This window comes from Lampetra fluviatilis, chromosome 57, assembly GCF_964198595.1.
Source record: "Lampetra fluviatilis chromosome 57, kcLamFluv1.1, whole genome shotgun sequence".
In the NCBI taxonomy this organism is placed as follows: Eukaryota; Metazoa; Chordata; class Hyperoartia; order Petromyzontiformes; family Petromyzontidae; genus Lampetra; species Lampetra fluviatilis.
In genome coordinates, this window is record NC_136331.1 from 1981467 (window position 1) to 2053555 (window position 72089).

At 53.2% G+C, this 72089-nt stretch overlaps 1 protein-coding gene across 1 annotated transcript; it reads left to right on the forward strand.

Moving 5' to 3' along the window:
- The first annotated feature begins 4196 nt into the window (after positions 1–4196).
- LOC144950357 (uncharacterized) lies at positions 4197–35834 on the forward strand. The gene is made up of 7 exons (XM_078880472.1): positions 4197–4281; positions 10801–10882; positions 12398–12480; positions 30323–30431; positions 32057–32215; positions 33092–34932; positions 35458–35834. The coding sequence occupies exons 1-7, from the start codon at positions 4197–4199 to the stop codon at positions 35832–35834; spliced, it is 2736 nt and encodes a 911-aa protein (XP_078736598.1).
- Positions 35835–72089: the final 36255 nt, after the last annotated feature.

Below are 72089 nucleotides of genomic sequence, written 5' to 3' on the forward strand. Positions count from 1 at the left end.
CTGAGTCGACCTAGGGGAGGCCCTGGACCGGTTCAGATAATCGTCACTGGTGTTGGCCGTGAGCCGTAATCGAACCCGGGTCGCCAGGTTCATAGCACAGCGCGCTAACCGCTACACCATTACAGACACACACCAACACATTCACACACACACACCCAGACACACACAAAAACACATTCACACACTCCCAGACACACACACATTCACACACTCACACACACTCCCAGACACACACACACGTTCATCTCATCATCCCTCCACAAACACACACACATTCACACACTCACACAAACACATACACATCCATCCACTCGCAAAACCCGATCCCCCCTATCGCACCAAGTATACACGCAGACACACATTCAGACACACACACACAGACACACACTCAGACACACAATACAGATAAACAAACACGCAGACACACACACAGACACACACTCAGACACACACACAGACACACACACAGACACAGACACTCAGACACACAATACAGATAAACAAACCCTCAGACCCACACACAGACACACACACACGACACACAATACAGAAAAACAAACACTCAGACACACACACACAGACACACACACTCAGACACACACAGACACACTACAGATAAACAAACACTCAGACACACACACAGACACACACACTCAGACACGGACACTCATGCACACACACAGACTAACACACACAGACTAACACACACCCTAAACCCAATCCTTCACACACCCCCATCCACACGCGCATCAAAACCAGACCCCCCCATACACACACGACAAGTACACACAAAGACAAAGACCTCCCGTGTAGCCTTCACACACTGTTGGGGCAAGTGCTGTTAGCGAGTAGCACCTATGAAGGCCGGCACGGCACACGAGGGGGTGGGTGGTCACCACCACCACGCCCGACCGCCTTTGTCTCCCCAGTGGCGATGTTTTTACACACAGCACCACGTACTCGTTTGAGGCTGAGTCGACCTAGGGGAGGTCCAGGGCCTATTGGCCGTGAGCGGGAATCGAACTCGGGTGGCCGGGTTCGTAGCGCAACGCGCTAACCGCTGCACCACCGCTCCCCAGCTCACCAAGTACACACACACACCATGTACACACCACGTACACACACCATGTACACACACCATGTACACACCAACCACGTACACACACACACCATGTACACACCACGTACACACACCATGTACACACACCATGTACACACCAACCACGTACACACACACACCATGTACACACACACACCATATACACACACCCCACGTACACACACACACCATGTACACACACCATGTACACACACACCACGTACACACACACCATGTACACACACACACCATGTACACACACACACCATATACACACACCCCACGTACACACACACACCATGTACACACACACCACGTACACACACACCATATATACACACCATGTACACACACACCAAGTACACACACCATGTACACACACACACCATGTACACACACACACACACCAAGAACACACACCATGTACACACACAACATGTACACACACACACCAAGTACACACACCATGTACACACACACATCATGCACACACACACTACGTACACACACACCAAGTACACACACCATGTACACACACACACCACGTACACACACACACCATGTACACACACACACACCATGTACACACACACCATATACACACACACCATGTACACACACACACCATGTACAGTACACACACCACGTACACACACCATGTACACACACACCATGTACACGCACACACTATGTACACACACCACGTACACACACACACCATATACACACACACCATATACACACACACCATATACACACACACCACGTACACACACACACCATATACACACACACCACATACACACACACCATGTACACACACCATGTACACACACACCACATACACACACACCATGTACACACACCACGTACACACACACACCACGTACACACACCATGTACACACACACACATCATGCACACACACACCACGTACACACACACCAAGTACACACACCATGCACACACACACCATGTACACACACACACCACGTACACACACACACCAAGTACACACACACACCATGCACACACACACACCATGTACACACACCATATACACACACACCAAGTACACACACAATGCACACACACACCATATACACACACACACCAAGTACACACACCATGTACACACACACACACACCACGTACACACACACACCAAGTACACACACACACCATGCACACACACACACCATGTACACACACCATATACACACACACCATGTACACACACCACGTACACACACCATGTACACACACACACCACGTACACACACCACGTACACACACCACGTACACACACCATGTACACACACACACCACGTACACACACCACGTACACACACCACGTACACACACCACGTACACACACCATGTACACACACACACCACGTACACACACCACGTACACACACCACGTACACACACCACGTACACACACCATGTACACACACACACCACGTACACACACCACGTACACACACCACGTACACACACCACGTACACACACCACGTACACACACCACGTACACACACCATGTACACACACAGACGGAACCCGATCTCTCCCTCCCCCTCCCTCCACCCTCCCCCTCCATCACCCCTCCCCTCCTCCATCACGACTCCTCCTCCTCCACTCTCTCTCCACTCTCCTCCAACCCTCCCCCCTCTCGCCCCTCCCCCCTCCCCCTCTCTCCCCCTCCCCCCCTCTCGCCCCTCCCCCCTCCCCCTCTCTCCCCCCCTCCCCCTCTCGCCCCTCCCCCTCTCCACTCTCACTGAGAGGCGCCGCCTCTCAGCGCCACACCAAGCGGACCTGCAGCCGGGACCAGTCCGAATATCATCGTCATCAGCAGCAGCAGCAACATCATCAGCAGCAGCAACATCAGAAGCAACATCATCAGCAGCAGCAGCAACATCATCAGCAGCATCATCAGCAGCAGCATCATCAGCAGCAACATCAGCAGCAACATCGTCAGCAACATCATCATCAGCAACAACATCATCAGCAGCATCATCAGCAGCAACATCAGCAGCAACATCGTCAGCAACATCATCATCAGCAACAACATCATCAGCAACAACATCATCAGCAGCATCATCAGCAGCAACATCAGCAGCAACATCGTCATCAGCAACATCATCATCAGCAGCAACATCATCATCAGCAGCAGCAACATCATCAGCAACATCGTCATCAACAACATCATCAGCAGCAGCAACATCATCAGCAACATCAGCAGCAACATCGTCATCAGCAACATCATCAGCAGCAACATCGTCATCAGCAGCAGCACCACCAACATCATCATAAGAGAGCAGCATCAACACAATCAACAGCGTCATCAGCACCATCACCACCAGCAGCAACATCATCATCAGCAGGAGCAACATCATAAGAGAGTAGCATCAACACAATAATCAGCAGGAGCAACATCATCAGCACCATCACCACCAGCAGCAGCAACATCATCATCATCAGCAGCAACATCATCATCATCAGCAGTAACAGCAACATCATCATCAGCAGGAGAAGCAACAGACGGGCAAGAGGGGCAGCCGCTGCTTCTGCCCATCGACAGTCGCTATAACAGCTACAGTCTATAGTAGCTGTAGTAGCTACAGTCTATAGCAGCTACAGTCTATACCAGCTACAGTCTATAATAGCTACAGTCTGTAGTAGCTACAGTCTATAACAGCTACAGTCTATACCAGCTACAGTCTGCAGTAGCTACAGTCTGTAGTAGTGACGGCTGTAGTAGCTACAGTCTATAACAGCTACAGTCTATAGTATCTACAGTCTATAGTAGCTACAGTCTATAACAGCTACAGTCTATAGTAGCTACAGTCTATAACAGCTACAGTCTATAGTAGCTACAGTCTGTAGTAGCTACAGTCTATATCAGCTACAGTCTATAGTAGCTACAGTCTATAGTAGTGACGGCTGTAGTAGCTACAGTCTATAGTAGCTACAGTAGCTACATTAACTACAGTCTATAGTAGCTACAGTTTATAGTAGCTGTAGTAGCTGCAGTCTGTAGTAGCTACAGTCTATAGTAGCTACAGTCTATAGTAGCTACAGTCTGTAGTAGCGATGGGAGACGGCGAGAGAGAAAAGCGCAGTCGCAAGCCGGCCAGGCCGCTCAAGAGGAAACTTCCTGCCGAGATGGCGGCCTCTAGTGGCGAGCAGGTGAGTGGGTGGGTGAGTGGGTGGGTGGGTGAGTGACTGAGTGGGTGGGTGGGTGAGTGACTGAGTGGGTGGGTGGGTGAGTGACTGAGTGGGTGGGTGGGTGGGTGAGTGACTGAGTGGGTGGGTGATTGACTGAGTGGGTGGGTGGGTGATTGACTGAATGACTGAGTGAGTGATTGACTGAGTGACTGAGTGAGTGAGTGACTGAGTGACTGAGTGAGTGACTGAGTGGGTGAGTGGGTGACTTAGTGGGTGGGTGACTGAGTGAGTGGGTGGGTGAGTGACTGAGTGGGTGGGTGGGTGAGTGACTGAGTGGGTGGGTGGGTGAGTGACTGAGTGGGTGGGTGGGTGATTGACTGAGTGGGTGGGTGGGTGATTGACTGAATGACTGAGTGAGTGATTGACTGAGTGACTGAGTGAGTGAGTGACTGAGTGACTGAGTGAGTGACTGAGTGGGTGAGTGGGTGACTTAGTGGGTGGGTGACTGAGTGAGTGGGTGGGTGAGTGACTGAGTGAGTGACTGAGTGACTGACTGAGTGGGTGACTGAGTGGGTGACTGAGTGAGTGACTGAGTGACTGACTGAGTGGGTGAGTGAGTGGGTGACTGAGTGACTGACTGAGTGAGTGGGTGAGTGACTGAGTGAGTGAGTGGGTGAGTGACTGAGTGGGTGACTGAGTAACTGACTGAGTGACTGACTGAGTGAGTGACTGAGTGGGTGACTGAGTGAGTGACTGAGTGAGTGACTGAGTGACTGAGTGGGTAACTGACTGAGTGACTGACTGAGTGAGTGAGTGACTGAGTGAGTGAGTGGGTGAGTGACTGACTGAGTGAGTGGGTGACTGAGTGAGTGAGTGACTGAGTGAGTGGGTGAGTGACTGACTGAGTGAGTGGGTGACTGAGTGAGTGGGTGACTGAGTGAGTGACTGAGTGAGTGACTGAGTGACTGACTGAGTGACTGACTGAGTGGTTGACTGAGTGAGTGGGTGACTGACTGAGTGACTGAGTGAGTGGGTGACTGAGTGAGTGGGTGACTGAATGAGTGAGTGGGTGAGTGACTGAGTGAGTGACTGAGTGAGTGGGTGACTGACTGAGTGACTGACTGAGTGACTGAGCGAGGGATGGGAGGATGGCGAGTGTGGTGCTGACAAGGGCGGTGTTTTGGTCGTGGTGATGTTTGAGAGTTGTGTGTGTGTGAATGTTTGTGTGATGGTGATGTTTGTGAGTTGTGGTGTGTGTGTGAATGTTTGTGTGATGGTGATGTGGTGTGTGGTGATGTTGGTGTGGGTTGTGTGATGGTGATGTTTGTGTAATGCGGTGTGTATGTGAATGTTTGTGTGATGGTGATGTGGTGTGTGGTGATGTTTGTGAGTTGTGGTGTGTGTGTGAATGTTTGTGTGATGGTGATGTGGTGTGTGGTGATGTTTGTTTGGGTTGTGTGATGTTGATGTCGTGTGTGGTGATGTTTGTGAGTTGTGGTGTGTGTGTGAATGTTTGTGTGATGTTGATGTAGTTTGTGGTGATGTTTGTGTGGGTTGTGTGATGTTGATGTCGTGTGTGGTGATGTTTGTGTGGGTTGTGTGATGTTGATGTGGTGTGTGGTGATGTTTGTGTGGGTTGTGTGATGTTGATGTGGTGTGTGGTGATGTGGTGTGTGGTGATGTTTGTGTAATGCGGTGTGTGTGTGAATGTTTGTGTGATGGTGATGTGGTGTGTGGTGATGTTTGTGTGGGTTGTGATGGTGATGTAGTTCGTGGTGATGTTTGTGAGTTGTGGTGTGTGTGTGAATGTGTGTGTGATGGTGATGTGGTGTGTGGTGATGTTGGTGTGGGTTGTGTGATGGTGATGTGGTGTGTGGTGATGTGGTGTGTGGTGATGTTTGTGTGGGTTGTGTGATGTTGATGTAGTTTGTGGTGATGTTTGTGTGTGTACTTGGTTTGATTCCCGCTCACGGCCAACACCACCAGCAACAATGATCTGAACCGGTCCTGGGCCTCCCCTAGGTCGACTCAGCCTCAAATGAGTACCTGGTGCGGGTGTAGTAAACATCGCCACCCCCTCGTGTGCCGTGCCGGCCTTCACAGCAGGGCTTGCCCCAACAGTCTGTTAGAGCCTTCACAGGCGAGGGCCTTCCTCTGTTGATGGTTCACGTGGGGGCTTGTGTGTGTGTGTGGTAATGATGATGTTGTGTGTTTCGGTGTGTGATGGTCGTCAACCACCACCCGGTCCATCACCATCGTCACCAACATCACCAGAACCATCGTCACCAGAACCATCGTCACCATCACCATCGTCACCAGAACCATCATCATCGTTAACCACCATCACACGATGGTCCTGGTGATGATGGTGATGGCCCTGGTGATGGTGGTGATGGTCCTGGTGATGGTAGTTGATGATGGTGCTGGTGATGGTGGTTGGTGATGGTGGTTGGTGATGGTGATGGTCCTGGTGATGGTAGTTGACGATGGTGGTTGGTGATGGTGATGGTCCTGGTGATGGTGGCTGATGATGGTGATGGTCCTAGTGATGGTAGTTGACGATGGTGATGGTCCTGGTGATGGTAGTTGATGATGGTGATGGTCCTGGTGATGGTAGTTGGTGATGGTGATGGTCCTGGCGATGGTAGTTGATGATGGTGATGGTAGTTGATGATGGTGATGGTCCTGGTGATGGTGGCTGATGATGGTGATGGTCCTGGTGATGGTGGCTGATGATGGTGATGGTCCTGGTGATGGTAGTTGATGATGGTGATGGTCCTGGTGATGGTAGTTGGTGATGGTGATGGTCCTGGTGATGGTGGTTGGCGATGGTGATGGTCTTGGTGATGGTAGTTGATGATGGTGATGGTCCTGGTGATGGTAGTTGATGATGGTGATGGTCCTGGTGATGGTAGTTGGTGATGGTGATGGTCCTGGTGATGGTAGTTGGTGATGGTCCTGGTGATGGTAGTTGGTGATGGTGATGGTCCTGGTGATGGTAGTTGATGATGGTGATGGTCCTGGTGATGGTAGTTGGTGATGGTCCTGGTGATGGTAGTTGGTGATGGTCCTGGTGATGGTAGTTGGTGATGGTGATGGTCCTGGTGATGGTAGTTGGTGATGGTGATGGTCCTGGTGATGGTCCTGGTGATGGTAGTTGACGATGGTGATGGTCCTGGTGATGGTGGTTGATGATGGTGATGGTCCTGGTGATGGTGGTTGGTGATGGTGATGGTCCTGGTGATGGTAGTTGATGATGGTGATGGTCCTGGTGATGGTGGTTGATGATGGTGATGGTCCTGGTGATGGTAGTTGATGATGGTGATGGTCCTGGTGATTGTGGTTGATGATGGTGATGGTCCTGGTGATGGTAGTTGATGATGGTGATGGTCCTGGTGATGGTGGTTGATGATGGTCCTGGTGATGGTAGTTGATGATGGTGATGGTGCTGGTGATGGTAGTTGATGATGGCGATGGTCCTGGTGATGGTAGTTGACGATGGTGATGGTCCTGGTGATGGTAGTTGACGATGGTGATGGTCCTGGTGATGGTAGTTGATGATGGTGATGGTCCTGGTGATGGTGGTTGGTGATGGTGATGGTCCTGGTGATGGTAGTTGATGATGGTGATGGTGATGGTCCTGGTGATGGTGGTTGATGATGGTGATGGTCCTGGTGATGGTAGTTGGTGATGGTGATGGTCCTGGTGATCGTGGTTGGTGATGGTGATGGTCCTGGTGATGGTGGTTGATGATGGTGATAGTCCTGGTGATGGTAGTTGATTATGGTGATGGTCCTGGTGATGGTAGTTGATGATGGTGATGGTCCTGGTGATGGTGGTTGATGATGGTGATGGTCCTGGTGATGGTAGTTGATGATGGTGATGGTCCTGGTGATGGTAGTTGATGATGGTGATGGTCCTGGTGATGGTGGTATGTGGTGGTGATGGTCTTGGTGATGGTGGTTGATGATGGTGATGGTCCTGGTGATGGTAGTTGATGATGGTGATGGTCCTGGTGATGGTAGTTGATGATGGTGATGGTCCTGGTGATGGTGATGGTAGTTGACGATGGTGATGGTCCTGGTGATGGTAATTGATGATGGTGATGGTGCTGGTGATGGTAGTTGATGATGGTGATGGTCCTGGTGATGGTGGTTGATGATGGTGATGGTCCTGGTGATGGTAATTGATGATGGTGATGGTGCTGGTGATGGTAGTTGATGATGGTGATGGTCCTGGTGATGGTTGTTGATGATGGTGATGGTCCTGGTGATGGTGGTTGATGGTGGTGATGCTCCTGATGATATAAAATATTGGAAGAAGTCACCCCCTGTGAGTGGCTGGCTGAGGCGCCATCTGTTGAGGAAGTACTGAAGGCGATCCAGAGTCTGAGACCAGGAAAGGCACTGGGCAGAGATGATATCCCAAGCGAAATGCTGAGGGAGGGTGGCGTTTGTGTACAGACTGCCCGACATGACATCATAACAACAGTCTGGACCACTGGATGGGCTCCGCAGGATTGGAAGGATCCCCTGGTGGTCCCCCTCTTTAAGAAGGGGGACCGCACAGACTGTAACAACTACAGGGGTATCTCATTCCTCAGTGTGCCAGAAAAGGTCCTGGCAAGGATTATCCAACATCGCCTTGCTAGACACGCTGAGGAGAGGCTTGCAGAGCCCCAATGCGGTTTCAGGAAAGGGCGGTCCTGCACAGATGCCATATTTTCTGTCCGTCTGCTACAGCAGAGGCGTAGGGAATTCCAACAAGACCTACATCTCTGCTTTATTGACCTGGTCAAGGCCTATGATACCATCAGTAGGCCTGGGCTCTGGGTTGTTCTTTGTGCTTTTGGAGTCCCTGACCCTCTGTTCATGATCATTGAGGACCTTCATGATGGTGAGCAGGCCCGGGTAAAACTACGTGGCCGGGAATAGGAGCCATTCCCTGTATACCTTGGGGTGCAACAGGGATGTCCTCTGGCTCCCACATGAATTAACATCTATTTCGACCACGTAGTTCGTGAAGCCTTCGATGGCTGTACCGGAGGAATTTCCATCTGGTACAGATACAATGGGAGGGTGATCGATGCCCGGGTGCGGTCAAGGGTTGGCTCTCTATTGCTCAACCATGTTATGTATGCCGATGATTTGGTAATTGCTGCTCACTCAGAGGAGGAGTTGGATGTGCTGCTGCTGAACCTGGAGCGTGCCACTAAGAGGTGGAGCCTTACCATCAGCCCCACAAAAACTAAGCACATGCCTGGGTTTTTTGTACCATCGGACACTCCACCGCCACAACTCCCAGTTGGTGATGGGGCATTTGTGGAGAGAGTGGAGAGTTTCCCAAACCTGGGCAGTGTGCTCATGACCGGCTCCGGTTTGACAGCAGAGGTCTCACTCTGAATCAGTCGAGCGGCAATATCTTTTCATCGGTTGCGTAACGCTGTGTGAAAGCTACCTGGTCTGTCGCTCCGCACGAAGCTTCAGGTCTTCTCAGCCACGGTCATTCCTTCCCTTCTCTATGCTTGCGAAACGTGGACCCCCCTAATGGAGCATCTTCGCCGGTTGGAAACATTTAGGCTGGCCTGCCTACGATCCATCCTGGGTTTAACCAGGCTGGATTGTGTGAGGAGCTCACAAATCCTTGAAAGATCTGGGCAAAGTCCCATCGGTGAGCTCCTCCGGCAGGCAAGGCTGCGTTGGCTGGGTCATGTAGCCCGCATGCCCAGCCACCGCATGTCTAAACAGCTTTTGTTCGGCCGGATCGAGGGGGCTAAACGGGCGCGGCACGGGCTAGATAAGAGATGGAGTGATGTGGTACAGGAGGACGTGGAGCTGAGTGGACTTGCCGATGACTGGTACCAGCGGTGTCAAGATCGGCCTCAGTGGAGGAGGCTCGTGAAGGACGCTACTGGGCAGTTGGAGGCAGTCGCCCTCCAACAAAAACGGAGGGCGGAGGAGCGACGCTCACAACAATGAGCGGAGCGCCGGGTGGCTAAAGCACAGCAAGTTGGTACAGTAGGGGGCACAGGTGGTGCATCAGCCAGTCATCTCGGTCATCTCGGTCAATCGACCCGTGGCACCTGCTGGGTCTGCCCCGTGACCTCCTGCCAGCGGGCATTCGACACTTCACGTGGCCTTAAGGTGCACTTGGCCTGGCACAAGCGTCGTGGTGACATCACCGCCACTTAGTGGCGAATGGCGGTTGTTGTTGTGTATGTATGTGTGTGTGCGTGTGTGTGCTTGCTGGCCACCCACCCCCTCGTGTTCCGTTCCGGCCTTCATAGGTGCTCGCTAACAGCACTTGCCTCAACAGTCTGTTAAGGCTACATGGGGGATCTTTGTCTTTGTGTGCAGAAACACGTGGGGTGGGAGAGAGAGAGAGAGAGGTGTATGGCTTCAGTCGTAAATACACAACACTGGCTGCTGCTGTGATGATGGTGATATTGGTGGTGATATTGGTGATGATGGTGGTGATGTTGGTGATGATGTTGGTGATGATGTTAGTGATGTTGGTGATGATGTTGCAGGTGTGGGAAGCTGTGTGCAAGACGGAAACCAGCGACTCCGTGCCTCCCAGCTCCCCACTGCACCAGGCTGTCGCTGCCCTCGGTAAGCACAAAGACCAAGATCCCCCGTGGTTGGGTGGGTTACTTACGCCGTGTCTCACCATGTCACATCGTGTCTCACCGTGTCTCACCATGTCACATCGTGTCTCACCGTGTCTCACCATGTCACATCGTGTCTCACCGTGTCTCGCTGGATCTCACCATGTCTCACCGTGTCTCACCGTGTCTCACCGTGTCTCCCCGTGTCTCACCGTGTCTCACTCTCTCCTCGTGTCTCACTGTGTCTCCCCGTGTCTCACTCTCTCCCCGTGTCTCTCCGTGTCTTGCCGTGTCTCCCCCGTGTCTCCCCGTGTCTCCCCGTGTCTCGCCGTGTCTCGCCGTGTCTCGCCGTGTCTCCCCCGTGTCTCCCCGTGTCTCCCCGTGTCTCACCGTGTCTCCCCGTGTCTCACCGTGTTTCACCGTGTCTCCCCGTGTCTCCCCGTGTCTCCCCCGTGTCTCACCGTGTCTCCCCCGTGTCTCACCGTGTCTCCCCGTGTCTCCCTACGTCTCACCGTGTCTCACCATGTCTCCCCGTGTCCCCCCGTGTCTCCCCGTGTCTCCCTACGTCTCACCGTGTCTCACCGTGTCTCATCGTGTCTCACCGTGTCTCCCTACGTCTCACCGTGTCTCACCGTGTCTCCCCGTGTCTCACCGTGTCTCACCGTGGCTCACCCGTGTCTCACCATGTCTCCCCGTGTCTCCCCGCGTCTCACCCTGTCTCACCGCGTCCCCCCGTATCTCCCCGCGTCTCCCCGTGTCTCCCCGTGTCTCACTCTCTCCCCGTGTCTCACTGTGTCTCCCCGTGTCTCACTCTCTCCCCGTGTCTCACCGTGTCTCCCCGTGTCTCGCCGTGTCTCCCCGTGTCTCACGCCGTGTCTCCCCGTGTTTCACCGTGTCTCCCCGTGTCTCGCCGTGTCTCGCCGTGTCTCACCGTGTCTCCCCGTGTCTCACCGTGTCTCACCGTGTCTCATCGTGTCTCCCCGTGTCTCACTGTATCTCCCCGTGTCTCATTTTCTCCACGTGTCTCACCGTGTCTCCCCGTGTCTCACCGTGTCTCCCCGTGTCTCCCCGTGTCTCACCGTGTCTCCCCGTGTCTCCACGTGTCTCACCGTGTCTCCCCGTGTCTCACCGTGTCTCCCCGTGTCTCCCCGTGTCTCCCCGTGTCCCCCCGTGTCTCACCGTGTCTCCCCGTGTCTCACTGTGTCTCACCGTGTCTCCCCGTGTCTCACCGTGTCTCCCCGTGTCTCACCGTCTCTCACCGTGTCTCCCCGTGTCTCGCCGTGTCTCACCGTGTCTCCCCGTGTCTCCCCATGTCTCACCGTGTCTCCCCGTGTCTCGCCGTGTCTCACCGTGTTTCACCGTGTCTCACTGTGTCTCCCCTTGTCTCACCGTGTCTCCCCGTGTCTCACCGTGTCCCCTCGTGTCTCCCCGTGTCTCCCCGTGTCTCACCGTGTCTCCCCGTGTCTCACCGTGTCTCCCCGTGTCTCACCGTGTCTTCCCGTGTCTCACCGTGTCACAGACTCCTCCAAGGAGTCGCCGCCTCCCCCACGCCGGCGCCGCTTCCTCCTCGAGGTGAACGGCGCCGGCAAAGCGGAAACTCAGGTAGCGTCCCTTGCTCACCCACCTGCTCACCCACACACACTCACCCACTCACCCACTCACTCACCCACTCACCCACTCACTCACTCACTCACCCACTCACTCACTCACCCACTCACTCACTCACCCACCCAACCACTCACTCACCCATTCATTCACTCATCCACTCACTCACCCACCCACTCACTCATTCACTCAACCACCCACTCACTCACCCACTCACTCACTCACCCACTCACTCACTCACCCACCCACCCACCCACCCACCCACTCACTCACTCACCCACTCACTCACTCACTCACCCACTCACTCACTCACCCACTCACTCATTTACTCACCCACTCACTCACCCACTCACTCACTCACCCACTCACTCACTCACTCACCCACTCACTCACTCACCCACTCACTCACCCACTCACTCACTCACCCACTCACTCACTCACTCACTCACCCACTCACCCACCCACTCACTCACTCACCCACTCACTCACTCACCCACTCACTCACCCACTCACTCACTCACTCACTCACCCACTCACTCACCCACTCACTCACTCACTCACCCACTCACTCACTCACTCACCCACTCACTCACTCACCCACTCACTCACTCACTCACCCACTCACTCACTCACCCACTCACCCACCCACTCACTCACCCACTCACTCACCCACTCACTCACTCACTCATTTAATAACCCACTCACTCACCCACTCACTCACTCACTCACCCACCCACCCACCCACCCACTCACTCACTCACTCACTCACTCACCCACTCACCCACCCACTCACTCACTCACCCACCTACCCACCCACCCACTCACTCACTCACTCACCCACTCATTCACTCACTCACTCACTCACCCACCCACACACTCACCCACTCACTCACCCACCCACCCACCTACACACTCACCCACTCACTCACTCACCCACTCACACACACACTCACCCACCCAATCACTCACTCACTCACTCACCCACTCACTCACACACTCACACACCCACTCACTCACCCACTCACACACACTCACACACTCACTCACTCACTTACCCACCCACTCACTTACTCACCCACCCACTCAATAACCCACTCACCCACGCGCTCACCCACTCACCCGTTCGCTCACCCACTCACCTATTCGCTCACCCACTGAACCACTCACTCACCCACTAATTCACTCACCCACCCACCAACGCTATCACTCACTAATTCACCCATTCACCCACCCAATCACCCACCCACTCACCCACTCGTTCACTCACCCACTCACTGAGCCACTCACCCACTCACTCACTCAACAACTCACTCACCCACCTACCAATCAACTCACTCACTTACCCACTCACCCACCCACCCACTCACTCACACACCCACCCACTGAATCACCCACTCACCCACACGCTCACCCACTCACTCAATCGCTCACCCATCCAACCACCCACTCACTCACCCATTCATTCACTCACCCACTCACTCACCCACTCACTCATCCACTCATTCACTCAGTCACCCACTCACTCACCCACTCACTCAACAATCACTCATTCACCCACTCACCCACTCATTGGCCAGTGTTGTCAATGGTGAGAGTTGTATATTAGCGAGTCGTAGAGTAGGAATTGTTGTATATTAGCGAGCAGTTTATATTAGCGAGTGTTGTAGATTATCGAAGGTTGCATATTAGCGATCATTGTATATTAGCGAGTGTTGTACATTAGGGAGCATTGTTTATTGACGAGCGTTGTATGATCGGGAGAGTTGTAAATTGGAGAGCTTTGTATATTGGCGAGCGTGAGTCTGCTGACGAGCGAGTGTGGTATATTGGCGAGTGTTGAATTTTTATGGGTCGTATATTAGCGGTAATCGTGCATTAGCGAGTGTTGTTATTAGTGAGCGTTGTACATTGGCGAGCGTTTTACATTGGCGAGCGTTGTACATTAAATTTTGATTTAAACCTTTCGTGACTGCAGGGATTCATATTCTTGGTTCTTTTGGTAGTCACGTAGAAGGGAAATAGTAAAACACAGAGACAATTTCAACCGAGAAGATGGATTCTGGCTCAGCAATCATTGGAAGGACGTGATAAACCATTTCGGGTCTTGATTGATTGTGTTAATTGTGTAATGTGAGGATATATCCGGGTTGCTGATGGATCACACCTCGTCACGACGATTGGCTCTACCGGTCCTGGCCCATAGCCAATGGGGGGAAGTCTAGGGGCGTGGCCCTGACGTAATGGGAAGGTGACATCTGTAAGTAGAGGATTGGATCTGCTGGCTTTAGCCACAGCCAATGGGGGGACGAGTCAGGGGCGCGGTCCTGGGAACGTACGATGGAGTCTAGAAGATTCCATAGAGGTTAACCAGGATTGGTGGAAAGGTACCACATGACCCGGGTATTAAAAGAGGTGGAGACGGACAACACGTGGTCAGATCTGGAACGAACGGAGGGTGAGGCCACGCTGGAGCGGGGTCCAGGCTGCCACGTGGCCGCGCGCGTCTCTCTCTCTCTTCCTCTCACACTGTCTGTCAGCAGCATGAAGGAGTAAGATAGGAGTGTTGTGAACGAAAGACAAATAAAGACCGGATTCCAGAAGTCGCTTCCACGACCTTTATTACAATTGCATCCCCGGCGTTTGGCAGTACTGCTCCTGTTACTTTGTCGTCTCTCATCGGCTTCACTGTAGTGCAGAGGTCGCAAACGGGTTTTGATTCCTTACCCGTACCCGTACCCGGCCACACCAGGGTCGCAAACGGGTACCCGTAACCGGTCGTACCCGTACCCGGTCGTACCCGTATCCTACCCGTACCCGCAAACGGGTACCCGTACCCGGCCGTACCCGTACCCGGTCGTACCCGTATCCTACCCGTACCCGCAAACGGGTACCCGTACCCGGCCGTACGGGTACCTGTTTGCGACCCTGGTGTGGCCAGGTACGGGTAAGGAATCAAAACCCGTTTGCGACCTCTGCACTACAGTGAAGCCAATAAAAGACGACAAAGCAACCGGCCGGGTACGGGTAGGGTACGGGTATCGGGTACCTGATTGCGACCTCTGGGATGAAGCCATGTTGCAGGCGCGGGTGGGTTGATTCTAGGAACTTGAATTGTGAGAAGAGACAAGACGTTGGGAAATGAGTGACATACAGTTACTCACCAGTGACTCACGGCCTACCCGTACCCGGCCGCACCAGGGTCGCAAACGAGTACCCGTACCCGTACCCGGCCGGGTACGGGTAGCCGGGTATCGGGTAGGGTACGGGTATCGGGTACCCGGTTGCGACCTCTGCTGTAGTGGTGTTGGCTTTTTTGCACTTCTCCAACGTCTGCTACTGTTGCTTTGTCGTCTATCACACTGGTCAACAAATAAAAAACATGTTTTTCTGGCCTGGACTTTTGCAGCTGTTTTAGACTAATTGCAGGGTGCTGATTCCAAATCTGATTTGCTCTATCACATCTCATTTTTATGCTATCGGCATACCCCATTTTTATTGATTTTACCCAAAATTAACTCTGTCACTTATGATTGCAAGTTGTTGCGAGTCAGTGACTGCTTTAGTGTTCAAATATGGTGCTGTATTTTTAGGATAGTGTGTTTATAATATCATTTTATGTAGATATCCACATTTATTTAATATTTTTCTTCTGCAGTTTTTATTGAAAATGCAATATTTGATATCTCAAAAACCTGATGTAATAGACAAAAACTGACGCCAGATTTGGAATCAGCACCCCAAAATTACCTTAAAACCGTTGGAATACCTTATGCCAGAAGAAGTGTGTTGACCAATGTTATTGGCTTTTCTGCAGTGGCATTGGTTTCCTGCACCTTTATAGCCCCGCCCACTTCCCCCCCCCCCCCCGTCCAGTAGCATTGCACGCAACGTGACCCCCCCCTCCCTTGCTCCTCCCCCTCCATTGCTCCTCCCCCCTCTCTAACTTATATAACCTCGTACCACAGCATCTCTCACACTTCAGATAACATGTTCTTGGCTGTGGTTTTCACACCTGATGATGATTGCTTGTATTCTTCGTTTTTTTCGGTAAAGTCACGTAAGTAAAACATTTAAATTAATAGAAGTTAAATAAAAATAAAATTAAAATCACGACTTTTCGGAGGCAACACAAGCTTCCGTCTTCAGGTGGGACCGTCACAGCACGATAGCTGTATCAAGTGAGAGAAATTCCAAGAAACAGTATTTGTATATATACTGGTTGAGGGTGGGAGGAGCCAAGGTAGGCCCTGGATATTATTATTGTGAGGTTCGGTGCGGCTGAAGCACGATGTTAGGAATCAGCCTTTGTTGTGTAAACTAGGTGCGGATGATGTAAAGGTGCGTGTGAAAGGGACTGAGCCTTTTTGTTATGTAGAGATGATGCGGCTGAAATCGCTGCCAGGAAATGAGTCTTTGTTGTGTAGAATGGTTGACTGAGCGTATTATTATGTAGAGGTGGTGCGACTGAAATCGCTGCCAGGAATGCTCCAAATATGTTTAGTTAAATCTTTTTTGCATGGTTAATAACATCTTTCTAATGATTACTAAGTTTGTACCCATCATCACGGTTGAAATTATGTCTGTGTTTGTATATTTGGATGGCCTCGTGTACAAACCTTTGATGGTAGCCAGGAGGCTTGCAGAGCACCTTAGTCTCGGAAAAGACAATTTCATGAGAGCCCACAGCATTGTAGCAATAATCGGCAATGGCGGAAGAATCAGTTTTGACGTGCTTCAGATCTGACTTGTGCTCGCGGACAGGATCAGAGATATGACGTTTCGTTTCTCCAATGTAGCAATCACCACAACTGCAACTCAGTTTGTAGACTCCAGGGTATTGTAAGTCAGGAATGACATCTTTCACAGATGGAATTAGATCACGGATTTTATGTACTGTACTGAATCGGACTTGAATCTTATGTTTGTTTAGAATTTTGGAGATCTTTTTGGTCACGCTTGCTATGTATGGTAACGTGATAATTTTGATCGGAGTTTCATGTGGCTGTTTCTGTATGGTGGGAGAAACAGCTTGGCGGATGGTGCGGTCAGAGTATCCGTTCATCCTGAGGGCCCGATGTATATGTCTTAATTCACTGGCCAGGTGGTTGTTGGTCAGAAATGCCATGAGCTCTGTGGTATAGCGTTTTGATGAGAGAATTCTTTTGAGATGGGTGGTGGTGGGAATCGGGTTTCAAGTAGGAATCTGTGTGGGTGGCTTTCCTGTAGACAGAATGTCCCAAGGATCCGTCAGGTTTCCTCTCAAACAGAACATCTAAGAATGGTAGTTTACCATCTTTCTCCACTTCCATGGTGAATCTGATGGATGGGTGTCTGGAATTGATGTGGTCCAAGAAGTGGTTCAATGCTGGGAGGCCATGTGGCCAATGATGAAAATGTCATCTACATACCTCTTCCACAGGGAAGGACGCAGGGTGGATGTCTGGATGGCGTCTGATTCAAACTTTTCCATGAACATGTTGGCTATCACTGGTGACAAGGGGGAGCCCATAGGGGTACCCTCATTCTGTTTGAAGAAGGTGCCATTCCAGGTAAAATAAGTGTTGGTGAGGCAATGCCTAACCAGCGCAGGTACATCCGAATTCAATCCATGTTGGATCAAGTCCTCAATTATTGTTAGGGTGTCAGGTACTGGGACCTTGGTAAACAGAGATACTACATCAAAACTGACGAGGATATCATCAGGAGATAGTACCATGTCCTTGACCATAGACACTAATTGGGTTGAATTGAGTACTGCCGAAGAGGTCTTGCCTGTGAAGGGAAGCAGAGTATCTGATAGAAACCGGGCCAGTTTGTACGTAGGAGAGTTGATCGTCGACACGATGGGTCGTAGCGGGGTACCTTCTTTATGGATCTTGGGAAGACCATAGAGTCTGGGAGGTCTTGCCGCCGATGGTTTTAGAGAGGGACGTTTGGTTGGTTCGATTAGGGAAGTCGAACTCGTGATGATTTTGTTAGTTTTTGTCGTTAGGCTGTTAGTAGGATCGTTTTTAATTTTGGAGTAACTCCCATCATTAAGTAGGTCCAGGATTTTGTTGTTGTATGAATCTTTATCCATGATGACCGTGGCATTGCCCTTGTCTGCCGAGAGGATGACAATATCACCTCTCTTTTTTAGGTCCGTGAGTTCAGAGCATTCGTTTTTGCTAATGTTACTAGTGGGTTTCTTAGCATTCTTAATAATAGTGGCTATTTCAGCTTTTGCTACAGCCGCATGGATGTGTCCTATGCCTCTGAGGGCTACATCAATCTGATAAATCAATCCTCTAAATATATACCAGTAGATGATGTGTAGTGCACATTATCAGAGTTATGTTTTTTGTTTGCATTATGACTGCAGGTATTGTGGTCTATGTAAACATGACTCCTTGTAAAAAAAATGTGTCAGTTTTGTTGCCAGATAGAAGGGTAAAAAACCAATTATCGGATCCTTGGGACATTCTGTCTACAGGAAAGCCACCCACACAGATTCCTACTTGAAACCCGATTCTCACCACCACCCATCTCAAAAGAATTCTCTCATCAAAACGCTATACCACAGAGCTCATGGCATTTCTGACCAACACCACCTGGCCAGTGAATTAAGACATGTACATCGGGCCCTCAGGATGAACGGATACTCTGACCGCACCATCCGCCAAGCTGTTTCTCCCACCATACAGAAACAGCCACATGAAACTCCGATCAAAACTATCACGTTACCATACATAGCAGGCGTGACCAAAAATATCTCCAAAATTCTAAACAAACATAAGATTCAAGTCCGATTCAGTACAGTACATAAAATCCGTGATCTAATTCCATCTGTGAAAGATGTCATTCCTGACTTACAATACCCTGGAGTCTACAAACTGAGTTGCAGTTGTGGTGATTGCTACATTGGAGAAACGAAACGTCATATCTCTGATCCTGTCCGTGAGCACAAGTCAGATCTGAAACACGGCAAAACTGATTCTTCCGCCGTTGCCGATCATTGCTACAACGCTGTGGGTTCTCATGAAATTGTCTTATCTGAGACTAAGGTGCTCTGCAAGCCTCCTGGCCACCATCAAAGGTTGGTACACGAGGCCATCCAAATATACAAACACAGACATAATTTCAACCTTCTTGGTTCTTTCGGTAAAGTCACGTAGAAGGGAAGTAATACAATAATAAAAATAAAACATAATAAAATAATTCTCACGACGTTTCGGCCACAACGCAAGCAGCCGTCCTCAGGTGAAGAACATGTCTGTCGATAAGACAGAGTCTGAATGACAAGTCCTAGGCTTGGAGCGTCTATTTAAGCTGGGAGGGAGGAGGAAGAGCGCCTTGACAACATAATTTGCATATGAATAGGAATTTAGCATATTTATGGGAAATGCAGGAATGCGACTAGTGCTACTTGTGAAATGCGGAGGAGGTGGGCGGGGGGTTTGCAAAGTCATATTATGCCCATGCATTATGCAGGATTAGCAGCATCAAAGGGAGGGGGTAGGGGTAGCATTAATAAAGGGAAGGAATGTTAATAGTATGTAGCTGCAGTAACTAAAGAACCATGTAAAAAGCTAAAGTATAAACTACATAGTATCATCAGTATGCTAAATATACTCTCAATAAGCTGAACTACTAACCGTAAGTAATACATTACAATTCTAGGTCGCAAAAAATATAATATGCTTCCAGCTAAACTTTTTAAAACTTTTTCCTTACATCACACGGGTCTATCCCGTACTATATGCTGCCATAGACAAACCCAACATTAAATTGTATACTGTATTACTATACACTACCCTATGTCTTAGAATAATACATCGTGTAATATTACACTGTATTAGAATATTACACTGTATTATTCTACCCACCCAACTGTATACCACACTGTTGTATATTCACTATACAATTACGATACTATATATTACCCTATACATTGTGTAGTGACATAAGAAGGGAGGGGCTGCTGGGGGCTCTGGGTTCCCAGGCGAGTCCAGACGCTTAAGCCTCTGGGCGCCAGGCGCTGGGTTCCCAGGGGGTCCAGACGCTTAAGCCTCTGGGCGCCAGGCGTTGAGTTCCCAGGCGCTTAATCCCCTGGGCGCCGCCAACGGGGGGGGGGGGGGGGGGGGGGCTGTGTGTGCTCTGTGGTATGTCTGGTGGCGCACACGGCCCCACCCCTCGTTGGACCAGGCATAAAAGGAGAGCTCCCTGGACGATCAGGGCCAGTTGTAACTCAAGACCCAAGACCCATGACCAGCCATCTGAAGACCCTGGGATGTTGTGAGAGCGAGTGGTGGGACTCTGGAACTCCCGACTCTACAAACTTGTGAGGGCAAGTTCCAGAGCGTAGCCAGAGTAGAGTATCTAAGCTGTGTACCTAGGCTGTGTACCTAGGCTGTAACAGAGTATCAGGACTGTTGGAGTGTTGTGTTGTAATAAAGACGTTACCTCTACAAGTGTCTCCGGAACCCGTTACAATTGTATTAAACATTACACTTTAATAATATTTATTATACAATATGCTATACACTATACCATTAACTGTCACGTGAAAGGTACTAAGAGGAAGCAACGAAATATGTCAATGGGAGAGTGGTGGTAAGAAGCTTGCAGCGGAGCAAAGAATCCATTCCCTGCGGAGAATACAAGATATATAGTCAATGTCAGTGAGTGGAACGCGGTCTGAAAGTCACTGTAAACGTGGACACAATCAGTTAAGATCTGAAATGGTTTATTACGTCCTTCCAATGATTGCTAAGCCGGAATCCATCTTCTCGGTTGAAATTGTCTCTGTGTTTGTATATGTGGATCGCCTCATGAACGAATCTCTCATGGTAGCCAGATGGCTTGCAGAGAACCTCTGTCTTGGAGAAGTCAATATCATGTGAACCCACTGAATTGTAACAGTGATCTGCCACGGCTGAGGTGTTTGTTCTACCGTGTTTCAAGTCTGCTTTATGTTCACGGATGCGGTACGAGACATGTCGTTTGGTTTCTCCAATGTAACTGCTACCACAGAGGCAACTTAGTTTGTAGACGCCAGGGTACTGTATGTCTGGAACCACATCTTTTACAGACGGGACCAGATCACGGATTTTATGTACTGTGTTGAATCGGACCTGGATCTTGTGTTTAATCAGGATTTTGGAGATATTTTTGTGACCCCAGCAATGTAGGGTAAGGTGATGGTCTTGAGAGGCTCCTCAACAGGATCCTTCTTGATGGTTGGAGTGATGGCTTTGCGGATTGTGTAGTCGGAGTAACCATTAGCCTTAACTTAAGAGCTTGGCGTACGTGTTTGAGTTCACTGGCAATGTGTTCCTGGTCGGAAATGCATTGGGCTCTATGGTATAGAGTCTTGATGAGGGAATTCTTCTGGGATGGATAGTGGTGGGAATCCGGTTTTAGGTAAGCATCCGTATGGGTGGCTTTCCTGTAGACAGAGTGGCTCATTGAACCATCAGGTCTCCTTTTAATTAGGACATCCAAAAAGGGTAGCTTGCCATCTTTTTCGACTTCCATGGTGAATCTGATGGCTGGGTGTATGGAATTGATGTGGTCGAGAAATTGGTCTAGAGCAGGCCGGCCATGTGGCCAGATGACAAAAGTGTCATCTACGTACCTCTTCCATAAGGTCGGGCGTAGAGTGGCAGTCTGGATGGCGTCAGTCTCAAATTTCTCCATGAAGACGTTGGCTACCACCGGAGATAGAGGGGAGCCCATTGGGGTGCTCTCAGTTTGCTTGTAGAAAGTACAATTCCAGGTGAAGAATGTATTGGTTAAGCAGTGTCTCACCAGGGGGGATACCCCAGCATTCAGTCCTTGATGAACCAAGTCTTCAATGAAACCACATCAAAACTGACAAGCAGGTCGTCTGGGGACAGGGAAATCCCCTTGATTGTAGATACCAGGTAAGTAGAGTTTAGTACCGCAGAGGTGATTTTTCCAGTGAAAGGCAGTAGGATTTCAGACAAAAAACGAGCCAGTTTGTATGTGGGGGAGTTGATCATAGAGACAATGGGACGAAGAGGTGTATCTTCTTTATGTATCTTTGGCAAGCCGTATAATCTTGGTGGCCTGGCTGGAGAAGGTTTCAACGAGAACTGTTTGGTCTGATCAATTAATGCGGTTGAATCATAAATTATTTGGTTGGTTTTAGAGACGAGGCTGTTGGTGGGGTCTCTTTTTATTTTTGTATAGCTGCCATCGTTGAGTAGTTCTTGAATTTTGTTGTTGTATTCAATTTTGTCCATGATGACAGTGGCATTGCCTTTGTCGGCTGAGAGGATGACAATGTCATCCCTCTTTTTTTAATTGAGCTAATTCAAAACGCTCATCTTTGCTGATTTTGCTAGCTGGCATCTTAGCGTTTTTGAGGGTTGTAGAGATTTCAGATCTTGCTACGTCTGCAGAGATGTTACTCAGGCCCTTGAGAGCTACATCTACTCTAGCAATTATATCATTAACTGGTATGTGTCTAGGTGTGACTGCAAAGTTTAGTCCTTTAGCTAAAACGGATTTCAGACCTTCAGAAATAGAACTGTTACTGCGATTAATTACGACTTTGTTAACGTCTAGCTTTTCAATGTGTGGGTCCGGTCTCTTGTTTGAGAGGCGGTTGAATTTGGAAATCAAGTTGTCCTTACATTTGGTCGACATAGCGGCAGCTGAATAGGCAGTCATTTTGTCAACATGTTCCCAATCCGATGTCGACATTGTTGCACTCAAAGATAAGTGTGATTTGTAGTGTCTTGTCTAACTGATCTAGATCGATGTGCGTAAGTCTGATTTTCTCTGAGATAAGAGCTAAGCTAGTTCTAGACAGAATTCGTATAGCATTAGAAGAAGTTACAGCAGCAGATGTTAGTGTAAATGCGTTTCGTATTACCTTAGAGTCGCGGCATCTCTTCAGAAAGGTGAGAGACTCGATTAGCTGAGCCTTCTTATCACGGAGCTTGTTGAAGGATCTCAAAGTTACGTGGAATCCCTCCCCGTAAAGGCGGTTACATTTCGATTTAAAGCTTTCGTGACTGCAGGGATTCATCTTCTTGGTTCTTTCGGTAAAGTCACGTAGAAGAGAAGTAATAAAATAATAAAAATAAAACATAATAAAATCATTCTCACGACGTTTCGGCCACAACGCAAGCAGCCGTCCTCAGGTGAAGAACATGTCTGTCAATAAGACGGAGTCTGAATGACAAGTCCTAGGCTTGGAGCGTCTATTTAAGCTGGGAACGAGGAGGAAGAGCGCCTTGACAAAATAATTTGCATATGAAGAGGAATTTAGCATATTTCTGGGAAATGCAGGAATGCGACTAGTGCTACTTGTGAAATGCGTAGGAGGTGGGCGGGGGGTTTTCAAAGTCATACTCCGACTACACAATCCGCAAAGCCATCACTCCAACCATCAAGAAGGATCCTGTTGAGGAGCCTCTCAAGACCATCACCTTACCCTACATTGCTGGGGTCACAAAAAAGATCTCCAAAATCCTGATTAAACACAAGATCCAGGTCCGATTCAACACAGTACATAAAATCCGTGATCTGGTCCCGTCTGTAAAAGATGTGGTTCCAGACATACAGTACCCTGGCGTCTACAAACTAAGTTGCCTCTGTGGTAGCAGTTACATTGGAGAAACCAAACGACATGTCTCGGACCACATCCGTGAACATAAAGCAGACTTGAAACATGGTAGAACAAACACCTCAGCCGTGGCAGATCACTGTTACAATTCAGTGGGTTCACATGATATTGACTTTTCCAAGACAGAGGTTCTCTGCAAGCCATCTGGCTACCATGAGAGATTCGTTCATGAGGCGATCCACATATACAAACACAGAGACAATTTCAACCGAGAAGATGAATTCCGGCTTAGCAATCATTGGAAGGACATAATAAACCATTTCGGATCTTAACTGATTGTGTCCACGTTTACGGTGACTTTCAGACCGCGTTCCACTCACTGACATTGACTATATATCTTGTATTCTCCGCAGGGAATGGATTCTTTGCTCCGCTGCAAGCTTCCTACCACCACTCTCCCATTGACATATTTCGTTGCTTCCTCTTAGTACCTTTCACGCGACGGTTAATGGTATAGTGTATAGCATATTGTATAATAATAAATAGTATTAAAGTGTAAATGTTTAATACAATGTATAGGGTAATATATAGTATCGTAATTGTATTGTGAATATACAGCAGTGTGGTATACAGTTGGGTGGGTAGAATAATACATAGTGTAATATTACACTATGTATTATTCTAAGACATAGGGTAGTGTATAGTAATACAGTATACAATTTAATGTTGGGTTTGTCTATGGCAGCATATAGTATGGGATAGACCCGTGTGATGTAAGGAAAACGTTTTAAAAAGTTTAGCTGGAAGCATATTATATTTTTTGCGACCTAGAAGTATATTTAGCATACTGATGATACTATGTAGTTTATACTTTAGCTTTTTACGTGGTTCTTTAGTTACTGCAGCTACATACTATTAACATTCCTTCCCTTTATTAATGCTACCCCTACCCCCTCCCTTTGATGATGCTAATCCTGCATAATGCATGGGCATAATATGACTTTGAAAACCCCCGCCCACCTCCTACGCATTTCACAAGTAGCACTAGTCGCATTCCTGCATTTCCCATAAATATGCTAAATTCCTATTCATATGCAAATTATGTTGTCAAGGCGCTCTTCCTCCTCCCTCCCAGCTTAAATAGACGCTCCAAGCCTAGGACTTGTCATTCAGACTCTGTCTTATCGACAGACATGTTCTTCACCTGAGGACGGCTGCTTGCGTTGTGGCCGAAACGACGTGAGAATGATTTTTTTATGTTTTATTTTTATTATTTTATTACTTCCCTTCTACGTGACTTTACCAAAAGAACCAAGAAGATGAATCCCTGCAGTCACGAAAGCTTTAAATCGAAATATAATTTCAACCGTGATGATGGGTACAAACTTAGTAATCATTGGAAAGATGTTATTAACCATGCAAAAAATATTTAACTACACATATTTGGAGCATTCCTGGCAGCGATTTCAGCCGCACCACCTCTACATAACAAAACGGCTCAGTCCCTTTCACACGCACCTTTACATCATCCGCACCTAGTCTACACAACAAAAGCCCATTCCTAACATCGTGCTTCAGCCACACCGAACCTCACAAAAATAATATTCAGGGCCTACCTTGGCTCCTCCCACCCTCAACCAGTATATATACAAATACTGTTTCTTGGAATTTCACTTGATACAGCTATCGTGCTGTGACGGTCCCACCTGAAGACGGAAGCTTGTGTTGCCTCCGAAATGTCGTGATTTTTATTTTATTTTACTTTCATTAATTTTAAAATTTTTACCTACGTGACTTTACCGAAAAAACCTAAGAATATGAATCCTTGCAGTCACGAAAGCTTCAAATCTAGAAATGATTGCTTGTGTTGCGATCTAAACGTCGTGAGAATTTTTTAAATTATGTTTCATTTTTATTCTTTTATTATTTTCCTTCTACGTGACTTTACCGAAAGAACCAAGAATACGTTGTACATTGGCAAGTGTTGTTATTTGCGAGTGTTGTACATTGGCGAGCGTTGTTATTAGCGAAAGTTCTATATTAGCGAGCATTATACATTAACAAGAGTTGTCCATTAACGAGCGTTGTATATTATCTAGCATTGTACATTGGTGAGCATTGTACATCAGCGAGCATTGTACATTGGTGAGCGTTGTGCTTTGGCGAGCGTTGTATATTAGGGAGCATTGTATATTAGCGAAAGTTTTATATTAGCGAGAGTTTTATATTAGCGAGAGTTTTATATTAGCGAGAATTTTATATTAGCGAGAGTTGTACATTAACAAGCGTTGTACATTAACGAGCATTGGATATTAGCGAGTGTTGTATGTTGGCGAGCATTGTCTAATGGCGAGCCTTGTATATTAGTGAGCATTGTACATTAGCAAGCATCGTTTATTACCTAGCGTTGTAGATTAGCAAGCATTGTACATTGGCAAGCGTAGTTATTAGTGAGCGTTGTATATTAGCGAGTGCTGTACATTACCGGGCATCGTATATTGGCGAGCATTGTACATTGGCGAGCGTTGTACATTGGCAAGCGTGGTTATTAGTGAGCGTTGTATATTGGCGATAATTCTTATTCGCGAGCATTTTACATTGGCGAGTGATGTATGTTGGCGAGCTTTGTATATTGGCGAGCCATGTATATTAGCGAAAGTTTTATATTAGCGGGAGTTGTACATTAACAAGCGTTGTACATTAACGAGCGTTGGATATTAGCGAGTTTTATATATTGGCGAGCATTGTCTAATGGCGAGCCTTGTATATTAGTGAGCATTGTACATTAGCAAGCATCGTTTATTACCTAGCGTTGTAGATTAGCGAGCATTGTACATTAGCGAGCTTTGTATATTGGTAAGCGTAGTTATTAGTGAGCGTTGTATATTGTCCAGCATTGTATATTAGCGAACATACATTAGCGCGCATCGTATTCTGTTGACCGCGTATATTTCCGATTGTCGTTTATTAGCGAGCATTGTATATTAGTGAGCGTTGTATATTAAGTGAGCATCGTACATTAGCGCACGACGTGTATTGGCGAGCCATGGATATTAACGAGCATTGTCCATTGGCCACCGTTGTACATTGGTGTGTGTTGTTATTAGAGAGCGTTGTGTCTTGGCCAGCGTTGTATCTTGGCCAGCGTTGTATATTAGCAAGCCCTGTATATTAGCGAGCGTCGTACCTGGACGAGAGTCGTACATTGGCAAGCGTCATATATTAGGGAGAGTCGTACATTAGACAGCATTGTATATTAGCAAGCATCGTATATTAGTGAGTGTTGTACATTAGCGAGCGTTGTACATTGGCGAGCGTTGTGTATTAGGGAGAGTCGTACATTAGACAGCGTTGTATATTAGTGAGCATCGTATTTTAGCGAGTGTTGTACATTAGCAAGCGTTTTATATTGGCGAGCATTGTGTATTAGAGAACACTGTACATTGCCGAGTGTTGTAATTTGGCGAGCATTGTACATTGGTGAGCGTTGTCTCTTCGCGAGCATTGTTATTAGCCAGCGTTGTCATTCGTGAACTTTGTATTTTATCAAGCGTTGTACATTGGCGAGCGCTTTACATTGGTTATTGTTGTACATTGGCACTAGTTGTACAATGGTGAGCTCTGTTATTAGCGAGCGTTGTATAATGGCGAGCCATGTATATGTAGAGGAGTAATATGGAGATGTGACGTCATGCTCGCTGTCCAGTGCGACGACGTCATGTGACGGGATGTCATGCACGCTGGGCGGGGCGACGACGTCATGTAATGTGACGTCATGCTCGCTGGGCGGGGCGATGATGTCATGTGACGTGACGTCATGGGCGCTGTCCAGTGAGACGACGTCATGTGACGTGACGTCATGCTCGCTGGGCGGGGCGATGATGTCATGTGACGTGACGTCATGGGCGCTGGGCGGGGCGACGACGTCATGTGACGTCATGCGCGCTGGGCGGGGCGATGACGTCACGTCTCACCGGGGCACTTAAGGGGAACCCCGTGACGAAAGCGGGGTGGTTGTGGGAGCCCTCGATGGAGAGCGGTGGAAGAGCCAGCCAGGGGTAGAGCTCAGGGAGTCTGGGGCAGCAGAGGTCGCAAACGGGTTTTGATTCCTTACTCCCCGTACCCGTACCAGGGTCGCAAACGGGTACCCGTACCCTACCCGATACCCGGCTACCCGTACCCGGTCGGGTATCGGGTAGGGTACGGGTATCGGGTAGGGTACGGGTATCTGGTAGGGTACGGGTATTGGGTAGGGTACGGGTATCGGGTAGGGTACGGGTATCGGGTAGGGTACGGGTATCGGGTAAGGTACGGGTATCGGGTAGGGTAGCTGGATATCGGGTAGGGTACGGGTAGCCGGGTAGGGTACGGGTATCGGGTAGGGTACGTGTAACGGGTAGGGTAGCTGGGTATCGGGTAGGGTACGGGTAGCCGGGTAGGGTAGCCGGGTATCGGGTAGGGTATGGGTACCCGATTGCGACCTCTGGTCTGGAGAGAAGCTGGCGGTAGTCATCGAAGGCGCTGCTCTGCCCCGGCCGGTCGGTGTTGGCTGAACCCCCGATCCGTCTCGAGGGAGAGAGGCCTGGAGCTCGCCGAGCTCGGAACAGACCGAGTGAAGGTCCGGGTGAAGGTCCGGGTGAAGGTCCCCTACCCCTGCGGAAGTTATCCGAAACCCCTAATAGTTAACAGGCGCAAGGCCTTGGCTGAAGGCCTGCCGCGGAGTCGTCGTCATCGGCACCTCGGCATATGTTAGCGAGCATCGTCTATTAGCCGGTTTTGTGTATTGGCGAGTGTTTTATATTGCCAAGCATTGTAGATTAGCGAGTGTTTTATATTGCCAAGTATTGTAGATTAGCGAGTGTTTTATATTGCCAAGCATTGTAGATTGGCGAGTTTTATATTGCCAAGTATTGTAGATTAGCGAGTGTTTTATATTGCCAAGTATTGTAGATTAGCGAGTGTTTTATATTGCCAAGCATTGTACATTGGCGAGGGTTGTACGTTAGCCAGCGTTGTATGTTAGCGGGTGTTGTATGTTAGCGAGCGTTGTATGTTAGCGGGCGTTGTATGTTAGCGGGTGTTGTATGTTAGTGGGTGTTGTTAGTGGGTGTTGTATGTTAGCGGGTGTTGTGTGTTAGCGGGTGTTGTATGTTAGTGGGTGTTGTGTGTTAGCGGGTGTTGTGTGTTAGTGGGTGTTGTATGTTAGTGGGTGTTGTATGTTAGTGGGTGTTGTATGTTAGTGGGTGTTGTATGTTAGTGGGTGTTGTATGTTAGTGGGTGTTGTATGTTAGTGGGTGTTGTATGTTAGCGGGTGTTGTGTGTTAGTGGGTGTTGTGTGTTAGCGGGTGTTGTGTGTTAGTGGGTGTTGTATGTTAGTGGGTGTTGTATGTTAGTGGGTGTTGTATGTTAGCGGGTGTTGTATGTTAGCGGGTGTTGTGTGTTAGCGGGTGTTGTATGTTAGTGGGTGTTGTGTGTTAGCGGGTGTTGTATGTTAGTGGGTGTTGTATGTTAGTGGGTGTTGTATGTTAGTGGGTGTTGTATGTTAGCGGGTGTTGTGTGTTAGCGGGTGTTGTATGTTAGCGGGTGTTGTATGTTAGCGGGTGTTGTATGTTAGCGGGTGTTGTATGTTAGTGGGTGTTGTATGTTAGTGGGTGTTGTATGTTAGCGGGTGTTGTATGTTAGCGGGTGTTGTATGTTAGCGGGTGTTGTATGTTAGCGGGTGTTGTATGTTAGTGGGTGTTGTATGTTAGTGGGTGTTGTATGTTAGTGGGTGTTGTATGTTAGTGGGTGTTGTATGTTAGTGGGTGTTGTATGTTAGTGGGTGTTGTATGTTAGTGGGTGTTGTATGTTAGCGGGTGTTGTATGTTAGCGGGTGTTGTATGTTAGCGGGTGTTGTATGTTAGTGGGTGTTGTATGTTAGTGGGTGTTGTATGTTAGTGGGTGTTGTATGTTAGTGGGTGTTGTATGTTAGTGGGTGTTGTATGTTAGTGGGTGTTGTGTGTTAGTGGGTGTTGTATGTTAGCGGGTGTTGTATGTTAGCGGGTGTTGTATGTTAGCGGGTGTTGTATGTTAGTGGGTGTTGTATGTTAGTGGGTGTTGTATGTTAGTGGGTGTTGTATGTTAGTGGGTGTTGTATGTTAGCGGGTGTTGTATGTTAGTGGGTGTTGTATGTTAGTGGGTGTTGTATGTTAGTGGGTGTTGTATGTTAGCGGGTGTTGTATGTTAGCGGGTGTTGTTAATGGGGTTACTGTGATCCCCCAGGTAGCGCCCGGGCCCATCCCCGTGATGGTGCCCCTCCTCAGCGCCCCCCTGGCACCGCCAGCGGCGTCGCCGCTCACCAGGGCACCCAAACTCCACAGCGCCACTGGGGGTGAGACCACTCTCGCAAACACACACTCCGTTACTCACACTCACACTCACTCACGCTCACACTCACACTCTCACTCAGAAACACACACTCCGTTACTCACACTCACTCAGAAACACGCACTCACAACTCACTCACTCATAAACTCTCTCACACTCGCTAACACGCACTCACACTCGGAAACACGCACTCCCAACTCACTCACTCACACTCACTCACTCTCTCACACTCTCACACTCACTCACTCACACACTCACTCACACACTCACTCTCACTCTCACACACTCACTCACACTCTCTCCCTCACACTCCGTACTTTCACAGTCTCACACGCCGCACTCCTCACTCTCACGCTCACACACAAGACAAAGATCCCCCTCTAGTCTTCATCGGCTCTCAGGGCAAGTGCTGTTGGCGAGTAGCACCAATGAAGGCCGGCACAGCACGCGAGAGGGCGGTGTGGCTCGAACCGCACCCGGCCGCCTTTGTCTTCCCAGGACTGATGTTTACACATCGCACCGGGTACTCATTTGAGGTCGAGTCGACCTAGCAGGAGGCCCACGTCCAGCTCAAATATTCGCCGTCAACCGTCACCGGTCGAGAGCGTTGGGATCGAACTCGGCAAGGGAACTCGCTCCTCCATGGCGCCGGCGAGGAAACCGCCGCACCGACGCTCGACTCTCCGCGTCCGCTCGCTTGCGCTTTCCGTCGACGAGACGGTCACTCGCTTTCAGTTCCGTCGCGCCGGTGGTCTGGACAAGGCCGCGACAGGGCACTGGCTGCATCTAAAACTAAACAATATTTTTAAACAATTTTTTATTCTTACCAGGTAAGGCCCCTACTGAGATATGTAGCTCTTGTTCAGAAACGACCGTGGTCATCAGGCGTCAGGGTCGGGATCAAACCCACGACCTCCTGTACACCAGGCGAGGTAGTTAACATCTCCTAGCCACCGTGATGATGATGATGAGAGAGACACGCAAACTCCAAATATACAGCAGCAGGCGTCAGGGTCGGGATCGAACCCGCGACCTCCTGCGTACCAGGCGAGGTAGTTAACATCTCCTAGCCACCGTGATGATGAGAGAGAGAGAGACAGGCAAACTCCAAATATACAGCAGCAGGCGTCAGGGTCGGGATCGAACCCACAACCTCCTGTAGACCAAACGAGGTAGTTAACATCTCCTAACCACCGTGATGATGATGATGAGAGAGAGACACGCAAACTCCAAATATACAGCAGCAGACGTCAGAGTCGGGATCGAACCCACGACCTCCTGTATACCAGGTGAGGTAGTTAACATCTCCTAGCCACCGTGATAATGATGAGAGAGAGAGACACGCAAACTCCAAATATACAGCAGCAGGCGTCAGGGTCGGGATCGAACCCACGACCTCCTGTATACCAGGCGAGGTAGTTAACATCTCCCAGCCACCGTGATGATGAGAGAGAGAGACACGCAAACTCCAAATATACAGCAGCAGGCGTCAGCCTTGGGATCGAACCCGCGACCTCCTGCGTACCAGGCCAGGTAGTTAACATCTCATCAGGGTCGGGATCTAACCCACGACCTCCTGCATACCAGGCGAGGTAGTTAACATCTCGCCACCGCGGCATCTGCGCAGAGGAGGAGGCGGGGGTGGCGCCGTGCCCGCAGGCGCCGTGCTCCTGGTGCCAGAAGGTGGGGCAGCGCCGCTACGCGCTGCCCATGGGGGGGGAGATCCGCGCCTTCTGCAGCGACAAGTGCTTCAGCGCGGGCCGGCGGGCACACTTCAAGCGCAACAAGGTGCCAGCAGCAGCAGCACTACCACCACCACTACCAGCATTACCAGCACCAGTAGCAGCACTACCAGCAGCACTACCACCACTACCAGCAGCACTACCAGCAGCAACACCACCACCAGCACCGCTACCACCACCAACAGCACCACCACCACCAGCAGCACTACCACCACTACCAGCACCAGCAGCACCAGCAGCACTATCACCAACACCACCACTTTCACCACCACCTTCACCACCAGCACCACTACCACCACTGCCACCACAGCCAGCACCACCACGACTACCACCACTACCACCAACACCATCAACACCGCCACCACCACTACCAGCAGCACCACCACCACTACCAGCGCCAGCAGCACTACCACCACTACCAGCACTAGCAGCACCAGTAGCAGCACTGCCAGCAACACCACCAGCACTATGACCACCACCACCGCCACCAGCACTGCCACCACCACCAGCACCACCACCAGCACCACCAGCACCTTCACCAGCAGCACCACCACCACAAACAGCAGCACCACCACCACCAGCACCACCACCACCAGCACCGCCACCACCACCACTAGCACCGCCACCACCACCAGCACCGCCACCACCAGCACCACCAGTACCGCCACCAGCACCACCACTACCACCAGCACCAGGACCACCACCACCAGCACCACCACCACCAGCACCACCAGCACCACCACCACCACCAGCACCACCACCACCAGCACCACCAGCACCACCAGCAACAGGACCACCACCAGCACCGCTACCACCATCACCACCACCACCAGCGCCACCACCAGCACCACCAGCACCACTTGTCGCCTTCGCTGCTGTCACGCAAGCCTCACTGACGGCGCCCGCCTCCCCCCCCCCGCAGGTGTGTGATTGGTGCAAGCAGGCGTGCCAGGCGCTCGAGTACCTGGGGTTCGGCGAGGGCGAGCGCCGGCTGCGCTTCTGCAGCGACAAGTGCCTGGGCCGCTACAAGATCGACGTCTTCTACTCCGAGACTCGTGCCAACCTCCCGGCGCCGCCGCACGCCGCCTCCTCCTCCTCCTCCTCTTCCACGCCGGCCGACGGCGGCGCCAACGACGGCGACAAGCCGCCCTCTTCTGCCACGCCGGACCGAGACAAGGGCGGCGGTGGCGGCAGCGGCCCCGGCAGTAGCGGCGGCGGCGGCGGCTCTAACGTCGGTGCCGGCAACGTCGCCGCCAAGATCGGGAACGGCGGCGCTTGTCCGCAGGCGTCGCCGGCGCAGAGGCACCGGGGGGCGTGGGGGGGGGGACGCGGCGGCGCCGGCGACGTGCGGCCCCGGGGAGCTGGCCGAGCCGTCGCCGCGATCGTCGCCGGACGAGCGCCGGCACCGGCAGGAGTCGAAGTCGGCCAGGACGGCGGGGACGACGGCGCTGGCGCCCATCAAACGGGACGAGTCTCCGCCGCCGCCCCCTCCGCCGCCGGGACCGCCGGCGCCGCCGCGGGGGCTGCGGCCGCGGCTACCGCCGCCGCCGGCGCCGCTGGACGCGCGGAGAGGCGGCGCGGAGAGGCGGCGCGCTGACGGGGCGGCGCCACTGCACCAGCAGCGCGATGCGGCCAAGAAGTCTCCGTGCCTCCTCCTGCTCACCCCGGTCGCTGGGAAGGTTGAGATCGGCGGGCAGCAGCAGCCGCACCAGCAGCAGCACCAGCAGCAGCACAACAACAACAACCGGCACCACCAGCAGCAGCAGCACCTCCAGCAGCAGCACCAGCAGATGACACCGCAGAACTTGCAGCCGGGGGCGCTAAACACGGCGTACTTGGTGAACCAGCCGGCGCGGTTTGCCATGCCCATCTTCCCGCAGGCTCAGCTGCCGCAGCAGCAGCAGCATCAGCAGCAGCAGCATCATCAGCAGCAGCAGCATCATCATCAGCAGCAGCAGCATCAGCAGCATCAGCAGCATCAGCAGCAGCAGATGCCCCCATACCTGCACGGAGGGCAGCAGCAGCAGCATCAGTTCATGATGGTCCCTCCGCTGGCTCCGCTGGTGCCTCCGCCCACGCTGCTGGTGCCGTACCCGGTGCTGGTGCCCGTGCCGATCCCCATCCCCATCCCCATCCCGGTGCCCGTGCCTATCGGCGTCGGCGGCTGGGGTCGCTACGGGGGCAGTGACGGCGGTGGCGTCGGCGCTCATGTCCTCGTCAACGGAGGTGGTGGAGGTGTTGGTGGTGGAGGTGGTGGAGGTGGAGGTGGTGGACGTGGCTTGAAGGATGAGGTGACCCTCGTCAGCGTGAAGGTGGAGGCGGCGGAGGTTTGCGTGGCCGACGAGGAGAGGGACGGAGGAACGCCGCTCGCAAAGAGAGACGGTGACGCTGGCGGCGGTGGCGGTGGTGGTGACGATGGCGGTGGCGGTGACGATGGCGGTGACGTCGCTTGCAACGACGATGACGGTGGCGGTGGTGCTGATCTCGCCGCTAGCAAACTTGATGGTGCGAGCGACCACGGTGGCGAAGGTGATGGTGGTGGTGGCGGTGATTTTGCCGATGCTTGTGGTGATGGTGGCGGTGAGGACGCGAGTGAAGATGTTGCCGGAGCTGCCGCTCACGGCGAAGACGCCGATAAGACCCAGCAGGGTGGTGGAGGTGGTGGAGGTGGTGGAGGTGGTGGAGGTGGTGGTGGTGGAGGTGGTGGAGGTGGTGGAGGTGGTGGAGGCGGCGGTGGTGCTGCAGATGGTCACGGGGACAACGGTGACATCGGAGATGCCCATGTAGACGCCAAAGCTGGTGGTGGCACTTGTGGTGGAGTTGGTGGTGGAGTTGGTGGTGAATCTGGTGGTAGAGTTGGTGGTGAATTTGGTGGTGGAGCTGGTGGTGGATCTGGTTGTGAAGTTGGTGATGAATCTGGTGGTGGATCTGATGGTGGATCTGGTGGTGGAGTTGGTGGTGGATCTGGTAGTGGAGTTGGTGGTGAATCTAGTGGTGGATCTGGTGGTGAATTTGGTGGTGGAGTTGGTGGTGGATCTGGTAGTGGAGTTGGTGGTGAATCTAGTGGTGGATTTGGTGGTGAATTTGGTGGTGGAGCTGGTGGTGGATCTGGTAGTGAAGTTGTTGATCGTGGTGGATCTGGTGGTGGAGTTGGTGGTGGAGTTGGTGGTGGATCTGGTGGTGAATTTGGTGGTGGAGTTGGTGGTGAAGCTGATGGTGGAATTGGTGGTGGAGTTGGTGGTGGAGTCAGTGGTGGAGTTGGTCTTGGCGTTGGAGTCAGTGGCACAGACGTGGGTGGCGACGTGGGCGATGGCGTCGACGCCGGCGGCGCCAATGTCACTGCCGATGTCGCCGGCGCTGCCCGGCGCGCCGAGCCGCTGCCCGTCGTGGACCTCCCCCTCCTCCACAAGTTGACCTCCCGCCCGACAAACGGCGGCTACGTCTGCGCCGAGGGTCGCCACGATTGCGCCGTCGGCGCGGCACCGGCAATAGGTCGTGGCGCCGGCGGCGGCGGCGGTGGCGGCGGCGGCGCTAGCGAGAGGACATCGGCGGAGAAGGCCGTCTTCCCGAACAGCGGCGCCGGCACGGCAGCGCCGACACGGCCCGCCGCCGCCGAGTTGACGTGTGCCGACTGCGCTAGGGGCGGCGCCGGCGCTCTCCGATAGCTCCCCAGCCAGTCGGCCGGGGTCACGACCTCGCGAGGGTTTTAGCCGCATCTGGCGGCGGCGGCGGCGCTAGCGGCGCCACTGGCCGTGGCCGGGGACACGAGCGGCGGTTGCGGCGGCGAAGATCAAAGCGACGACAGCCGGGAGGCTCTGACGCCGGGCCGGCCCCGGTGAGATGGCGGCACCGACGGGAGCCATCGGGGGGGGGGGGGGGGGGCACCCTGGTGCCGGTGAGGTTCACCGCAATGTGGCGCCATGGGGCCGGCGAGATTTGCAGTCAACTCACCGTGAGATTCACAATCATCTCAACCGTGAGATTCACAATCACCTCAACGTGAGATTCACAATCACCTCAACCGTCATATTCACAATCACCTCACCGTGATATTCACAATCACCTCACCGTGATATTCACAATCATCTCAACCGTGAGATTCACAATCACCTCAACCGTGAGATTCACAATCACCTCAACCGTGAGATTCACAATCGCCTCACCATCAGATTCACAATCGCCTCAACCGTGATACTCACAATCACCTCACCATCAGATTCACAATCACCTCAACTGTGAGATTCACAATCACCTCACCATCAGATTCACAATCGCCTCACCGTGATATTCATAATCACCTCACCTTGCGATTTGATCGCCTCACCGTGAGATTCACAATCACCTCACCGTGAGATTCACAATCAATTCACCATGCGATTTGATCGCAAGCCAAATAGGAACTGCACCGACCTGCACATCGAGTGAGTAGCAGCCAGGAGTGAATCCCGGCGGGCGTCAGGATATTGAATTTACGCGTCTTCAGCACGCGCCGTTAATCCCGTCGAACCGCGGCGAGCAAAGATTCACCGCTACGCAAAACTACCGCGGTAAACGTGTCTGCCTTGTCCCAGTGGGCAAGGGTGTAGCCCTGGCGGGGGTGGTGTGCGGGTAGCTCCCGCCTCTTTCCTCAGCGTGGAAGAGTAGGCCAAAGTTCCCTCGTTGGCGTGTTGCCGGTTCCAAGTCCGCTACTTGAACGTACGGCGCCACGTTAGCGCTGCTTCCGGCAGGGGACACTTTTCACACGGTGCCGTTATAACGCACTCGCCGTTATAACACTCACCGTTACGATGCACTCATCGTTATAACGCACTCACCGTTATGACGTGGATCACGCACTCACCGTTACAACGCACTCGTCGTTATAACGCACTCGTCGTTACAACGCACTCGTCGTTATAACACACTCACCGTTACGACGCACCGTTACGACGCACTCGCCGTTATGACGTGGATCACGCACTCACCAACACGCTGATGATGATGTGAACCGGTCCTGGGCCTCCCCTAGGTCGACTCGGCCTCAAACTAGTACCTGGTGCGGTGTGTAAGCATCGTCACTGGGGAGACAAAGGCGGCCGGGCGTGGTGGTAGCCACCCACCCCCTCGTGTGCCACAATGCCGGTCTTCATCGGCGATGCTCGCTAACAGCACTTCTTTGTTTTTCTGAGCGTGTGGACTTAGTGAGTTCTCTCCCCTCGTGTTCTGCTTGGGTTTCCTCCAACTTCTCCGGGTTTCACCCCTAAACCTAAACACACAGAACTACAATCAAACGTGCCGTGTCACCAGTGCGGCTTCGAAACATCCCCAAAAATTGCCTTTCAGGGTTACACGGCAGCAGCAGCAGCAGCATCGCCCGGACAACATCACCGGCTTGCGTAGGGTGCAAAGGAAGTTAACATATTAACTACATCCACAATAGAACCTGGTAAGGGACCCCCCTCCTGTCCAAGAGGGGGGTACCCTTGAGACTCAGCGCAGGTGACGGCACGGGAGTCGAACCTTTCCTGCTTGATGTCAAAATCTCCTTTCTTTTCAGCTCCCTCCCTTCTTACCCTCCCCCCACTCTCCCCTCCCTACCTCCATCCCATCTCCTCCCTAACCTCCCTCCCCTCCCCTACTCTCCGTTTCACGAAGTGTTGAGATTTGCCAAACGATCACAGCCCATTCATCTGTGGTGATGTGGGGTCGTGAAATGACCGTCAGATTGGGTTAACACCACCAGCACCACCACCAGCACCACCACCAGCACCACCACCCACTCCAAACACCACCACCAGCACCACCACCCACTCCAAACACCACCACCAGCACCACCACCCACCCCAAACACCACCACCATCCACTCCAAACACCACCACCAGCACCACCACCCACCCCAAACACCACCACCAGCACCACCATCCACTCCAAACACCACCACCACCACCACCCACTCCAAACACCACCACCAGCACCACCACCCACTCCAAACACCACCACCAGCACCACCACCCACCCACCCCAAACACCACCTCGCAGCGCCTTCGGTGATTTAAAATGATAGAATCCCTTGCCGGGGATATACGCACACACACAACAACAATTCACACACTCGCACACGCACTCACACTCACACACGCACATACACGCATACACACACATACACACACACATACACACACGCTCACACACACACACTCAGCTCCACGCCAGTTGTAATCCACCGCTGGATGAAGGCCGTGCCCACAATGGAGGAGGGTCATTGGCCCCGTTATAGATATTTTTTTTATAATTTCATTTTTAAAAGGCCAAACCACACACAGAGCGGTGGTGCAGCGGTTAGCGCTACGTTGCGCTGCGAACCCGGCCTCCCCTAGGTCGACTCAGCCTCAAATGAGTACCTGGTGCGGTGTGCGAACATCGCCACTGGGGAGACAAAGGCTGAGTCGACCTAGGGGTAGCCCAGCACCAGTTCAGGTAATCGTCACTTGTGTTGGCCGGTGCGGTGTGTATTAACCATCACCATTGGGGAGACAAAGGCGGCCGGGCGTGGTGCTGACCAACCCCCACCCCCTCGTGTGCTGTGCCGGCCTTCATAAGTGCTCGCTAACAGCACTTGCCCCAACAGTCTGTTAAGGCTATACGGGGGATCTTTGTCTTTGTACTGACAAATGTGCCGAGTTTTCTTCGAGAGCGTTGAGGGACTGCCAGCAACGCAATTGAAAGGGAGGCGACGTTTCAGGCAACGACCCTTCCTCATGGCACAATTTGTTATCCATTGCTGGGTGAAGGCGCCTCCAACCCCCTACCCCAGCCCCCCATGTGCTGTGCAGAAGGTCCATTGCTTGAAACGTCGCCTGGCTACACATTGTATTCCCATCTCCAGCATAGTGTGTCATCCCCTCTGGACACACACACACATTAAGAGTCATACTCTTTGGTTCTTTCGGTAAAGTCACCACGTAGATATCAAATAAGATAAATGACGACGTTTCGGGCACAACACAAGCGTCCATCATCAGGTGGGAAAGTCACGTGGGTAATGGCGGCCGCTTGTGTCGCGCCCGAAACGTGATTTATTTGATTTCTCTACCTACGTGATGACTTTACCGAAACAACCAAAGGATATGGATTCCCGCCGTCACGAAAGCTTCAATCACGATTGAAATCCCGAGTTGTATTATGATTTACAAAGCCTGTACAGTGTTGTAAACATCGCTTCTGTCACGATCGCACCGTCCATTTAAAAATGGCGGCCACCACAGTACAGTATTGCACAGTGCGTACTGTACGGCACTGTCAATGTACAGTGGCGCACTGTATTGTAGAGTACAGTAGTGGGAGAGAGTTAATATATATAGGGGCCTGTATTGCACATAATCAGCTTTTTATATATTTTTTTTGTATTCTTCCACTCATTATTTGCCAAAATAGTTCTTATACTGATGTGTTGTAAATAAGATGCACAATAAAAACAAACTTCTCTGTACCTTGCGCCTGTGTTTCATTCTGTGTGTGTGCGTGTGTACCTGTTTACGTGTCTGTTAACACGCGCCTGCGTGTAAACACGTGTGCACGTGATAATTGGTTTTTACCCTTCTATCTGGCAACAAAACTGACACCTTTTTTACAAGGAGTCATGTTTGCATAGACCACAATACCTGCAGCCATAATGCAAACAAAAAACATAACTCTGATAATATATGCACTGTCCTTGAAGTTGATTGGTCTACACCCGAGACAGCTTTCCTTAGAGCCTAGGCTCACATGGGTTGGACCAGATGACGCAGGTATCAAATAAGATAAATGTGTGCACGTGTTTGCTTGTAAACATGCGTGTACATATAAACGTGTGTTCATCCTTGCGTGTAAACACGTGTGCAGGATACTAGAGGCAGATGTGCTATGGAAGCAGCACACGTAGCTGACGTCAGAGCATCGCGGCTCTCCCATTGGAGGACGAGCCGCTGACCCTATGACGCGCGCTAGGGACGGTCCCTAACCGGGGGAACATGATTGGAGGAGAAGGAAAGAGCGGGAAGAAAGTGAGTGGGTCGAGAGAAAGAGCGGGAGACACGGGGAGAGAGCATGGAGAGGCAGGGATTCTGGGTGCTGCTACAGAGGTCGCAAACAGGTTTTGATTCCTTACCCGTACCCGGCCGTACCCGTACCCTACCCGTACCCGGCCGGGTACGGGTAGGGTACGGGTATCGGGTACCTGATTGCGACCTCTGGGATGAAGCCATGTTGCAGGCGTGGGTGGGTTGATTCTAGGAACTTGAATTGTGAGAAGAGACAAGACGTTGGGAAATAAGTGACAAACAGTTACTCACCAGTGACTCACGGCCTACCCGTACCCGTGTTGAGTAGTTCCGACGGACGTACTCGGAGACGGAGGTAAGTTAGGGGCTTCCGCCAGGGTTATTAACACTTATCCATACTACACAGGGTACACAACTCCCAGGGGCTAGGGGTCCTACTCTGAGTTCGGGTCCCTGTCGGCTAGCTCCGGTCTCTCTCTCTCGTGTCGGATCGTGGAGTCTGCCGACTCCACCGACTGGAGAGAGAAGCACCTCTACGGCTACCACCGGCTTCTCCCCAGACTCACTACTCGATCCCTCTCACTATCCTTGGTTCCCTCTTCACCCTGTTTACTATCCCCGTTCCTATAGTGACCCCGCTTACGTCACGGGGTATCCCTTAAATACCCTAGGAGGCGTGACGTCACGTGCACTGCCCAGCGCGTGCGACCCCACGTCCCGTGATGTCATCGCACCGGACAGCGCACACGCCGCCACCACTCTCCTCTACTCCTCTACACCCGTACCCGGCCGCACCAGGGTCGCAAACGGGTACCCGTACCCGTACCTGGCCGGGTACGGGTAGCCGGGTATCGGGTAGGGTACGGGTATCGGGTACCCGGTTGCGACCTCTGGTGCTGCTACAGAGGTTTGAAGGGGTTTTTAGCAAAGGCGCTTACGACTCGGGATGGACGGTATAATGTCGCACCACATTGAAATGGGGGATGCTTCACCAATCCGTCAGAACTCATACCGCATGGGGCCGGCGGAGAAGGCTTGTACACAAAGCAATAGATGAGATGCCACAAGCGGAGTTTATTTCACCCTTCTGCGTTGATTTTTGCCGGTTAAATAAGGTTACCTTGGCAGATAACCATCCGTTGCCACGAGTTGATGATTCTTTGGATGCGTTGGTGGGAGCCAAATTCGTTTCCAGAATTTATTGTCAAGATTCTGGCAGCTGCCTTTCGACGACGACTCCCGGCACAGAACCGCCTTCAGAACACCTCAAAGCCTCTTCCATTTCAACTGTTTGCTGATGGGTCTACGGACAGCGCTAGCTACTATTCAACGGTTGATGGAGTTGGTCCTGACAGGTCTTCAATGGACGTCTGTTTGATTTACTTTGACGACGTCATCGTCTTTGGTCGCTCTTTTGAGGAACATTTACAGCGGTTGGCACTGGTTTTTTCACTTTCAGGGGGTGCGCCTGAAGCTCAAACCATCCAAATGTCACCAAGCGTAGTCCTCTGTCAAATATTCGGAGCACGTCAGCGCGGCAGGGGTTGTTACAGACTCTGACAAGACTCGCTATGTTCGCAATGTCTCGTGTTCGGAGGTCTGTTGGATTTGTGGCATACTATCGTCGCTTTGTACAAGATTTTGCCACCATTGCGAAGCCACTCCATGCGCTTATTGCCGAGGGTCAGAAGTTTACCTGGGGTCCTGAGGAGGATTTGGCCTTAAGGAAGTTTTTTAACAGATGTTCCGTCGCTGACTTACCCTGATTTTTCATTGCCTCTCTTATTGGACATGGAGGCCAGCGATGTGTGGATTGGGGGCATGTCTGACCAGGAAGTCGTGATCGCCTGTGGCAGCTGGGTGCCATCGCCGGCTGAACAGCGGTACTGCGTCACGTTCCCGGAGCTCCCAGCAGTTGTACATTTCGTCGGTCAATTCCGCTCTTACTTATTTGGTCGGCGATTTGTGGTGAGGACCGACCATGCGGTGTAGTCTTCAATGTGCATTGAACATCTTTCAGGCCAGATGGCCAAATGGATTGAGCGCCTGCAGGAATTGTCTTAGGATGTGGTCCAGGGGCAAGGGGTTTCGCCACATCAACGCGGATGCCTTGGTCTCGTAAAAAACAATATTATGCGAGCCAACAGCGTTATAACAATGGTCAGCCACGGTACTCTACAAACCTTCGGGCTACTATCAAAGGTTTGTTCATGAAGCCATCCAGATATATAAACATAGCCGTGACTTCAACCGAGAAGATGGATACAAATTGAGCAATCAATGGAAGGATGTTATTAACCAGGTAAGCATAGTTTCACAAGCATAGAGAAGGGAGGGAATGACTGTGGCTTGGAAGACCCATTGCTTCGTGCTGAGCGACAGACCAGGTAGCTTCCACACAGCGTTACGCAGCCAATGCAAAGATAATGCCGCCTGTCTGATTCGAAGTTGAGACCTCTGCTGTCAAACCGGAGCTGGGAATAAGCACACTGCCCAGGTATTGGGAAACTCTCCACTCTCCACAACAGCTCCATCAGCAATAGGGAGCTGAGGGGGTGCAGTTTTTGATGGCACAAAATACTCAGGCAGGTGCTTAGATTTGATGGGGCTGATGGTAAGGACCCACCTCTTAGTGGCACACTCCAGTTTCAGCAGCAGCGCCTCTAACTCCTCCTCTGAGTGAACAGCAATCACGAGATCATCGGCATACGTAACATGGTTTACCAATAGGGATACACACACAGATACACACACACACAGATATACACATACACACACAGATATACACACAAACACACACATACACACATTTACGCATACACAGAGACACACAGAGATATATACACAGATAGACATACATAGATACACATACAGATATACACACAGATATACACACAGACACATACACACACACAGAGAGACACACACACACAGAGACACACACAGACACACACAGACACACACACAGAGAGGCAAACACAGACACACACACAGAGACACACATACACACACAGAGACACACACATAGAGGCAAACACAGACACACACAGAGACACACATACACACACAGAGACACACACACACACACAGAGACACACACAGACACACACAGACACACACACAGAGAGGCAAACACAGACACACACACAGAGACACACATACACACACAGAGACACACACATAGAGGCAAACACAGACACACACAGAGACACACATACACACACAGAGATACACACACAGAGACACACACACACAGAGAGACACACACAGACACACACAGAGAGAGACACACACAGACACATACACACAGAGACACACACAGACACATATACACAGACAAACACACACACAGACACATACACACACAGACACACACACACAGACACACACACACAGACACACACAGACAAATACACACACAGACACAAGGACACATACACACAGAGACACACACAAACACATATACACAGACACACACACAGACACATACACACACAGACACACACACAGACACATACACACACATACACACAGACACATACACACACAGACACACAGACACATACACACACAGACACACACACACATACAGACACACAGACACACAGACACACACAGACAAACACACACACAGACACATACACACACAGAGAGACACACACAGACACACACAGACACACACAGACACACAGACACATACACACACAGAGAGACACACACACAGACACATACACACACAGACACACACACACAGACAAACATACACACAGACACACAGACACATACACACACAGAGAGACACATACACACACAGAGAGACACACACATACAGAGACACACACACAGACAGACACACACAGAGACACGTACACACAGAGACACACAGACACACACAGACAAACACACACACAGACACACAGACACAGAGAGATACACACACAGAGCCAAATCGTCAGCGACACCACCATATCAGGTAGCAAAGCGCCCGCACTGACGATCGCCTTTCGGGGTGTCCATTTACATCCCCAAACAACGCCGCCTGCCAGACTCGCGCACCGCACCACCGCCACTATCCCACTGTAGTGCAGTTGTATCTCTCTCTGTTTTAATTCCTTATAATGTTTAACACAGTAAGATGGGGCGCCAACCGGCTAGCAACAAACAGCACGGAGTTGTTTGATGAATAACGAAGGAGGTTGTTGTTGTTGCGGGGGTCGTTGTTAAGACGTTCTCTTGATTTGAGAATTGAGCCGAGGGTAATAATATTCTTAGAATAATAATAACACGACTTGCGAGCTTGGGGAAGAGATGATGATGGTGGTGGGTGGTGGTGGGTGGTGGTGGTGGTGGGGAATTCCAGAGTGGAAACGGTGCGAGGGAAGGAGCAGAGAGAGAGAAGTGAGGTGGTCACGGTGCGGTGACTGATTGGGTGGGTGATGAGTGGGTGAGTGAGTTGGTGAGTGAGTAAGTGGGTGAGTGAGTGAGTGAGTTGGTGAGCGGGTGAGCGAGTTTGTGAGTGGGTGAGTGACTGAGTTGGTGGGTGAGTGAGTTGGTGAACGGGTGAGTGAGTTGGTGAGTGGGTGGGTGAGTGAGTGGGTGAGTGAGTGAGTGGGTGAGTGAGTTGGTGAGTGAGTGAGTGGGTGAGTGAGTTGGTGAGTGGGTGAGCGTGATGAGTGGGTGACTGGGTGGGTGGGTGAGTGAGTGGGTGAGTAAGTTGGTGAGCGGGTGAGTGAGTTGGTGAGTGGGTGAGTGAGTGGGTGAGTGAGTGAGTGAGTTTGTGAGTGAGTTGGTGAGCGGGTGAGTGTGATCAGTGGGTGAGTGAGTTGGTGAGTGAGTGGGTGAGTGAGTGTGATGAGTGGGTGGGTGAGTGGGTGAGCGAGTTGGTGAGCGGGTGAGCGTGATGAGTGGGTGGGTGAGTTGGTGAACGTGATGAGTAGGTGAATGAGTTGGTGAGTTGGTGAACATGATGAGTAGGTGAGTGAGTATATGTGTGTGTATATATGAGTGTGTGAGTATATGTATATGAGTGTGTGTGTGTGTGTATATGTCTGTGTGTGTATGTGTATATGAGTGTGTATATGTCTGTGTGCGTGTATGAGTGTGTGTGTGTGTATGTATATGTGTATATGAGTGTGTGTATATGAGTATGTATATGACTGTGTGTGTATGTGTATATGAGTGTGTATATGTCTGTGTGCGTGTATGAGTGTGTGTATATGTGTATATGAGTGTGTGTATATGATTATGTATATGACTGTGTGTGTATGTGTATATGAGTGTGTATATGTCTGTGTGCGTGTATGAGTGTGTGTATATGTGTATATGAGTGTGTGTATATGAGTATGTATATGACTGTGTGTGTATGAGTATGTATATGAGTGTATATGTCTGTGTGCTGCTGCTGCTGCTGCTGCGATGTACACTGCTGGAGGCTCGGATCGCGTGTCCCGCGCGGATTAATGGGATTGTTTGGCAGAAACCCGATCCGGCATTCCTGCACAGCCTCTCGCCTTACTCCCTCTCTGCCGAACGGGGGGCATGGGCTGGCCACGGGGGGGGCGGAAGGGGTCACCCTCCCTGCCTGCCTCCCTCCCTCCCTCTCCTCCTCCTCCTCCACCACCACCACGCACTCTCCTGCTCCCTCTCTGTCTCTGTTACACTCTGTGTCTCTCTATGTCTGTGTCTTTCTCTACCCCGTGTCTCTGTCGTTCAGTCTGTGTCTCTATCTCTCTCTACCCCGTGTCTCTCTCGTTCAGTCTGTGTCTCTGTGTCTCTCTATGTCTGTGTCTCTCTCGTTCAGTCTGTGTCTCTCTGTCTCTCTATGTCTGTGTCTCTCTCGTTCAGTCTGTGTCTCTCTGTCTCTCTACGTCTGTGTCTCTCTCGTTCAGTCTGTCTCTCTCTCTCTGACTCCCTATCTCTCTATGTCTGTGTCTCTCTCGTTCAGTCTGTGTCTCTCTGTCTCTCTACCCCGTGTCTCTCTCGTTCAGTCTGTGTCTCTCTCGTTCAGTCTGTATCTCTCTGTCTCTCTATGTCTGTGTGTCTCTCGTTCAGTCTGTCTCTCTCTCTGACTCCCTGTCTCTCTATGTCTGTGTATTTCTCGTTCAGTCTGTGTCTCTCTGTCTCTCTACCCCGTGTCTCTCTCGTTCAGACTGTCTCTCTCGTTCAGTCTGTGTCTCTCTGTCTCTCTATGTCTGTGTCTCTCTCGTTCAGTCTGTGTCTCTCTCGTTCAGTCCGTGTCTCTCTGTCTTTCTACACGTGTCTCTCTCATTCAGTCTGTGTCTTTCTGTCTCTCTATGTCTGTGTATCTCTCGTTCAGTCTGTCTCTCTCTCTCTCTGACTCCCTGTCTCTCTATGTCTGTGTCTCTCTCGTTCAGCCTGTGTCTCTCTGTCTCTCTACCCCGTGTCTCTCTCGTTCAGTCTGTGTCTCTCTCGTTCAGTCTGTGTCTCTCTGTCTCTCTCCCCGTGTCTTTCTCGTTCAGTCTGTGTCTCTCTCGTTCAGTCTGTGTCTCTCTGTCTCTCTCCCCGTGTCTCTCTCGTTCAGTTTGTGTCTCTCTGTCTCTCTCCCCGTGTCTCTCTCGTTCAGTCTGTCTCTGTCTCTTACTCCCTTTGTCTGTCTCGATGTCGGTGTCTCTCTTACTCCCTGTCTCTCTCTGAGGCTGACTCCATCCCTGTCTCTCTCTGAGGCTGACTCCATCCCCGTCTCTCTCCCTGAGGCTGACTCCATCCCTGTCTCTCCCTGAGGCTGACTCCATCCCTGTCTCTCCCTGAGGCTGACTCCCTGTCTCTCTCTCTGAGGCTGACTCCACCCCCGTCTCTCTCCCTGAGGATGACTCCATCCCTGTCTCTCTCTGAGGCTGACTCCATCCCTGTCTCTCTGAGGCTGACTCCATCCCTTTCTCTCTCTGAGGCTGACTCCATCCCCGTCTCTCCCTGAGGCTGACTCCATCCCTGTCTCTCTCTGAGGCTGACTCCATCCCTGTCTCTCTGAGGCTGACTCCATCCCCGTCTCTCTCCCTGAGGCTGACTCCATCCCTGTCTCTCTGAGGCTGACTCCATCCCTGTCTCTCTTTGAGGCTGACTCCATCCCTGTCTCTCTGAGGCTGACTCCACCCCTGTCTCTCCCTGAGACTGACTCCATCCCCGTCTCTCTCTGAGGCTGACTCCATCCCTGTCTCTCACTGAGGCTGACTGCATCCCTGTCTCTCACTGAGGTTGACTCCATCCCTGTCTCTCCCTGAGGCTGACTGCATCCCTGTCTCTCTCTGAGGCTGACTCCACCCCTGTCTCTCCCTGAGACTGACTCCATCCCCGTCTCTCTCTGAGGCTGACTCCATCCCTGTCTCTCCCTGAGACTGACTCCATCCCTGTCTCTCCCTGAGGCTGACTCCATCCCTGTCTCTCCCTGAGGCTGACTGCATCCCTGTCTCTCCCTGAGGCTGACTCCATCCCTGTCTCTCCCTGAGGCTGACTCCATCCCTGTCTCTCCCTGAGGTTGACTCCATCCCTGTCTCTCCCTGAGGCTGACTCCATCCCTGTCTCTCCCTGAGGCTGACTCCATCCCTGTCTCTCTCTGAGGCTGACTCCATCCCTGTCTCTCTCTGAGACTGACTCCATCCCTGTCTCTCCCTGAGGCTGACTCCATCTCTGTCTCTCCCTGAGGCTGACTCTATTCCTGTCTCTCCCTGAGGCTGACTCCATCCCTGTCTCTCCCTGAGGCTGACTCCATCCCTGTCTCTCCCTGAGGCTGACTCCATCCCTGTCTCTCCCTGAGGCTGACTCCATCCCTGTCTCTCCCTGAGGCTGACTCCATCCCTGTCTCTCCCTGAGGCTGACTCCATCTCTGTCTCTCCCTGAGGCTGACTCCATCCCTGTCTCTCCCTGAGGCTGACTCCATCCCTGTCTCTCTCTGAGACAGACTCCATCCCTGTCTCTCCCTGAGGCTGACTCCATCTCTGTCTCTCCCTGAGGCTGACTCCATCCCTGTCTCTCCCTGAGGCTGACTCCATCCTTGTCTCTCTCTGAGGCTGACTCCATCCCTGTCTCTCTCTGAGGCTGACTCCATCCCTGTCTCTCTCTGAGGCTGACTCCATCCCTGTCTCTTCCTGAGGCTGACTCCATCCCTGTCTCTCCCTGAGGCTGACTCCATCCCTGTCTCTCCCTGAGGCTGACTCCCTGTCTCTCCCTGAGGCTGACTCCATCCCTGTCTCTCTCTGAGGCTGACTCCATCCCTGTCTCTCTCTCTGAGGCCGACTCCATCCCTGTCTCTCCCTGAGGCTGACTCCATCCCTGTCTCTCTCCCTGAGGCTGACTCCATCCCTGTCTCTCCCTGAGGCTGACTCCATCCCTGTCTCTCTCTCTGAGGCCGACTCCATCCCTGTCTCTCCCTGAGGCTGACTCCATCCCTGTCTCTCTCTGAGGCTGACTCCATCCCTGTCTCTCTCTCTGAGGCTGACTCCATCCCTGTCTCTCTCTCTGAGGCTGACTCCATCCCTGTCTCTCTCTGAGGCTGACTCCATCCCTGTCTCTCCCTGAGGCTGACTCCATCCCCGTCTCTCTCTGAGGCTGACTCCATCCCTGTCTCTCCCTGAGGCTGACTCCATCCCTGTCTCTCTCTGAGGCTGACTCCATCACTGTCTCTCTCCCTGAGGCTGACTCTATCCCCGTCTCTCCCTGAGGCTGACTCCATCCCTGTCTCTCTCCCTGAGGCTGACTCCATCACTGTCTCTCCCTGAGACTGACTCCATCCCTGTCTCTCTCTGAGGCTGACTCCATCCCTGTCTCTCCCTGAGGCTGACTCCATCCCTGTCTCTCCCTGAGGCTGACTCCATCCCTGTCTCTCCCTGAGGCTGACTCCATCCCTGTCTCTCTGAGGCTGACTCCACCCCTGTCTCTCCCTGAGACTGACTCCATCCCCGTCTCTCTCTGAGGCTGACTCCATCCCTGTCTCTCCCTGAGGCTGACTGCATCCCTGTCTCTCACTGAGGCTGACTGCATCCCTGTCTCTCACTGAGGTTGACTCCATCCCTGTCTCTCCCTGAGGCTGACTGCATCCCTGTCTCTCTCTGAGGCTGACTCCACCCCTGTCTCTCCCTGAGACTGACTCCATCCCCGTCTCTCTCTGAGGCTGACTCCATCCCTGTCTCTCCCTGAGACTGACTCCATCCCTGTCTCTCCCTGAGGCTGACTCCATCCCTGTCTCTCCCTGAGGCTGACTGCATCCCTGTCTCTCCCTGAGGCTGACTCCATCCCTGTCTCTCCCTGAGGCTGACTCCATCCCTGTCTCTCCCTGAGGTTGACTCCATCCCTGTCTCTCCCTGAGGCTGACTCCATCCCTGTCTCTCCCTGAGGCTGACTCCATCCCTGTCTCTCTCTGAGGCTGACTCCATCCCTGTCTCTCTCTGAGACTGACTCCATCCCTGTCTCTCCCTGAGGCTGACTCCATCCCTGTCTCTCCCTGAGGCTGACTCCATCTCTGTCTCTCCCTGAGGCTGACTCTATTCCTGTCTCTCCCTGAGGCTGACTCCATCCCTGTCTCTCCCTGAGGCTGACTCCATCCCTGTCTCTCCCTGAGGCTGACTCCATCCCTGTCTCTCCCTGAGGCTGACTCCATCCCTGTCTCTCCCTGAGGCTGACTCCATCCCTGTCTCTCCCTGAGGCTGACTCCATCTCTGTATCTCCCTGAGGCTGACTCCATCCCTGTCTCTCCCTGAGGCTGACTCCATCCCTGTCTCTCTCTGAGACAGACTCCATCCCTGTCTCTCCCTGAGGCTGACTCCATCTCTGTCTCTCCCTGAGGCTGACTCCATCCCTGTCTCTCCCTGAGGCTGACTCCATCCTTGTCTCTCTCTGAGGCTGACTCCATCCCTGTCTCTCTCTGAGGCTGACTCCATCCCTGTCTCTCTCTGAGGCTGACTCCATCCCTGTCTCTTCCTGAGGCTGACTCCATCCCTGTCTCTCCCTGAGGCTGACTCCATCCCTGTCTCTCCCTGAGGCTGACTCCCTGTCTCTCCCTGAGGCTGACTCCATCCCTGTCTCTCTCTGAGGCTGACTCCATCCCTGTCTCTCTCTCTGAGGCCGACTCCATCCCTGTCTCTCCCTGAGGCTGACTCCATCCCTGTCTCTCTCCCTGAGGCTGACTCCATCCCTGTCTCTCCCTGAGGCTGACTCCATCCCTGTCTCTCTCTCTGAGGCCGACTCCATCCCTGTCTCTCCCTGAGGCTGACTCCATCCCTGTCTCTCTCTGAGGCTGACTCCATCCCTGTCTCTCTCTCTGAGGCTGACTCCATCCCTGTCTCTCTCTCTGAGGCTGACTCCATCCCTGTCTCTCTCTGAGGCTGACTCCATTCCTGTCTCTCCCTGAGGCTGACTCCATCCCCGTCTCTCTCTGAGGCTGACTCCATCCCTGTCTCTCCCTGAGGCTGACTCCATCCCTGTCTCTCTCTGAGGCTGACTCCATCACTGTCTCTCTCCCTGAGGCTGACTCTATCCCCGTCTCTCCCTGAGGCTGACTCCATCCCTGTCTCTCTCCCTGAGGCTGACTCCATCACTGTCTCTCCCTGAGACTGACTCCATCCCTGTCTCTCTCTGAGGCTGACTCCATCCCTGTCTCTCCCTGAGGCTGACTCCATCCCTGTCTCTCCCTGAGGCTGACTCCATCCCTGTCTCTCCCTGAGGCTGACTCCATCCCTGTCTCTCTGAGGCTGACTCCACCCCTGTCTCTCCCTGAGACTGACTCCATCCCCGTCTCTCTCTGAGGCTGACTCCATCCCTGTCTCTCCCTGAGGCTGACTGCATCCCTGTCTCTCACTGAGGCTGACTGCATCCCTGTCTCTCACTGAGGTTGACTCCATCCCTGTCTCTCCCTGAGGCTGACTGCATCCCTGTCTCTCTCTGAGGCTGACTCCACCCCTGTCTCTCCCTGAGACTGACTCCATCCCCGTCTCTCTCTGAGGCTGACTCCATCCCTGTCTCTCCCTGAGACTGACTCCATCCCTGTCTCTCCCTGAGGCTGACTCCATCCCTGTCTCTCCCTGAGGCTGACTGCATCCCTGTCTCTCCCTGAGGCTGACTCCATCCCTGTCTCTCCCTGAGGCTGACTCCATCCCTGTCTCTCCCTGAGGCTGACTCCATCCCTGTCTCTCCCTGAGGGTGACTCCATCCCCGTCTCTCCCTGAGGCTGACTCCATCCCTGTCTCTCTCCTTGAGGCTGACTCCATCCCTGTCTCTCCCTGAGGCTGACTCCATCCCTGTCTCTCCCTGAGGGTGACTCCATCCCCTTCTCTCCCTGAGGCTGACTCCACCCCTGTCTCTCTCCCTGAGGCTGACTCCATCCCTGTCTCTCCCTGAGGCTGACTCCATCCCTGTCTCTCCCTGAGACTGACTCCATCCCTGTGCTTCTCTCCACTGTGCACTTTCTGCCACATCTGTCTCCCAGTGTCTCTTTCTCTTTCTTCGACAAGACAAAGACGCCCACCCCCAGTATAGCCTCTAGTAGACTGTCGGGACAAGTTCCGTCATCGAGTGGCAGACGAGGGGCGGTTGGTGGCCAGCACCACACTCGACCGCCTTTGTCTCCCCAGTGGCGATGTTTTTTGTCTCTTACACACCGCACCAAGCACCCATTTGAGGCTGAATCGACCTAGAGGGAGACCCACGGCCGATTTACATAATTGTCACTGGTGGTGACCGTGAGCGAGAATTTCCCTCCACTCACCCCACTCTCTCTCCCTCCACTCACCCCACTCTCTCTCCCTCCACTCACCCTACTCTCCCTCCCTCCACTCACCCCACTCTCTCTCCCTCCACTCACCCCACTCTCTCTCCCTCCACTCACCCCACTCTCTCTCCCTCCACTCACCCCACTCTCTCTCCCTCCACTCACCCTACTCTCCCTCCCTCCACTCACCCCACTCTCTCTCCCTCCACTCACCCTACTCTCCCTCCCTCCACTCACCCCACTCTCTTTCCCTCCACTCACCCCACTCTCTCTCCCTCCACTCACCCCACGCTCCCTCTCTCCACTCACCCCACTTTCCCTCCCTCCACTCACCCCACTCTCCCTCCCTCCACTCACCCCCCTCTCTCCCCACCCCGTCTCCCTCCCCTCACCCCTCACCTCTAAAGATGAAACCACCGCATCCACGGTGCTCAACAATCAAAGGCGACAGCGTCCCAATGTGTGGGCAAGACCTTCCTAAAGAGATCTTCAGTGAGTCCTGAGACTCACTGCGGGTCTCCTGGGTGAGGCAGCGGAGTGACACGAATCTCAGACCCCCCCTCACCACCGTTTCCCCTCACCACCATCTCCCCTCACCCTCCCTCACCTCCCTCTCCCCCCCGCCACCCCCCGCTACCCCCCCCCCCCTCTCTGAGAGGTTTCCTGTTCTCGGCTCAAATTACCGCGCGCCAACCCTTCTCACACTCACCCTCACCACCCTCACCCTCACCACCCTCACCACACTCACCACACTCACCACCCCCACACTTACCCTCACCACCCTCACACTCACCCTCACCACCCTCACCACACTCACCCTCACCACCCTCACCACACTCACCACACTCACCACCCTCACACTCACCCTCACCACCCTCACCACCTCACTCACTCACACACTCACCCTCACCACCCTCACCCTCACCACCCTCACACTCACCACCTCGCTCACTCACACACTCACCCTCACCACCCTCACCCTCACCACCCTCACACTCACCACCTCGCTCACTCACACACTCACCCTCACCACCCTCACACTCACCCTCACCACCACCCTCACCACCCTCACACTCACCACCTCGCTCACTCACACACTTACCCTCACCACCCTCACCACCTCGCTCACTCACACACTCACCCTCACCACCCTCACACTCACCCTCACCACCACCCTCACACTCACCCTCACCACAACCCTCTCTCACACTCACCCTCACCATCCTCACACTCACCACCTCGCTCACTCACACACTCACCCTCACCACCACCCTCACCACCCTCACCACCCTCTCACACACACACTCACCCTCACCACCCTCACCCTCACCACCCTCACACTCACCACCTCGCTCACTCACACACTCACCCTCACCACCACCCTCACCACCCTCACACTCACCCTCACCACAACCCTCTCTCACACTCACCCTCACCATCCTCACACTCACCCTCACCACACTCACCCTCACCACCCTCTCACACACTCACCCTCACCACCCTCACCACCCTCACAATCACCACCTCGCTCACTCACACACTCACCCTCACCACCCTCACACTCACCCTCACCACCACCCTCACCACCCTCACACTCGCCCTCACCACCACCCTCTCTCACACTCACCCTCACCATCCTCACACTCACCCTCACCACACTCACCACCACCACCCTCTCTCTCGCTCTCTCGTGTAATGGGAGCCGCTCAAAGCGTGGGAACGCGACACAAGCAGAGGGAACTTATAGCAGAGACGGGGTGAGGGTGAGGTGAAGGGTGAGGGGTGAGACGGGGTGAGGGTGAGGTGAAGGGTGAGGGTGAGGTGAAGGGTGAGGGGAGAGACCGGGTGAGGGTGAGGTGAAGGGTGAGGGGAGAGATGGGGTGAGGGTGAGGGGGGTGACGGGGTGAGGGTGAGGGGAGAGACGGGGTGAGGGTGAGGGGAGAGGGTGAGGGGAGAGACGGGGTGAGGGTGAGGTGAAAGGTGAGGGGAGAGGGTGAGGGGAGAGACGGGGTGAGGGTGAGGTGAAAGGTGAGGGGAGAGGGTGAGGGGAGAGACGGGGTGAGGGTGAGGTGAAAGGTGAGGGGAGAGGGTGAGGGGAGAGACGGGGTGAGGGTGAGGTGAAAGGTGAGGGGAGAGGGTGAGGGGAGAGAGTGAGGGGAGAGGGTGAGGGGTGAGGGGAGAGACGGGGTGAGGGTGAGGGGAGAGACGGGGTGAGGGTGAGGTGAAAGGTGAAAGGTGAGAGTTGAGGGGACCGGAGAGGAGAGGTGAGGGAGGAGAAATGGTGAGGAGATAGAGAGGGTGAGGTGTGTGAGAGAGAGGGTGGAGAGGGAGGGTGGAGAGAGAGGATGGAGAGAGTGGAGAGGGTGGAGAGAGGGTGGAGAGAGTGGAGAGAGGGTGGAGAGGGTGGAGAGAGGGTGGAGAGGGTGGAGAGAGTGGAGAGAGGGTAGAGAGGGTGGAGAGAGGGTGGAGAGAGAGGATGGAGAGAGTGGAGAAGGTGGAGAGAGGGTGGAGAGGGTGGAGAGAGTGGAGAGAGGGTAGAGAGGGTGGAGGGAGAGGGCGGAGAGAGAGGGTGGAGAGAGTGAAGAGAGGGTGGAGAGAGAGGGTGGAGAGGGAGGGTGGAGAGAGGGTGGAGAGGGTGGAGAGAGGGTGGAGAGAGAGAGGGTGGAGAGAGAGAGGGTGGAGAGAGAGGGTGGAGAGAGTGGAGAGAGGGTGGAGAGAGGGTGGAGAGAGAGGGTGGAGAGAGTGGAGAGGGTGGAGAGAGGGTGGAGAGGGTGGAGAGAGAGTGGAGAGAGAGAGGGTGGAGAGAGAGGGTGGAGAGTTGGAGAGAGGGTGGAGAGAGTGGAGAGGGTGGAGAGAGTGGAGAGAGGGTGGAGAGAGGGTGGAGAGAGAGGGTGGAGAGAGTGGAGAGGGTGGAGAGAGGGTGGAGAGAGGGTGGAGAGAGGGTGGAGAGAGTGGAGAGGGTGGAGAGAGGGTGGAGAGAGGGTGGAGAGAGGGTGGAGAGGGTGGAAAGAGTGGAGAGAGGGTGGAGAGAGTGGAGAGAGGGTGGAGAGAGGGTGGAGAGAGAGTGGAGAGAGTGGAGAGGGTGGAGAGAGGGTGGAGAGAGTGGAGAGAGGGTGGAGAGGGTGGAGAGAGTGGAGAGAGGGTGGAGAGAGGGTGGAGAGGGTGGAGAGAGTGGAGAGAGGGTAGAGAGGGTGGAGAGAGGGTGGAGAGAGAGGATGGAGAGAGTGGAGAAGGTGGAGAGAGGGTGGAGAGGGTGGAGAGAGTGGAGAGAGGGTAGAGAGGGTGGAGGGAGAGGGCGGAGAGAGAGGGTGGAGAGAGTGAAGAGAGGGTGGAGAGAGAGGGTGGAGAGGGAGGGTGGAGAGAGGGTGGAGAGGGTGGAGAGAGGGTGGAGAGGGTGGAGAGAGGGTGGAGAGGGTGGAGAGGGTGGAGAGAGAGAGAGGGTGGAGAGAGAGAGGGTGGAGAGAGAGGGTGGAGAGAGTGGAGAGAGGGTGGAGAGAGGGTGGAGAGAGAGGGTGGAGAGAGTGGAGAGGGTGGAGAGAGGGTGGAGAGGGTGGAGAGAGAGTGGAGAGAGAGAGGGTGGAGAGAGAGGGTGGAGAGTTGGAGAGAGGGTGGAGAGTGTGGAGAGGGTGGAGAGAGTGGTGAGAGGGTGGGAGAGAGGGTGGAGAGAGAGGGTGGAGAGAGTGGAGGGGTGGAAGGTGGTGGTGTGAGGGTGGTGAGGGTGGGAGGGTGTGGGGTGTTGGGGGTGGAGAGGGTGTGAGGTGGAGTGTGGGGTGTGTGGGGTGTGTGGGGGTGGGTGAGGGTGGAGAGAGAGTGGAGAGTGTGGAGTGGTGGGGTGTGTGGGTGGTGTGGGTGGGTGGAGTGGAGTGTGGGTGGGGTGTGTGTGTGGGGTGTGGTGTGGAGTGTGGTGGTGGGTGGAGTGTGGTGAGGGTGTGGGTGTGTGGGGGAGAGGGTGGAGAGGTGTGGGGTGGAGTGGGGTGAGAGGGGTGTGGAGAGTGTGGAGGGTGGTGGGGGGTTGGAGGGGTGGAGGGTGGGTGAGTGTGGGTGGAGTGGGTGGGGGGTGTGGGTGGGAGAGTGTGGAGAGAGGGTGGAGAGGGTGGAGAGAGTGGAGAGAGTGGAGAGGGTGGAGAGAGGGTGGAGATGGAGGGTGGAGAAAGTGGAGAGGGTGGAGAGAGAGGAGAGGGAGAAACGGGGAGGTGGGGGGAGTTGGTGTGAAACGAGAGATGAGTCTGGAAATGTGAGCCGAGTCAGGAGAGAGGGAGGATGGTGGAGAGGGTCGTGAGAGAGACACACACTACCCACACATACTACATGCACTACATGCACACACACATATACTACATGCACACACACACACACATATATACTACATGCACACACACACATATACCACATGCACACACACACACACATATATACTACATGCACACACACATACTACATACACTACATGCACACACACTACACACACACATACTACATGCACACACACATATATACTACATGCACACACACATATACTACATGCACACACACACATATACCACATGCACACACACACATATACATATATACTACATGCACACACACATACTACATACACTACATGCACACACACTACACACACACATACTACATGCACACACACACATATACTACATGCACACACACACATATACTACATGCACACACACATATACTACATGCACACACACATGTACTACATGCACACACACACTACATGCACACACATATTGACACTCATTCACACAGACACACACGCACACTCTGATACATAAATGAAGCGGATATCCATACACAAAAGGCAAACATGCACCGTGTAGCCTTTAACAGGCTGCAGGGGCAAGTGCTGTGAGCGAACATCATGCACCAATGAAGGCCGGCACGGCACACGAGGGGGTGGGTGGCAAACACCACGCCCGGCCGCCTTTGTCTCCCTAGCGGCGATATTTACATATCGCACCAGGTACTCATTTGAGGCTGAGTCGACCTAGGGGAGGCCGGGGACCGTTTCAGATAATTGTCACTGATGTTCACCGTGAGCGGGAATCGAACTTGGGTCGCCAGGTTTGTAGCGCAGCGCGCTAACCGCTGCACCACCGCTCCACACAACAACAACAACAACCACAACCGCCATTAAGTGGCGGTGACGTCACCCCGGCGCTTGTGCCAGGCCATGTGCACCTTGAGGCCACGTGAAGTGTCGAACGCCCGCTGGCAGGAGGTCACGGGGCAGACCCAGGTGCCACAGGTCGACTGAGATGACTGAGATGACTGGCTGATGCACCACCTGTGCCCTCTACCGTGCTAACTTGCTGTGCTTTATCCACCCGGCGCTCCGCTCGTTGTTGTGAGCGTCGTTCCTTCCTCCTCCGCTGTTGTTGGAGGGCGACTGCCTCCAACTGCCCAGCAGCGTCCTTCACGAGCCTCCTCCACAGAGGCCGATCTTGACACCGCTGGTACCAGTCATCCGCAAGTCCACTCAGCTCCACATCCTCCTGTACCACATCACTCCATCTCTTCTCTAGCCCGCGCCGCGCCCGATTATCCCCCTCGATCTGGCCGAACAAAAGCTGTTTGGGCATGTGGTGGCTGGGCATGCGGGCTACATGACCCAGCCAACGCAGCCTTGCCTGCCGGAGGAGCTCACCGATGGGAAGGAGCTCACCGATGGGACTTTGCCCAGATCTTTCAAGGATTTGTGAGCTCCTCACACAATCCAGCTGGTTAAACCCAAGATGGATCGTAGGCAGGCCAGCCTAAATGTTTCTAACAGGCGAAGAAGGGAATGACTGTGGCCGAGAAGACCCGAAGCTTCGTGCGGAGCGGCAGACCAGGTAGCTTCCACACAGCGTTACACAATCGATGAAAAGATATTGCCGCTCGACTGATTCGGAGTGAGGCCTCTGCTGTCAAACCGGAGCCGGTCATGAGCACACTGCCCAGGTATGGGAAACTCTCCACTCTCTCCACAACTGCCCTATCACCAATTTGGAGTTGTGGGGGTGGAGTATCCGATGGTACAAAATACCCAGGTAGGTGCTCCGTTTTTGTGGGGCTGATGGTAAGGTCCCACCTCTTAGTGGAAAGCTCCAGGTTCAGCAGCAGCGCCTCCAATTCCTCCTTTGAGTGAGCAGCAATTACCAGATCATCGGCATACATAATGTCGTTGAGCAACAGGGAGCCATCCCTTGACCACACCCGGCCATCGATCACCCTCCCATTGTATCTGTACCAGAGGGAAATTCTTCCGGGACAGCTATTGAAAGCTTCTCGAACTACGTGGTCGAAATAGATGTTAAATAATGTGGGAGCCAGAAGACATCCCTGTCGCACCCCAAAGTGAACAGGGAATGGCTCCGACTCCCGGCCACATAGTTTTACCCGGGCCTGCTCACCATCATGAAGGTCCTTAATGATCGTGAGCAGCAGGTCAGGAACTCCGAAAGCACGAAGAACAACCCAGAGCTCAGGCCTACTGATGGTATCATAGGCCTTGACCAGGTCAATAAAGCAGAGATATAGGTCTTGGTGGAATTCCCTACACCTCTGCTGTAGCAGACGGACAGAAAATATGGCATCTGTGCAGGACCGCCCTTTCCTGAAACCGCATTGGAGCTCCGCAAGCATCTCCTCAGCGTGCCTGCCAAGGCGATGTTGAATAATCCTTGCCAGGACCTTTCCCGGCACAATGAGAAGTGAGATGCCCCTGTAGTTGTTACAGTCTGTGCACAAACGCCACCCTCCCTCAGCATTTCGCTTGGGAGATCATCTCTGCCCGGTGCCTTTCCCGGTCTCAGGCTCTGGATCGCCTTCAGTATTTCCTCAACAGATGGCACCTCAGCCAACCACTCACAGGGGGTGACTTCTTCTTCCAATATTCGAGGCACCGCAGCCTCAGCAGGGTCATCCCCACTTTGTCCCACCACAGACGCACACACTCACAGACAAACACTCACACCCACACACACTCACTCACACACTTACACTCACACACTTACACATACACTCACACACACACACACTCGCACACACTCACACTCGCACACACTCACACTCACACACACACTTACACACACTCACACACACTCACACACACTCACACACACACTTACACACACACATACACACACACTTACACACACACACACTTACACTCACACACACACACTTACACACTCACTCACTCACACTTACACACACACTCACACACACACTTACACACATACTTACACACACACTCACACACACTCACACACACACTTACACACATACTTACACACACACTCACACACACTCACACACACTCACACTTACACACACACTCACACACACTCACCCACACACTTACACACACACTCCCACACACTCTCACACACACACTAACTCACACGTTTCGCAGGTTCATGTAGGAACGCTCTCTGCTGCCGTCCGGAGCTCTCTCTCTCTCGTCTCTCGTTTTTTCTCTGAGAATCTCCCCGTCTCTCCCATTTCTCCTCTTCCTGTTCAGAACCTTCTGAGTTTAATTAATGGAATTTCTCTCTCCCCGTCTCTCTCTCAACTCTCCCCGTGTCTCTCTCCAACTCTCCCCGTGTCTCTCTGCAACTCTCCCCGTGTCTCTCTGCAACTCTCCCCGTGTCTCTCTGCAACTCTCCCCGTCTCTCTCTCTCAACTCTCCCCGTGTCTCTCTGCAACTCTCCCCGTGTCTCTCTGCAACTCTCCCCGTGTCTCTCTCCAACTCTCCCCGTCTCTCTCTCTCAACTCTCCCCGTGACTCTCTCCAACTCTCCCCGTGTCTCTCTCCAACTCTCCCCGTCTCTCTCTCTCAACTCTCCCCGTGTCTCTCTCAACTCTCCCCGTCTCTCTCTCTCAACTCTCCCCGTGTCTCTCTACAACTCTCCCCGTCTCTCTCTCTCAACTCTCCCCGTGTCTCTCTCCAACTCTCCCCGTCTCTCTCTCTCAACTCTCCCCGTGTCTCTCTGCAACTCTCCCCGTGTCTCTCTGCAACTCTCCCCGTGTCTCTCTCCAACTCTCCCCGTCTCTCTCTCTCAACTCTCCCCGTGTCTCTCTGCAACTCTCCCCGTCTCTCTCTCCAACTCTCCCCGTCTCTCTCTCTCAACTCTCCCCGTGTCTCTCTCCAACTCTCCCCGTGTCTCTCTCAACTCTCCCCGTCTCTCTCTCCAACTCTCCCCGTCTCTCTCTCTCAACTCTCCCCGTGTCTCTCTCCAACTCTCCCCGTGTCTCTCTCCAACTCTCCCCGTCTCTCTCTCTCAACTCTCCCCGTGTCTCTCTCCAACTCTCCCCGTCTCTCTCTCTCAACTCTCCCCGTGTCTCTCTCAACTCTCCCCGTCTCTCTCTCTCAACTCTCTCCGTGTCTCTCTCAACTCTCCCCGTGTCTCTCTACAACTCTCCCCGTCTCTCTCTCTCAACTCTCCCCGTGTCTCTCTGCAACTCTCCCCGTGTCTCTCTCCAACTCTCCCCGTCTCTCTCTCTCAACTCTCCCCGTGTCTCTCTGCAACTCTCCCCGTGTCTCTCTGCAACTCTCCTCGTGTCTCTCTCCAACTCTCCCCGTCTCTCTCTCTCAACTCTCCCCGTGTCTCTCTCCAACTCTCCCCGTGTCTCTCTCCAACTCTCCCCGTGTCTCTCTCCAACTCTCCCCGTCTCTCTCTCTCAACTCTCCCCGTGTCTCTCTGCAACTCTCCCCGTGTCTCTCTGCAACTCTCCCCGTGTCTCTCTGCAACTCTCCCCGTGTCTCTCTCCAACTCTCCCCGTCTCTCTCTCTCATCTCTCCCCGTGTCTCTCTCTCAACTCTCCCCGTGTCTCTCTCCAACTCTCCCCGTCTCTCTCTCTCAACTCTCCCCGTGTCTCTCTCCAACTCTCCCCGTGTCTCTCTCCAACTCTCCCCGTCTCTCTCTCTCAACTCTCCCCGTGTCTCTCTCTCAACTCTCCCCGTGTCTCTCTCCAACTCTCCCCGTCTCTCTCTCTCAACTCTCCCCGTGTCTCTCTGCAACTCTCCCCGTGTCTCTCTCTCTCAACTCTCCCCGTCTCTCTCTCTCAACTCTCCCCGTGTCTCTCTGCAACTCTCCCCGTCTCTTTCTCCAACTCTCCCCGTGTCTCTCTCCAACTCTCCCCGTCTCTTTCTCCAACTCTCCCCGTGTCTCTCTCCAACTCTCCCCGTCTCTCTCTCTCAACTCTCCCCGTGTCTCTCTCCAACTCTCCCCGTGTCTCTCTACAACTCTCCCCGTCTCTCTCTCTCAACTCTCCCCGTGTCTCTCTCCAACTCTCCCCGTCTCTCTCTCCAACTCTCCCCGTGTCTCTCTCCAACTCTCCCCGTCTCTCTCTCAACTCTCCCCGTGTCTCTCTACAACTCTCCCCGTGTCTCTCTGCAACTCTCCCCGTCTCTCTCTCTCAACTCTCCCCGTCTCTCTCTCTCAACTCTCCCCGTGTCTCTCTACAACTCTCCCCGTCTCTCTCTCAACTCTCCCCGTGTCTCTCTGCAACTCTCCCCGTGTCTCTCTCTCAACTCTCCCCGTCTCTCTCTCTCAACTCTCCCCGTGTCTCTCTCCAACTCTCCCCGTCTCTCTCTCCAACTCTCCCCGTGTCTCTCTCCAACTCTCCCCGTCTCTTTCTCCAACTCTCCCCGTGTCTCTCTCCAACTCTCCCCGTCTCTCTCTCTCAACTCTCCCCGTGTCTCTCTCCAACTCTCCCCGTCTCTCTCTCTCAACTCTCCCCGTGTCTCTCTGCAACTCTCCCGTCTCTTTCTCCAACTCTCCCCGTGTCTCTCTCCAACTCTCCCCGTCTCTCTCTCTCTCAACTCTCCCCGTGTCTCTCTGCAACTCTCCCCGTCTCTTTCTCCAACTCTCCCCGTGTCTCTCTCCAACTCTCCCCGTCTCTCTCTCAACTCTCCCCGTGTCTCTCTCCAACTCTCCCCGTGTCTCTCTACAACTCTCCCCGTCTCTCTCTCTCAACTCTCCCCGTCTCTCTCTCCAACTCTCCCCGTGTCTCTCTACAACTCTCCCCGTCTCTCTCTCTCAACTCTCCCCGTGTCTCTCTCCAACTCTCCCCGTCTCTCTTTCCAACTCTCCCCGTGTCTCTCTCCAACTCTCCCCGTCTCTCTCTCAACTCTCCCCGTGTCTCTCTACAACTCTCCCCGTGTCTCTCTCCAACTCTCCCCGTCTCTCTCTCTCAACTCTCCCAGTGTCTCTCTCCAACTCTCCCCGTCTCTCTCTCAACTCTCCCCGTCTCTCTCTCTCAACTCTCCCCGTGTCTCTCTCCAACTCTCCCCGTCTCTCTCTCTCAACTCTCCCCGTGTCTCTCTGCAACTCTCCCCGTGTCTCTCTCCAACTCTCCCCGTCTCTCTCTCTCAACTCTCCCCGTGTCTCTCTGCAACTCTCCCCGTGTCTCTCTCCAACTCTCCCCGTCTCTCTCTCTCAACTCTCCCCGTGTCTCTCTGCAACTCTCCCCGTGTCTCTCTCCAACTCTCCCCGTCTCTCTCTCTCAACTCTCCCCGTGTCTCTCTGCAACTCTCCCCGTGTCTCTCTCCAACTCTCCCCGTCTCTCTCTCTCAACTCTCCCCGTGTCTCTCTGCAACTCTCCCCGTGTCTCTCTCCAACTCTCCCCGTCTCTCTCTCTCAACTCTCCCCGTGTCTCTCTGCAACTCTCCCCGTGTCTCTCTCCAACTCTCCCCGTCTCTCTCTCTCAACTCTCCCCGTGTCTCTCTGCAACTCTCCCCGTGTCTCTCTCCAACTCTCCCCGTCTCTCTCTCTCAACTCTCCCCGTGTCTCTCTGCAACCCTCCCCGTGTCTCTCTCCAACTCTCCCCGTCTCTCTCTCTCAACTCTCCCCGTGTCTCTCTCCAACTCTCCCCGTCTCTCTCAACTCTCCCCGTGTCTCTCTCCAACTCTCCCCGTGTCTCTCTCCAACTCTCCCCGTCTCTCTCTCTCAACTCTCCCCGTGTCTCTCTGCAACTCTCCCCGTGTCTCTCTCCAACTCTCCCCGTCTCTCTCTCTCTCAACTCTCCCCGTGTCTCTCTCCAACTCTCCCCGTGTCTCTCTCCAACTCTCCCCGTCTCTCTCTCTCAACTCTCCCCGTGTCTCTCTCAACTCTCCCCGTGTCTCTCTCCAACTCTCCCCGTCTCTCTCTCTCTCAACTCTCCCCGTGTCTCTCTCAACTCTCCCCGTGTCTCTCTCCAACTCTCCCCGTCTCTCTCTCTCAACTCTCCCCGTGTCTCTCTGCAACTCTCCCCGTGTCTCTCTGCAACTCTCCCCGTGTCTCTCTCCAAATTTCCCCGTCTCTCTCTCTCAACTCTCCCCGTGTCTCTCTCCAACTCTCCCCGTCTCTCTCTCTCAACTCTCCCCGTCTCTCTCTCTCAACTCTCCCCGTGTCTCTCTACAACTCTCCCCGTGTCTCTCTACAACTCTCCCCGTCTCTCTCTCTCAACTCTCCCCGTCTCTCTCTCTCAACTCTCCCCGTGTCTCTCTACAACTCTCCCCGTGTCTCTCTACAACTCTCCCCGTCTCTCTCTCTACAACTCTCCCCGTGTCTCTCTCCAACTCTCCCCGTCTCTCTCTCTCAACTCTCCCCGTCTCTCTCTCTCAACTCTCCCCGTGTCTCTCTACAACTCTCCCCGTGTCTCTCTACAACTCTCCCCGTCTCTCTCTCTCAACTCTCCCCGTCTCTCTCTCTCAACTCTCCCCGTGTCTCTCTACAAATCTCCCCGTGTCTCTCTCCAACTCTCCCCGTCTCTCTCTCTCAACTCTCCCCGTCTCTCTCCAACTCTCCCCGTGTCTCTCTCTCTCAACTCTCCCCGTCTCTCTCTCTCAACTCTCCCCGTGTCTCTCTCCAACTCTCCCCGTCTCTCTCTCTCAACTCTCCCCGTGTCTCTCTCCAACTCTCCCCGTCTCTCTCTCTCTCTCTCAACTCTCCCCGTGTCTCTCTCTCAACTCTCCCCGTGTCTCTCTCAACTCTCCCCGTGTCTCTCTCCAACTCTCCCCGTCTCTCTCTCTCTCTCTCAACTCTCCCCGTGTCTCTCTCTCAACTCTCCCCGTGTCTCTCTCTCAACTCTCCCCGTGTCTCTCTCTCAACTCTCCCCGTGTCTCTCAACAACTCTCTACACGTGGCTGTGTCAAGGCGCTGCATTCCCGGGACCTGGCCGACCTACCGGACACAAAACGGAGAGACCATTTCTCTCCCCTCATTGCGGCCGCCCCTCAGTGGAAACAAACGTACAAGTCTCCCCCGTAGCCAAACGCTGCGGTGACCTCCAGTGGAGGTTGGCACACTTGCACGTTGCCATCGGCCGTGTGGCTCAGCCGAATCTCTTGCCAGGGGTAACAGATTTGTGCATTTCCTGCGGTGCCAGGGAGGATCTGCCCCACCAGTACTTGCACTACCAGCGGCTCACACCAATGTTCCGCCTTTTGAGAGACATCTTCAGGAAACTGTGGGTGCCCTTCTACAACAGCAGCTTCGTATATGGAGTGGTGCCTTGCCTGGCTAACAAGCGCCATGACCTCGCCAACTTCGCCTGTGCTCAGGTGACGATGGCGGTGGACAGAACGAGGAAAAAGATGCTGCAAGGTGACACTGACGGCTGCTCTGCGCTTCCAGTGTTCAGAGGCCTGCTCAAGGCGCGGCTCCGGCTGGAGCACGCCATGCACCACACACATGTCGGTGATGTGCAGCGCGTCTTCTTCGAACGCTGGGGAGCCGGACAACCCCGTCTCTGTAGCAGCGTGGACGGCACCCTCGTGTTCACCTTCTGACGCGCTCGCTCGTCACCGTGGCGTGCGCGATGCCCACCACCACCACGTGACTTTTATTTCGTGTTGTGCGCGGTGCATTTAGCGCCACAGCGCGTGGATTTATAGCGTTTGTTTTCATTTGTTTTCGGGTGACTTTGTGTATTTCATATCGGAATCACTGGGGTGTTGGCTGTGAGCGGATGATCGAACTCGGGTCGCCGGGTTTGTAGCGCAGCGCGCTAACCACTACATTCCCGCTCCCCACACACAGACACACACACACAGACACACACACTGACACACAGACACACACAGACACACGCGCACGCGCACACAGACACACACACACAGACACACACACACTGGCACACCCACACTGACACACGCGCGCGCACGCACACTTAACCGTGAGCGGGAATCGAACTCGGTGCGCAGTGCGCTAACCGCTGCGCCACCGCTCCCCGGTCGTGGATCTCACACACAGCAAGCTCACGCGGTCACGCCTGCAAATGAGACTCCTGCCCTGGACATGAGTTCTCACCGTGGTTCAACAAAATAGACACGAACTCACTCGTTCACTTAACCAATCACCCACCATCTCACTCACCCACTCACCCACCCAATCACTCACCCACTCACCCACTCAGTCACTCACCCACCCAATCACTCAACCACTCAGTCACTCACCCACTCAGTCACTCAATCACTCACTCAGCCACTCACCCACTCACTCACCCACCCAATAACTCACCCACCCACTCACTCACCCACTCAGTCACTCACCCACCCAGCCACGCGTGCCAACGGGGCTCCTCCTGCCCTGGCCTCATGTGAGTTCTCACCCTGGTCACGCGGACTCGACTGGAACTCCCCCCCCCACCCCCGCGTGTCTCCCCCCCCCCCCACCAGCGCGTCCCCCCCGCGTCTCCCCCCACGTCTCCCCCCCCACCCGCGCGTCTCCCCCCCACCCCCCCGCGTCCACCCCCGCGTCTCCCCCCCCCCCGCGCGTCTCTCAACTCGCGGGGTGGCCAAACTCACGGCAAGGGAAGATTGGTAGCGGGGGGGGAGCTAGGCATGAGTGGGGGGGGGGCTAGGCATGAGTGGGGGGGGGGGCTAGGTATGAGTGGGGGGGGGGCTAGGCATGAGTGGGGGGGGCTAGGCATGAGTGGGGGGGGGGCTAGGCATGAGTGGGGGGTTGGCAGTGGGGGGGGGGCTAGGCATTTGGGGGGGCTAGGCATGAGGGGGGGGGGCAGACAGTAGGGGGAGGGGCTAGGCATTGGGGGGAGGGGGGGGCTAGGCAGTGGGAGGGGGGGGGCTAGTAGGCAGGACGTCTCGCGCTGAGCTTTAATGAAAGAGATGGAAACTCGAACCCATCCGGAGAGAGAGGGGGGGGAGTGAGGGGAGAGTGGGGGGGGAGAGAGATCATGTTCCCGAACCGAGAGAGGAGGGGGGGGGGGACACAGAGAGGGGGCAGCCCCAAAAATATTCACCCTCTCCCTCCTCCCCCCCCATAGGTCCCAGAGCAGAGAGCAAGAGAGAGTGGGAGGGAGAGCGAGAGAGGGAGAGTGGGAGAATTAAAGAGATGGAGAGAGAACGGGAGATCGTAGCAGAGAGAGAGAGATGAGAGAATTATAGAGAAGGAGAGAGAACGGGAGATCGTAGCAGAGAGAGAGAGATGAGAGATGGAGGAGGCCGTGTGCTCGGTGGCAGATGACGGGGAGCTCTGCATGCTGATATGAGCTACCCGTCGGAGGCCGTCGGACTGCGAGAAGGGCTGCGTGCAGAACGAGAGAGTGAGCGAGAGAGTGAGCGGGAGAGTGAGCGAGAGATTGAGCGAGAGGTGGGGGTTTACATAAAGCAAAGTTATTTTTAAAAAATACTACGACTACACCGAGCATCTTCTTGTTTCCACTGATCGTAAAAAAAGAGGAGAGAGAACGGGAGATCGTAGCAGAGAGAGAGAGAGATGAGAGGACTGGGAGAGAGGACTGTGAGAGTGGGAGAGTGTTGGAATAGAGTGAGAGGTTGAGAGAGAGAGGGAGAGTGGGAGACACAACGACAGGAAGACAGACAGAGATGCTGGAGAGTAGCGAGGGTGGAAGATATTCAGGGAGACACCGAGAGATGCCGAGAGAGAGAGAGTGACGACGTGACGCTGAGAGATGCACGCGGAGCGATGGGTGATTGGAACCCGCACGGACCTTCGGCGTTCGAGTCCCAATCACGGCCACCACCCAACACCAGCCGACCACGATCTCGACCACAATTTGTATTTATCGTGCAGAGAATCGGTCGTCGGCATCCCCCGTAGGTCGACTCAGCCCGAAATGAGTAGTAGCTGGCGCCACGTGGAACCATCACCACTTGGGGAGACAAAGGCGGCCGGGCGTGGTGCTGGCCACCCACCCCCTCGTGTGCCGTGCCGGCCTTCGTAGGTGCTGCTCGCTACTCGCTTACAGATGTTGGCGAGAGGGGATCGAACTCAAGCGATCGGCTGCTAACCACTTCGCCACCGCTCCCCATGCACACGCTCACACGTGCCCAAAGATTCCCCGTACAGCCGCCTGTAACATTGTTGGGGCAAGTGCTGTTTGCGAGCGCCTATTGAAGGTGGGCACAGCAACACGTGGGGGTGGGAGGGGGCCAGCACCACGCGACGCAGCAGGTAACTCATTTGAGGCCGAGTCCACCTAGGGGAGGCCCAGGACCGGTTCAGATAATCGTCACCGGTGGTTGGCCGTGAGCGGGAATCGAACTCGGGCGGACGGGGTTCGTAGCGTAGCGCTCACCGCCGCACCACCGCTCCCCACGCACACACAAAGACAAATCTCCCCGTATAGCCTTGACAGGCAGTTAAGGCAAGTGCTGTTAGCGAACAGACAAACTCATACACTCCCACGCACACACACACAGACGTGCACACACACACGCGTACACACGCGTACACACGCACACACAGACGTGTACACACACAAACACACACACAGACACACAGACGCACACACGCACGCAAGCACACACAGATGTACACACACACACACAGATGTGCACACACACACACAGACGTGCACACACACGTACACACACAAAGACGTGCACACACACAGACGTGCACACAGACGTGCACACACACACGTACACACACACGTACACACACACATACCGTCATCTGATCTGTGCAGGCCAGGCAAGACATACGAGATGACAGTCACAGTATAGCCCACGGGAGAGAGGGAGAGGGCAGAGAGAGACACGTGGCCCTAGGAATTATAGAGAAAGATGCACAGAGAGTGTGAGAGAGAACACACACACAGAGATGCACAGAGAGTGTGAGAGACACACACAGAGATGCACAGAGAGTGTGAGACACACACAGAGATGCACAGGGAGTGTGAGAGAGACACACACAGAGCGACACACACAGTGTGAGAGAGACACACAGAGATGCACAGAGAGTGTGACACACACACACAGAGATGTACAGATAGTGTGTGAGAAAGACACACACAGAGATGCACAGATACACACAGAGAGAGAGACACACACACAGGGATAATCAGAATCTGTATTTATGCTACAGGAGGAATCCGATGAGCTATAAAGCTCCTTTTCACAGATGGGCAGGACACATGGAAGATGCGAGAGACATATGAGGTCACGATAATCTGAATCCCCAAGATGCATTTTGCGGTTGTCCTCAGAACAACCGCGAGTGGGTTAGTGGGTGAGTGAGTGGGTGAGTGGGTGAGTGAGTGAGTGGGTGAGTGGGTGAGTGAGTGGGTGAGTGAGTGAGTGAGTGGGTGAGTGAGTGGGTGAGTGAGTGAGTGGGTGAGTGAGTGAGTGAGTGGGTGAGTGAGTGGGTGAGTGAGTGAGTGGGTGAGTGAGTGAGTGGGTGAGTGAGTGGGTGAGTGAGTGAGTGAGTGGGTGAGTGAGTGAGTGGGTGAGTGAGTGAGTGAGTGAGTGGGTGAGTGAGTGAGTGAGTGGGTGAGTGGGTGAGTGAGTGGGTGAGTGAGTGAGTGGGTGAGTGAGTGAGTGGGTGAGTGAGTGGGTGAGTGAGTGAGTGGGTGAGTGAGTGGGTGAGTGGGTGAGTGAGTGAGTGAGTGAGTGAGTGGGTGAGTGGGTGAGTGAGTGGGTGAGTGATTGAGTGGGTGAGTGAGTGGGTGGGTGAATGAGTGGGTGGGTGGGTGAGTGAGTGGGTGGGTGGGTGAGTGAGTGAGTGAGTGGGTGAGTGAGTGGGTGAGTGAGTGGGTGAGTGAGTGATCGAGTGCGTGAGTGAGTAGGTGAGTGAGTGGGTGAGTGAGTGAGTGGGTGAGTGAGTGGGTGAGTGGGTGAGTGGGTGAGTGAGTGAGTGAGTGGGTGAGTGGGTGAGTGAGTGGGTGAGTGAGTGGGTGAGTGAGTGAGTGGGTGAGTGAGTGGGTGAGTGGGTGAGTGAGTGAGTGAGTGGGTGAGTGAGTGAGTGGGTGAGTGGGTGGGTGGGTGAGTGAGTGAGTGGGTGAGTGAGTGAGTGAGTGGGTGAGTGAGTGAGTGGGTGAGTGAGTGAGTGGGTGAGTGAGTGAGTGAGTGGGTGAGTGGGTGAGTGAGTGGGTGAGTGAGTGAGTGGGTGAGTGAGTGGGTGAGTGAGTGAGTGAGTGGGTGAGTGAGTGAGTGGGTGAGTGGGTGAGTGAGTGGGTGAGTGATTGAGTGGGTGAGTGAGTGGGTGGGTGAATGAGTGGGTGGGTGGGTGAGTGAGTGGGTGGGTGGGTGGGTAAGTGAGTGAGTGAGTGGGTGAGTGAGTGGGTGAGTGAGTGGGTGAGTGAGTGATCGAGTGCGTGAGTGAGTGGGTGAGTGAGTGGGTGAGTGAGTGAGTGGGTGAGTGAGTGGGTGAGTGGGTGAGTGAGTGGGTGAGTGAGTGTTTTGTATTGTTTGCTGTTGTAACGTTCTGACCCGCTCCTACTGGACATCAGCTTTATATCTCATAGGATTCCTCCAGTTTAAATAAATACTGTATGCTGATTCTTATTGTGTGAGTGGGTAGGTGGGTGAATGGATGGGTGGTTGAGTGTATGAATGGGTGAGTGAGTGTATGAGTGGGTAGGTGAGTGGGTGAGTGAGTGTATGAGTGAGTTGGTGCGTGAGTAAGTGAGTGGATGAGTGAGTGGATGAGTGGGTGGGTGAGTGGGTGGGTGAGTGGGTGGATGAGTGGGTGAGTGGGTGAGTCTACAGGTGTGTGTGGGTGGTTAAGTGAGCGAGCGGGTAAGCGAGTGGGTGACCTCCCTCTCGTGGACATCCTCTTCCACCAACAGTACCGTGAGCGAGCAGTTGCAGGTGCCGCGCCTTCGCCTCTGTAACTCAGAGACTAGGTGGGGCTTCTGGTGGTAATCGCTGTAACCGCGCGGCGCGCTGCGCCGCCATGCGGTTTGTCTGCTCCAGTGCAGCGGACACCGGCTCCGTTCATCCCTCGCAACGCAACCGGCAAATAGCGACACTGAATCGAAGTTCTTGGCCATTCTTGGTTCTTTCGGTAAAGTCACGTAGAAGGGAAGTAATAAAATAACAAAAAATAAAACGATAAAATTCTCACGACGTTTCGAGTGCAACAAACCCACAGCAAGAACATTTGAAAAAAGTTTTCTTGGCTGTGGTTTTCACACCTGATGATGATTGCTTGTGTTGCAATCGAAACGTCGTGAGAATGTTTGTGTTTTATTTTTATTATTTTATTATTTCCCTTCGACGTAACTTTACCGAAAGAACCAAGAAAAACACATTCCTGCGGAGGGAGCTGGTAGGAACGTTGGGTTGCTCGGTCAATGGCCAGGGTCAACGGCGGCGTGGTGTATTCCGCAAATATGCCCGACTGTGAGGGCGGGCACAAGCCGGCGTGAGTAGGTTAAACGTTGAGTTTTATAAGGGCACCACGGGGTGACCAGCCCCTCCCCACCCTGCCCCACCCCTCCCACCCAGCCTAACCCTCCCCACCCAGCCCCTCCCCACCCTCCCCACCACACCCCTCCCCACCCTCCACACCCAGCCCCTCCCCACCCTCCCCTCCCCACCTAGCCCCTCCCTCCCCACCCAGCCCCTCCCTGCACGACGGACATAATAATCCCGTGGACTGGTGTAACCAGGAGGTTCCTACCAGTATGAATCCCTGCAGTCACGAAAGCTTTAAATCGAAATTGAAGCTCTTGGTTTTACCTTAGGGCCCGTCCATAAATGATGTCACGCACCTAGGGGTGGGGGGGGGGGTCAGACGTTTGTGACGATGTGTGACGAGGGGGGGGGGGGTTGAGAAATGTGACGTCACATCACAATGCGCAACTTTAAATAAATATAGACAACACGTTATACTTAATTATACGTTTTAATAAATGTTTTCTCCTACAACATCAGAGTGGTGCAGCGGCACATTAAATACGCACTACAATGACAATAGTTTAAAGCGATTTGAAGCATTTTTTTTATTTTGTGGGGGGGGGGGGGCAGAGCTTTGTGACGTCATATTCGAGGGGGGGGGGGTCTGACTTTTGTGACGCCGTGTGACGAAGGGGGGGGGGGGGTAAAAAATCGTCCAAAATCGCGTGACGTCATTTATGGACGGCCCCCTAAGGGCCCCAACTGAGAAGCTGCGTAGCTCATGTTCAGAAGCAGCGACTCTGGCTCTCACGAATGAGAGCTAAACAATTGATCGTAGCAGCCAAACAGCAGGAGAATCCGAAGAGCTATAAAGCTCTTTAGCACAGATGTCCAGTGGCTGAAAAAAAGTTTCGTATTCTTGCTTCTTTCGGTAAAGTCACGTAGAAGGGAAATAATAAAATAATAAAAATAAAACTGAATAAAATACAATTCTCACGACGTTTCGGCCACAACGCAAGCAGCCGTCCTCAGGTGAAGAACAGGGCTGTCGGAAAGACAGCCCTGTTCCTCACCTGAGGACGGCTGCTTGCGTTGTGGCCGAAACGTCGTGAGAATTTTATTTTATTATTTTGTATTTTTATTATTTTATTATTTCCCTTCTACGTGACTTTACCGAAAGAACCAATAAGATGAATCCCTGCAGTCACGAAAGCTTTAAATCGAAAAGAAAGTTTCGTTTAAAATATTCAGATTTAGCGATCCACCAAGGCCACCGACTCCACACCCCCGGGAGCTGACGTCATCATCGCTCCATCTCCTCGCGAGTGGATGGTCCGCCCTTCCTTCCTCTCTGATGCTGCCTTCAATCCCTTGGCTGCAGCTCCGTTATTAGTCTCGACCATCGTTCACCAGCGTCCCATTTTAGCCCATAGGCTTACACAGAGACCCATAGACTCACACAGAGACCCATAGACTCACACAGATACCCATAGACTCACACAGAGACCCATAGACTCACACAGAGACCCATAGACTTACACAGAGACCCATAGACTTACATAGAGAACCAAAGACTTACACAGAGACCC

Excerpts from the sequence above, each read along its gene's own strand:
- LOC144950357 (XM_078880472.1), top strand. The coding sequence starts at position 4,197 with ATGGGAGACGGCGAGAGAGAAAAGCGCAGTCGCAAGCCGGCCAGGCCG. Across the intron at positions 4,282-10,800 it reads TGCCGAGATGGCGGCCTCTA|GTGTGGGAAGCTGTGTGCAA; the intron begins GTGGCGAGCAGG and ends ATGATGTTGCAG. Across the intron at positions 34,933-35,457 it reads AGATGGTCACGGGGACAACG|ACGTGGGTGGCGACGTGGGC; the intron begins GTGACATCGGAG and ends TCAGTGGCACAG.